General features: G+C 46.8%; 4 protein-coding genes across 5 annotated transcripts in view; 1 reads left to right on the forward strand and 3 right to left on the reverse strand.

Moving 5' to 3' along the window:
- The window catches only part of LOC109884818 (60S acidic ribosomal protein P2), a 4,539-nt gene extending 2,112 nt beyond the window's left edge, over positions 1-2,427 (reverse strand). The window contains exons 1-3 of the mRNA XM_020476735.2: positions 2,332-2,427; positions 631-754; positions 290-338 (exon numbers count right to left, since the gene is read on the reverse strand). Of these exons, the coding sequence (XP_020332324.1) occupies positions 290-338; positions 631-753 (172 nt within the window). The 5' untranslated portion in view covers position 754; positions 2,332-2,427. The remainder of the gene's footprint in view (positions 1-289; positions 339-630; positions 755-2,331) is intronic.
- A 17,282-nt stretch (positions 2,428-19,709) lies between these two features.
- Positions 19,710-42,947, reverse strand: etv7 (ETS variant transcription factor 7). Of its 2 annotated transcripts, XM_031794900.1 has the most exons (8): positions 42,676-42,943; positions 42,182-42,326; positions 33,816-33,980; positions 32,753-32,950; positions 23,729-23,848; positions 23,526-23,668; positions 22,301-22,401; positions 19,710-21,851 (listed from the first exon to the last, which is right to left on the reverse strand). In XM_031794900.1, the coding sequence occupies exons 1-8, from the start codon at positions 42,712-42,714 to the stop codon at positions 21,665-21,667; spliced, it is 1,098 nt and encodes a 365-aa protein (XP_031650760.1). In that variant the 5' UTR covers positions 42,715-42,943; the 3' UTR covers positions 19,710-21,664. The 2 variants fall into 2 exon arrangements, with proteins under 2 accessions (XP_031650760.1, XP_031650759.1); XM_031794899.1 differs by having other exon boundaries at positions 23,526-23,848; positions 42,676-42,947.
- Positions 42,948-46,386: 3,439 nt separating this feature from the next.
- ube2t (ubiquitin-conjugating enzyme E2T (putative)) lies at positions 46,387-59,257 on the forward strand. The gene is made up of 7 exons (XM_031794901.1): positions 46,387-46,502; positions 46,695-46,812; positions 47,049-47,118; positions 47,465-47,570; positions 47,728-47,826; positions 53,865-53,948; positions 58,822-59,257. The coding sequence occupies exons 2-7, from the start codon at positions 46,704-46,706 to the stop codon at positions 58,930-58,932; spliced, it is 579 nt and encodes a 192-aa protein (XP_031650761.1). The 5' UTR covers positions 46,387-46,502; positions 46,695-46,703; the 3' UTR covers positions 58,933-59,257.
- Positions 59,258-65,338: 6,081 nt separating this feature from the next.
- lgr6 (leucine-rich repeat containing G protein-coupled receptor 6) overlaps positions 65,339-72,089 on the reverse strand; it is a 115,684-nt gene continuing 108,933 nt past the window's right edge. Inside the window, exon 20 of the mRNA XM_031793365.1 lies at positions 65,339-66,711. Coding sequence (XP_031649225.1) covers positions 65,516-66,711 — 1,196 coding nt within the window. The 3' untranslated portion in view covers positions 65,339-65,515. The remainder of the gene's footprint in view (positions 66,712-72,089) is intronic.

Here is a 72,089-nt window from a genome sequence, read left to right on the forward strand (position 1 = left end):
GGGAAGCTGATCCTAGATCTGTGAGAGGGAATAGGGTTCCATGTGAGAGGGAATAGGGTTCCATGTGAGAGGGAATAGGGTTCCATGTGAGAGGGAATAGGGTTCCATGTGGGAGGGAATAGGGTTCCATGTGGGAGGGAATAGGGTTCCATGTGGGAGGGAATAGGGTTCCATGTGGGAGGGAATAGGGTTCCATGTGGGAGGGAATAGGGTTCCATGTGGGAGGGAATAGGGTTCCATGTGGGAGGGAATAGGGTTCCATGTGGGAGGGAACCAGACAGATGTTTACCTGCGTTCAGGACTTCATTGATGTCTTTTCCCATCAGCTCACTGATGACCTGTAGTGGAACAACTCAGCATCAGACAGAGTGACAGCTGGTAGTAAACCCTCACTCTGTCTCGGTGTGTCCCACCTTAGCCAGAACAACTCAACATCAGACAGAGTGAGGGTTTACTACCAGCTGTCACACTGTCTCGGTGTGTCCCACCTTAGCCAGAACAACTCAACATCAGACAGTGAGGGTTTACTACCAGCTGTCACTGTCTCGGTGTGTCCCACCTTAGCCAGAACAACTCAACATCAGACAGTGAGGGTTTACTACCAGCTGTCACTGTCTCTGTGTGTCCCACCTTAGCCAGGCGCTGGTCATCAGCCTCGATGCCAACGCTGCCCAGGATGTCCTTGATGTTCTGACTGCTGGGGTTGGTGTTGCCACCCAGCGCTGCCAACAGGTAGGCGGCCACGTAACGCATTCTACAGCAAAGAGGACAGATTACAGGGTTAAATTGTGATTCTGGAAATCACTCAAGATGACTATTATGTTGCATGAATAAAATAGAAAATATACATTTCACCTGAATAGTCCTCAACCCCCCAATTCAGACAACATAGACAGACAGGGTTAGCAATCAGCATGATAGCTAGCTGGCTAACTTAGATGTAGATGGGATTGTAAGGTTGATAGTCTTCTCATGTAGCTTTGGTAGCCATTGGTAATTACAGTGTAGGGACGTCAGACGTTCAGCATGCTGCACTGACCCCATGGAGGCTCTAGTCTAGAGCGCCTGCTTAAATATTGCCTAGGCAATGTTTAAACTCTCTGCATGGTCAAAGTAGGGCCCTCCCGAGTGGCACAGAGGTTTAAGGCACTGCATCTCAGTGCTAGAGGCGTCACTACAGACCCTGGTTTGATTCCAGACAGGCATAGGGACATTGTCCCAGCATCGTCCGGGTTTCTGCAGGTGTTGGCCATCATTGTAAACAACCATTTGTTCTTAACTAACTTCCTTAGTTAAATTAATCAAATCAGTCAGAGGAAATTAAACTCCCTGGACAACAGAGGACAACCATGGAGACGCACCGTGAAACAGGACTGGAGAGCTAGCCCTCACCGGGACAGCTTCTTAACTAACTTCCTTAGTTAAATTAATCAAATCAGTCAGAGGAAATTAAACTCCCTGGACAACAGAGGACAACCATGGAGACGCACCGTGAAACAGGACTGGAGAGCTAGCCCTCACCGGGACAGCTTCTTAACTAACTTCCTTAGTTAAATTAAGGTTAGATTTAGTTTTATTTTTAAAAGTTTGAAGAAATAGAGTCTGCTACATTTACCATCATCACATATTGAAATATTGAATTACTTTGACGTATTTCACGTTATATAACACGTAATTCCCTACGGTGGAATTACACGGACTAAAGTATCCACCTCACAATCATTACAGGAAATACGTCATTTTAACCTCAGATTTCTGATGTTACTATTAAAGTTTACAGTCATCGCGATCTCACAAAATCGATACTTTAAAACAGATCAAAAACAGGTTTTTGTGTTACTCCCCAGTCCGTAGTGGGACTTGACGCCTCATATCCACCAGACGCGTTTAAACTCTTCGCCTTCTGACGGAAGTCATTCATTGTCAATGGAGTGGAAACGCAACGCTACGTTGGTGTTTCCGCGCTATGCTGCGGTGCGTTCTGCGTACAGCAAGCGTTCAATATGTATTATGTATGCGTTGGTTGACGGGCTGGTGGTCCGTGTGGCTCAGTTAGTAGAACATGAAACCTACAACGCCAGACTCCCACTGGGGGACATTTATTAACAAATAAGAAAATATATCAACTTTCATTTAAGCAAAAAATCTGAAAGATCATGTCAACTTTTGCGAGAACCTAAAAATAGCAGTTAACTAATCTTTTTAGCGGCGTGTAAATCGGAGTGTCAGTTATATATTAGCCAGTTTTCGCAGCATATCAAATTAATTTTGTAGGTCAACCTTGTTTAGCGCATTTAAATAATCAAACCAATAATCATCATCATTACTTACTTGAAGTCTGAAACAGACGCTAAACGTCGGTCCGCGGTGAGAGTTGTAACAGGAAGGATGAACGTCTTTTTGTTGTTTCCGTTTACTACTTCTATGGTGAAACTGAAGTTAATTCTACTCCCACATCGTACATCGCCACCTAGTGGATGTAGGTTCCCCATCAACATAAATGTTGCAGCACAAACGTGTGTAAGGGTATAATGGCTTTGAAAAATGGAAATATGTGAATATTGAAATGTTGAGCAAGTTTGGACAGCTCTTTTAATAACTATGCTGAAATAAAACAGACTTTATAGTTGTATGGTAAAAGAGTTGGGAAAGAGTAACGCAAAGTACAATGAGAGCAGTCGATCCTGAGTAGGACAGTGTCAGAGGAGCCCAGTAAAGGAGTTGGATTGTAGGAGTGTGAAGGAGGTCAGTAGGTCCATGTGGTGATTTGAAGGTGATCCTCTATTGAACTGAGAGCCAGTGGAGGCTGGTGAGAGTGGGGAGGATGTGTGTGAGGAGGCTGGTGAGAGTGGGGAGGATGTGTGTGAGGAGGCTGGTGAGAGTGGGGAGGATGTGTGTGAGGAGGCTGGTGAGAGTGGGGAGGATGTGTGTGAGGAGTCTGGTGAGAGTGGGGAGGATGTGTGTGAGGAGTCTGGTGAGAGTGGGGAGGATGTGTGTGAGGAGGCTGGTGAGAGTGGGGAGGATGTGTGTGAGGAGTCTTGTTTGAAGTCTGTTCAGTGTTTTGGTGTGTTTTGCAGAGTTGATTGTTTCAGATCACACTGGTACAGTGGTACAGTTATGTAGAACAGTTCTAATGGCCCGTATATCTCTTATAGGGTTGCAAAATTCCAGTAACCTTCCCAAAATTCCCCGCTTTTCCAGAAATCCTGTTTGGAGGATTCATGATTTCCTGTGTATTCCTTATCTGATTCCCTGGAATCTTCCAACCGGAATTTTGGATAAACCTGGGAATTTTGGAATTTTGCAAGTGCAACCCTCATCTCTCCTCTCTCACCGTGATGGCCATTCATTCACTGTTCGTGAATAGGTAGCGTAGTGGTTAGAGCGTTGGGCCAGTAACCGAAAGGTTGCTTGATCGAATCCCCGAGCTGACAAGGTAAAAATCTGTCGTCAGTTAACCCACAGTTCCTAGGCCGCCATTGTAAATAAGAATTTCCATTGATATCCAGTAGAGGGCAGCAGCGTAATGTTCATTCCATTGATATCCAGTAGAGGGCAGCAGTGTAATGTTCATTCCATTGATATCCAGTAGAGGGCAGCAGCGTAATGTTCATTCCATTGATATCCAGTAGAGGGGGCGGCAGGGTAGCCTAATGGAGGACTAGTAACCGGAAGGTTGCAAGTTCAAATCCCCGAGCTGACAAGGTACAAATCTGTCGTTCTGCCCCTGAACAGGCAGTTAACCCACTGTTCCTAAGCCGTCATTGAAAATAAGAATTTGTTCTTAACTGACTTGCCTAGTAAAATAAAGGTAAAATAAAAAAATAAAATAAAAGAGGGCAGCAGTGTAATGTTCATTCCATTGATATCCACTAGAGGGCAGCAGTGTCATGTTCATTCCATTGATATCCACTAGAGGGCAGCAGTGTAATGTTCATTCCATTGATATCCACTAGAGGGCAGCAGTGTAATGTTCATTCCATTGATATCCACTAGAGGGCAGCAGTGTAATGTTCATTCCATTGATATCCACTAGAGGGCAGCAGTGTAATGTTCATTCCATTGATATCCACTAGAGGGCAGCAGTGTAATGTTCATTCCATTGATATCCACTAGAGGGCAGCAGTGTCATGTTCATTCCATTGATATCCACTAGAGGGCAGCAGTATATAATGCAGCTGAGACAGTTGTTAGTTATGGCTCAATTCAACTCATAGTGCTGAAGAAAGGCAATGTTAACGGAAGCTGTGTTTACATTTCAACTATAATGCTGAACTTCAGCCATACAGATTGAATAAACGAGCCCTCAGTCCCAGAAATCCCACACCTAAGACAACAGTCTGCTGGAACATTAGTACATTATGGGAGGCAACACATCTGTCTAGAGAGACTAGTTGGTATTTACCCAACACAGTGACAGATATGGAGCCTATTACACTGATAGCCTATTACACATTTACACACTTGGAGTGATACATCTACACACTTGGAGTGATACATTTACACACTTGATGAAGTGATACATTTACACACTTGGAGTGATACATTTACACACTTCATAGAGTGATACATTTACACACTTGGAGTGATACATTTACACACTTGATGGAGTGATACATTTACACACGGGATAGAGTGATACATTTACACACTTCATAGAGTGATACATTTACACACTTGATGGACTGATACATTTACACACTTGATGGACTGATACATTTACACAACGAAGGAGTGGCTTCTTAAGAAGCATTTCAAGGTCCTGGAGTGGCCTAGCCAGTCTCCAGATCTCAACCCCATAGAAAATCATTGGAGGGAGTTGAAAGACTGTGTTGCCCAGCAACAGCTCCAAAACATCACTGCTCTAGAGGAGATCTGCATGGAGGAATGTGCCAAAATACCAGCAACAGTGTGTGAAAACCTTGTGAAGACTTACAGAAAACGTTTGACCTCTGTCATTGCCAACAAAGGGTATATAACAAAGTATGGAGAGAAACTTTTGTTATTGACCAAATACTTATTTTCCACCATCATTTGCAAATAAATTCATTAAAAATCCTACAATTTGATTTTCTGGATTTTTTTTTCTCATTTTGTCTGTCATAGTTGAAGTGTACCTATGATGAAAATGACAGGCCTCTCTCATCTTTTTAAGTGGGAGAACTTGCACAATTGGTGGCTGACTAATTCTAAATAAATCCCCGACAGTGCCACCAGCAAAGTCTCTTCTTCTTATCGGTGTCCTTTAGTAGGGGTTTCTTTGCAGCAATTTAACCATGAAGAGCTGATTCACACAGTCTCCTCACACAGTCTCCTCTGAACAGTTGATGTTGAGATTTGTATGTTACTTGAACTCTGTGAAGCATTTAATTGGGCTGCTATTTGAGGTGCAGTTAACTCTAATTAATTAATCCTCTGCAGCAGAGGTTAATTCCACAAATTAACTTTAAACAAGCCACACCTTGAAATGCATTCCAGGTGACTACCTCATGAAGCTGGTTGAGAGAATGCCAAGAGTGTGCAAAACTGTCATCAAGGCAAAGGGTGGCTACAGTGATGAATCTCAAATATTAAATATATTTTGATTTGATTATGCACTTCTCTGGTTACTACATGATTCCATATGTGTTATTTCATAGTTTTGATGTCTTCACTATTATTCTACAATGTAGAAATTATTAAAAAAAGAAAGAAAATCCCTTGAATGAGGTGTGTCCACACCACTGGTACTGTGTATCTTTAACTTCCAACAGTAACTCTTGAACCATTCAAGCTATACACTCCAAACCAACTTCCCAACGACAAAGCAAAAACAGGTTTTTGAAAATGTAAAAAAAACCCACAGAAATACCTTATTTACATAAATATTCAGACCCTTTGCTATGAGACTTGAAATGGAGCACAGGTGCATCCTGTTTCCATTGATCATCCTTGAGATGTTTCTAAAACTTGATTGGAGTCCACCTGTGGTAAATTCAATTGATTGGACATGATTTGGGAAGACACGCCTGTCTATATAAAAGGTCCCACAGTTGACAGTGCATGTCAGAGCAAAAACCAAGCAAAGAGGTCGAAGGAATTTTCTGTAGAGCTCCGAGACAGGATTGTGTCGAGACACAGATCTGGGGCAGGGTACCAAAACATTTCCGTAGGTTTGAAGGTCGCCAAGAACACAGTGGCCTCCGTCGTTCTTAAATGAAAGAAGTTTGGAACCACTAAGTCTCTTCCTGGAGCTCGCCGCCCGGCCAAACTGAGCAATCGGGGGAGAAGGGCCTTAGTCAGGGAGGTAACCATGAACCCAATGGTCACTCTGACAGAGCTCCCGAGTTCCTCTGTGGAGATGGGAGAACCTTCCAGAAGGACAACCATCTCCGCAGCACTCCACCAATCAGACCTTTATGGTAGAGTGGCCAGACGGAACCCATTCCTCAGTAAAAGGCACATGACAGTCCGCTTGGAGTTTGCAAAAAGACACCGAAAGGACTCTCAGACCATGAGACACAAGATTCTCTGGTCCGATGAAACCAAGATTGAACTCTTTGGCCTGAATGCCAAGCGTCACATCTGGAGGAAACCTGTCACCATCCCTAAGGTGTAGCATGGTGGTGGCAGCATCATGCTGTGGGGATGTTTTTCAGCGGCAGGGACTGGGAGACTAGTCAGGATCGAGGGAAAGATGAACAGAGCAAAGTACAGAGAGATCCTTGATGAAAACCTGCTCCACAGCGCTCATGACCTCAGACTGGGGAGAAGGTTCACCTTCCAACGGGACAACGACCCACACAGCCAAGACAAGGCAGGAGTGGCTTCAGGACAAGTCTTCGAATGTCCTTGAGTAGCCCGAACTTGAACCCAATCGAACATCTCTGGAGACCCTGAAAATAGCTGTGCAGCGATGCTCCCCATCCAACCTGACAGAGCTTAAGAGGATCTACAGAGAAGAATGGGAGAAACTCCCCAAATACAGGTGTGCCAAGCTTGTAGCATCATACCCAAGAAGACTCAAGGTTATAATCTCTGCCAAAGGTGCTTCAACAAAGTACTGAGTAAAGGGTCTGAATACTTATGTAAATGTGATTCAGTTTTTTATTTCTAAGACCTGTTTTTGCTTTGTCATTATTGGCTTATTGTGATGTCATTATTGGCTTATTGTGATGTCATTGTGGGGTATTGTGATGTCATTATGGTTTATTGTGATGTCATTGTGGGGTATTGTGATGTCATTGTGGAGTATTGTGATGTCATTGTGAAACAATTTAATCAAATTTAGAATAAGGATGTAACGTAACAACGTTTGGAAAAAAGTCAAGGTCTGAATAAAACAACCTAATTATTTGTGGACAAATAAATCCGATTTGATGGGGGTTTGAAATGAGGCTTAAAACATCTGATTCGATGTGGTTTTTGCCTGTTCAAATAAGGATATGCAAAAAAAAATGGATTTAAGTCACTTCAAACTCCCAGGGTGAACAAGGCTTAAGAACTACAGGAACACAGCCTAGCAGATACTGCAGTGTGAATCAACATCAGTGTGAATCAACATCAGTGTGAATCAACATCAGTGTGATTCAACCTCTTATGTCAACCTCTTTTGTTCCGATCACTGTACCCGTACACAGCCCATCTGTAAATAGCACATCCAACTACCTCATCCCCATATTAATACTTATCCTCTTGCTCTTTTGCACCCCAGTATCTCTACTTGCACATCATCACCTGCACATCTATCACTCCAGTGTTAATGCTAAATTGTCATTATTTCTTCTCTATGGACTATTTATTGCCTTACCTCCATACTCTTCTACATCTGCACACACTGTATATAGATTGATGATTCTATTGTGTTATTGACTGTACGTTTGTTTATGTGTAACTCTGTGTTGTTTGTTTGTTTATGTGTAACTCTGTGTTGTTTGTTTGTTTATGTGTAGCTCTGTGTTGTTTGTTTGTTTATGTGTAACTCTGTGTTGTTTGTTTGTTTATGTGTAACTCTGTTGTCTGTAGGTATTGTAGTTATTATAGCTGTCATAGACTGGTAGAGTTATCCCTCTCCTCAGCCTCCCAGTACCAGCTGGTAGTTATCCCTCTCCTCAGCCTCCCAGTACCAGCTGGTAGAGTTATCCCTCTCCTCAGCCTCCCAGTACCAGCTGGTAGAGTTATCCCTCTCCTCAGCCTCCCAGTACCAGCTGGTAGAGTTATCCCTCTCCTCAGCCTCCCAGTACCAGCTGGTAGAGTTATCCCTCTCCTCAGCCTCCCAGTACCAGCTGGTAGAGTTATCCCTCTCCTCAGCCTCCCAGTACCAGCTGGTTGAGTTATCCCTCTCCTCAGCCTCCCAGTACTAGCTGGTAGAGTTATCCCTCTCCTCAGCCTCCCAGTACCAGCTGGTAGAGTTATCCCTCTCCTCAGCCTCCCAGTACCAGCTGGTAGAGTTATCCCTCTCCTCAGCCTCCCAGTACCAGCTGGTTGAGTTATCCCTCTCCTCAGCCTCCCAGTACCAGCTGGTAGAGTTATCCCTCTCCTCAGCCTCCCAGTACCAGCTGGTAGAGTTATCCCTCTCCTCAGCCTCCCAGTACCAGCTGGTAGAGTTATCCCTCTCCTCAGCCTCCCAGTACCAGCTGGTAGAGTTATCCCTCTCCTCAGCCTCCCAGTACCAGCTGGTAGAGTTATCCCTCTCCTCAGCCTCCCAGTACCAGCTGGTTGAGTTATCCCTCTCCTCAGCCTCCCAGTACTAGCTGGTAGAGTTATCCCTCTCCACAGCCTCCCAGTACCAGCTGGTAGAGTTATCCCTCTCCTCAGCCTCCCAGTACCAGCTGGTAGAGTTATCCCTCTCCTCAGCCTCCCAGTACCAGCTGGTAGAGTTATCCCTCTCCTCAGCCTCCCAGTACCAGCTGGTAGAGTTATCCCTCTCCTCAGCCTCCCAGTACCAGCTGGTAGAGTTATCCCTCTCCTCAGCCTCCCAGTACCAGCTGGTAGAGTTATCCCTCTCCTCAGCCTCCCAGTACCAGCTGGTAGAGTTATCCCTCTCCTCAGCCTCCCAGTGCCAGCTGGTAGAGTTATCCCTCTCCTCAGCCTCCCAGTACCAGCTGGTAAAACTGTTTGAAATAACATCAGCCAGCTTCTGACTGTAGCATTACATTTTCTGTTACAAAACGTAATGCTACGGTCTGCACTAATGAATACAAACCAGGGTGCAGGCCAGCGACTGCAGTAAAGTTAGCGACCACTAGAGAGCAGCACAGGACTATCAGTGGTATAACAGAATGAGCTGCCGGTTGCTAGGTGATGGCTGGTGGATGGGATAGCAGGTTGCTAGGTGATGGGTGGTGGATGGGATATCAGGTTGCCTGGTGAGGGGTGGTAGATGGGATAGCAGGTGTCTAGGAGATGGGTGGTATTTGCTAGGTGAGGGGTGGTAGATAGGATAGCAGGTTGCTAGGTGAGGGATGGTGGATGGGATAGCAGGTCTCTAGGGGATGGGTGGTGGTTGGTAGGTGAGAGGTGGTAGATGAGATAGCAGGTCTCTAGGGGATGGGTGGTGGTTGCTAGGTGAGGGGTGGTAGATGGGATAGTAGGTTGCTAAGTGATGGGTGGTGGATGGGATAACATGTTACTAGGTGATGGTTGCTAGGTGAGGGGTGGTAGATGGTATATCAGGTTGCTAGGTGAGGGGTGGTGGATGGGATAGCAGGTCTCTAGGGGATGGGTGGTGGTTGCTAGGTGAGGGGTGGTGGATGGGATAGCAGGTCTCTAGGGGATGGGTGGTGGTTGCTAGGTGAGGGGTGGTGGATGGGATAGCTGGTCTCTAGGGGATGGGTGGTGGTTGCTAGGTGAGGGGAGGTAGATGGGATAGCAGGTCTCTAGGGGATGGGTGGTGGTTGCTAGGTGAGGGGTGGTGGATGGGATAGCAGCTTGCTAGGTGAGGGGTGGTAGATTGTATATCAGGTTGCTAGGTGAGGGGTGGTGGATGGGATAGCAGGTCTCTAGGGAATGGGTGGTGGTTGCTGGGTGAGGGGTGGTGGATGGGATAGCAGGTTGCTAAGTGATGGGTGGTGGATGGGATATCAGGTTGCTAGGTGAGGGATGGTGGATGGGTGGTAGTTGCTAGGTGAGGGGTGGTTAATGAGATAGCAGGTCTCTAGGGGATGGGTGGTGGTTGCTAGGTGAGGGGTGGTAGATGGGATAACATGTTGCTAGGTGATGGTTGCTAGGTGAGGGGTGGTGGATGGGATAGCAGCTTGCTAGGTGAGGGGTGGTAGATGGTATAGCAGCTTGCTAGGTGAGGGGTGGTAGATGGTATAGCAGGTCTCTAGGGGATGGGTGGTGGTTGCTAAGTGAGGGGAGGTAGATGGGATAGCAGGTCTCTAGGGGATGGGTGGTGGTTGCTAGGTGAGGGGTGGTGGATGGGATAGCAGCTTGCTAGGTGAGGGGTGGTAGATTTTATATCAGGTTGCTAGGTGAGGGGTGGTAGATTTTATATCAGGTTGCTAGGTGAGGGGTGGTGGATGGGATAGCAGGTCTCTAGGGAATGGGTGGTGGTTGCTAGGTGAGGGGTGGTGGATGGGATAGCAGGTCTCTAGGGGATGGGTGGTGGTTGCTAGGTGAGGGGAGGTAGATGGGATAGCAGCTTGCTAGGTGAGGGGTGGTAGATTGTATATCAGGTTGCTAGGTGAGGGGTGGTGGATGGGATAGCAGGTCTCTAGGGAATGGGTGGTGGTTGCTAGGTGAGGGGTGGTGGATGGTATAGCAGGTTGCTAGGTGATGGATGGGCTAGCAGGTTGCTAGGTGAGGGGTGGTGGATGGGATAGCAGGTCTCTAGGGAATGGGTGGTGGTTGCTAGGTGAGGGGTGGTGGATGGGATAGCAGGTTGCTAGATGATGGATGGGCTAGCAGGTTGCTAGGTGAGGGGAGGTAGATGGGATAGCAGGTTGCTAGGTGAGGGGAGGTAGATGGGATAGCAGGTTGCTAGGTGATGGATGGGCTAGCAGGTTGCTAGGTGATGGGGGGTGGATGGGATAGCAGGTTGCTAGGTGATGGATGGGATAGCAGGTTGCTAGGTGATGGATGGGCTAGCAGGTTGCTAGGTGAGGGGGGGTGGATGGGATAGCAGGTTATTAGGTGATGGATGGGCTAGCAGGTTGCTAGGTGATGGGGGGTGGATGGGATAGCAGGTTGCTAGGTGAGGGGTGGTGGATGGGATAGCAGGTTGCTAGGTGATGGATGGGCTAGCAGGTTGCTAGGTGATGGGGGGTGGATGGGATAGCAGGTTGCTAGGTGATGGGGGGTGGATGGGATAGCAGGTTGCTAGGTGATGGATGGGCTAGCAGGTTGCTAGGTGATGGGGGGTGGATGGGATAGCAGGTTGCTAGGTGATGGATGGGCTAGCAGGTTGCTAGGTGATGGGGGGTGGATGGGATAGCAGGTTGCTAGGTGATGGATGGGCTAGCAGGTCTCTAGGGGATGGGTGGGCTAGCAGGTTGCTAGGTGATGGGAGGTGGATGGGATAGTAGCCGACCTCTTTCTGACCAGTCTCGTACTGTAGGGCTCTATGTGTGTGATTGTGATTTCTCCAAGGTGGCATAGCAGTTCAGACGTCTTTTGTCCTCGTCTTGTCGTGTCCTGTATATATATATATTTACAACTTTTTCACATACATTTTATTTTTATTTTCCATCAACTCATCTTCAAAACACTCTCCTGCAACCCGCCTCACCAATGTATATTTATAAAAAAGTATTATTTACCTCAGATCTGTAATCCTCCAAGAAGCTAGCCAGAAACTCCAAGAAGCTAGCCTGAAACTAGCCAGAAGCTAATCCAGAAGCTAGTTCAGAAGCTAGTTAGCTCCTTTACTGGCAAATCGTTAATATTCAGCTAACCACGGTTTGTGGTCATCAGCTATCCTTTAGCTCGAAAATCTATCGCCAGTTCTGTACGGCGCAGCGCGGCTCGGAACGGAACATACCGGACCAATTTTTCTCTCCATGTCCCTGGACATTCATACCCGGATCTCACAGCTAGCTAGCTGCTATCCGTGTGACCATCGGCCTTCATCAATTATTCCGGAGCTAGCAAGCTCCGTCAATCACTCCTGAGTTCCATCAATCACACCTGGGCTGCAGTCACCTATCCGGACCCGTTTTACTGCCTTCGCGGAGCCCCACCGGGCCTTCACAACTGGACTGCCGACGTTATCTACCCGAAGGAGTTATTCGGCCGGCTCCTCCGTCGCGACGTTACCTGAACGCCCATCTGCGGCCTGCTAACCGTTAGCTGTCTTACCGGCTGCTATCTGAATAGACAATCGGACAATTTTTTTATTATAATTTTTTTTAAATTATTTTTTAAATTATTATTATTATCTTTTCTTCTTGGGCCTCTATAACTATATCTATTGTTTTTATTTTTGTTGTTGTTGTGTGATTTGGATTAATCCCCTCTACCACACGGAACCCCACTAATCTACTGACGGAACGTAAGGGGTGGCTAACAGACCTCCATCCTATGCTAGCTTGCTACCGATGCCCTGGCTAGCTGTCTAAATCACCAACCAACCTCTCCACTCACCGGACCCTTTTGATCACTCGACTAAGCATGCCTATCCTTAATGTCAATATGTCTTGTCCATTTCTGTTCTGGTTAGTGTTTATTGGCTTATTTCACTGTAGAGCCTCTAGTCCTGCTCACTATACCTTATCCAACCTATTAGTTCCACCACCCACACATGCAATGACATCTCCTGGTTTCAACGATGTTTCTAGAGACAATATCTCTCTCTTCATCACTCAATACCTAGGTTTACCTCCACTGTATTCACATCCTACCATACATTTGTCTGTACATTATACCTTGATGCTATTTTATCGCCCCCAGAAACCTCCTTTTACTCTATGTTCCAGACGTTCTAGACGACCAATTCTCATAGCTTTTAGCCGTACCCTTATTCTACTCCTCCTATGTTCCTCTGGCGATGTAGAGGTGAATCCAGGCCCTGCAGTGCCTAGCTCCACTCCTATTCCCCAGGCGCTCTCTTTTGACGACTTCTGTAACCGTAATAGCCTTGGTTTCATGCATGTTAACATTAGAAGCCTCCTCCCTAAGTTTGTTCTATTCACTGCTTTAGCACACTCTGCCAACCCGGATGTTCTAGCTGTGTCTGAATCCTGGCTTAGGAAGACCACCAAAAATTCTGAAGTTTTAATTCCAAACTACAACATTTTCAGACAAGATAGAACTGCCAAAGGGGGCGGTGTTGCAATCTACTGCAAAGATAGCCTGCAGAGTTCTGTCCTACTATCCAGGTCTGTACCCAAACAATTTGAACTTCTACTTTTAAAAATCCACCTCTCTAAAAACAAGTCTCTCACCGTTGCCGCCTGCTATAGACCACCCTCTGCCCCCAGCTGTGCTCTGGACACCATATGTGAACTGATTGCCCCCCATCTATCTTCAGAGTTCATGCTGCTAGGCGACCTAAACTGGAACATGCTTAACACCCCAGCCATCCTACAATCTAAACTTGATGCCCTCAATCTCACACAAATAATCAATGAACCTACCAGGTACCTCCCCAAAACCTTAAACACGGGCACCCTCATAGATATCATCCTAACCAACTTCCCCTCTAAATACACCTCTGCTGTCTTCAACCAAGATCTCAGCGATCACTGCCTCATTGCCTGCATCCGTAATGGGTCAGCGGTCAAACGACCTCCACTCATCACTGTAAAACGCTCCCTGAAACACTTCTGCGAGCAGGCCTTTCTAATCGACCTGGCCGGGGTATCCTGGAAGGATATTGATCTCATCCCGTCAGTAGAGGATGCCTGGATATTTTTTAAAAATGCCTTCCTAACCATCTTAAATAAACATGCCCCATTCAAGAAATTTAGAACCAGGAACAGATATAGCCCTTGGTTCTCCCCAGACCTGACTGCCCTTAACCAACACAAAAACATCCTATGGCGTTCTGCATTAGCATCGAACAGCCCCCGTGATATGCAGCTGTTCAGGGAAGCTAGAAATCATTATACACAGGCAGTTAGAAAAGCCAAGGCTAGCTTTTTCAAGCAGAAATTTGCTTCCTGCAACACTAACTCAAAAAAGTTCTGGGACACTGTAAAGTCCATGGAGAATAAGAACACCTCCTCCCAGCTGCCCACTGCACTGAAGATAGGAAACACTGTCACCACTGATAAATCCACCATAATTGAGAATTTCAATAAGCATTTTTCTACGGCTGGCCATGCTTTCCACCTGGCTACTCCTACCCCGGACAACAGCACTGCACCCCCAACAGCAACTCGCCCAAGCCTTCCCCATTTCTCCTTCTCCCAAATCCATTCAGCTGATGTTCTGAAAGAGCTGCAAAATCTGGACCCCTACAAATCAGCCGGGCTAGACAATCTGGACCCTTTCTTTCTAAAATTATCTGCCGAAATTGTTGCCACCCCTATTACTAGCCTGTTCAACCTCTCTTTCGTGTCGTCTGAGATTCCCAAAGATTGGAAAGCAGCTGCGGTCATCCCCCTCTTCAAAGGGGGGGACACTCTTGACCCAAACTGCTACAGACCTATATCTATCCTACCGTGCCTTTCTAAGGTCTTCGAAAGCCAAGTCAACAAACAGATTACCGACCATTTCGAATCTCACCATACCTTCTCTGCTATGCAATCTGGTTTCAGAGCTGGTCATGGGTGCACCTCAGCCACGCTCAAGGTCCTAAACGATATCTTAACCGCCATCGATAAGAAACATTACTGTGCAGCCGTATTCATTGATCTGGCCAAGGCTTTCGACTCTGTCAATCACCATATCCTCATCGGCAGACTCGACAGCCTTGGTTTCTCAAATGATTGCCTCGCCTGGTTCACCAACTACTTCTCTGATAGAGTTCAGTGTGTCAAGTCGGAGGGTCTGCTGTCCGGACCTCTGGCAGTCTCTATGGGGGTGCCACAGGGTTCAATTCTTGGACCGACTCTCTTCTCTGTATACATCAATGAGGTCGCTCTTGCTGCTGGTGAGTCCCTGATCCACCTCTACGCAGACGACACCATTCTGTATACTTCCGGCCCTTCTTTGGACACTGTGTTAACAACCCTCCAGGCAAGCTTCAATGCCATACAACTCTCCTTCCGTGGCCTCCAATTGCTCTTAAATACAAGTAAAACTAAATGCATGCTCTTCAACCGATCGCTACCTGCACCTACCCGCCTGTCCAACATCACTACTCTGGACGGCTCTGACTTAGAATACGTGGACAACTACAAATACTTAGGTGTCTGGTTAGACTGTAAACTCTCCTTCCAGACCCATATCAAACATCTCCAATCCAAAGTTAAATCTAGAATTGGCTTCCTATTTCGCAACAAAGCATCCTTCACTCATGCTGCCAAACATACCCTTGTAAAACTGACCATCCTACCAATCCTCGACTTTGGCGATGTCATTTACAAAATAACCTCAAATACCCTACTCAACAAATTGGATGCAGTCTATCACAGTGCAATCCGTTTTATCACCAAAGCCCCATATACTACCCACCATTGCGACCTGTACGCTCTCGTTGGCTGGCCCTCGCTTCATACTCGTCGCCAAACCCACTGGCTCCATGTCATCTACAAGACCCTGCTAGGTAAAGTCCCCCCTTATCTCAGCTCGCTGGTCACCATAGCATCTCCCACCTGTAGCACACGCTCCAGCAGGTATATCTCTCTAGTCACCCCCAAGACCAATTCTTTCTTTGGCCGCCTCTCCTTCCAGTTCTCTGCTGCCAATGACTGGAACGAACTACAAAAATCTCTGAAACTGGAAACACTTATCTCCCTCACTAGCTTTAAGCACCAACTGTCAGAGCAGCTCACAGATTACTGCACCTGTACATAGCCCACCTATAATTTAGCCCAAACAACTACCTCTTTCCCAACTGTATTTAATTTGTATTTATTTATTTATTTTGCTCCTTTGCACCCCATTATTTTTTTATTTCTACTTTGCACATTCTTCCATTGCAAAACTACCATTCCAGTATTTTACTTGCTATATTGTATTTACTTTGCCATCATGGCCTTTTTTTTGCCTTTACCTCCCTTCTCACCTCATTTGCTCACATTGTATATAGACTTGTTTATACTGCATTATTGACTGTATGTTTGTTTTTACTCCATGTGTAACTCTGTGTCGTTTTATCTGTCGAACTGCTTTGCTTTATCTTGGCCAGGTCGCAATTGTAAATGAGAACATGTTCTCAACTTGCCTACCTGGTTAAATAAAGGTAAAATAAAATAAAATAAAAATGTGGGCCGTATGCATGACTAGTTCTATGTCATTTATTGAAATAATAAAATATTCATCAAAATCAATTAATTTATTTCCACAGAACGCTTTTGATTTTGTAAATAGGAATATTTGACCCTATAGTTTGTTAAAGACAGGTGTTGTTGATGGGGACTTTTAAAACACAATCCAGTCCCTTTACAAAATCCCAAAGTCTGGTGTTAATGAATATGGTACAGATTGGTTCATCCTCGGGGTTAAAACAAGGAGACGCCTCATCACTGACTTTGTTTGCTTTGTTCTAAATGATTTGGCAAAAGAAATGAAACAGTTAAATATTGGAGTGAGATATGATGATGAAATGCTAAGTATCCTTTAATATGCTGATGATTTTATTCAGATGTCAGAAACTGAACAAGACCTGCAGAACATGTTATTATGTGCAGTCAGTTGGTGTAAAACATGGAGACTCCTGTTCAACCAGACTAAAACACAGATAATGACTTGGTGTAAAAGATGGAGACTCATGATCAACCAGACTAAAACACAGATAATGACTTGGTGTAAAGATGGAGACTCCTGTTCAACCAGACAGAAACACAGATAATGACTTGGTGTAAAAGATGGAGACTCATGATCAACCAGACTAAAACACAGATAATGACTTGGTGTAAAGATGGAGACTCCTGTTCAACCAGACTAAAACACAGATAATGTCTTGGTGTAAAAGAGACTCATGATCAACCAGACTAAAACACAGATAATGACTTGGTGTAAAGATGGAGACTCCTGTTCAACCAGACTAAAACACAGATAATGACTTGGTGTAAAGATGGAGACTCCTGATCAACCAGACTAAAACACAGATAATGACTTGGTGTTAAAGATGGAGACTCCTGATCAACCAGACTAAAACACAGATAATGACTTGGTGTAAAGATGGAGACTCCTGTTCAACCAGACTAAAACACAGATAATGTCTTGGTGTAAAAGAGACTCATGATCAACCAGACTAAAACACAGATAATGCATTTGAGAAAAACAGTTACTAAGAGAAGTGTTTTTCAGTTTTGTTTTAGTGAAGACCTTCTTGAGTTTACTAGCAATTATAAATATGTGGGTCTTTTAATTGATGAACATATTACCTTTCAAAACAGAACATCTGTCCTGGCCGACTCAGCAAGTAGAGCTCTTGGGGGAATTATAGGAAGAACAAAAACCACTCAAAGATATTGATTATGCTACGTATTCCAAACCGTATCAGACATGCGTGTGTCCAGTTCTGGACTATTCAGCAGGACTATTCAAAAAGGTACATCAAATCAAATCAAATTATTTATAAAGCCCTTCGTACATCAGCTGATATCTCAAAGTGCTGTACAGAAACCCAGCCTAAAACCCCAAACAGCAAGCAATGCAGGTGGAGAAGCACGGTGGCTAGGAAAAACTCCCTAGAAAGGCCAATACCTAGGAAGAAACCTAGAGAGGAACCAGGCTACATGACAACCTGTAACAAGAGTTCCTCTGTGGAGATGGGAGAACCTTCCAGAAGGACAACCATCTCAGCTTCCAGTATTTATGCTGCAGTAGTTTATGTGTCGGGGGGCTGGGGTCAGTTTGTTATATCTGGAGTACTTCTCCTGTCCTATTCGGTGTCCTGTGTGAATCTAAGTGTGCGTTCTCTAATTCTCTCCTTCTCTCTTTCTTTCTCTCTCTCGGAGGACCTGAGCCCTAGGACCATGCCCCAGGACTACCTGACATGATGACTCCTTGCTGTCCCCAGTCCACCTGGCCATGCTGCTGCTCCAGTTTCAACTTCCACCTGACTGTGCTGCTGCTCTAGTTTCAACTGTTCTGCCTTATTATTATTCGACCATGCTGGTCATTTATGAACATTTGAACATCTTGGCCATGTTCTGTTATAATCTCCATCCGGCACAGCCAGAAGAGGACTGGCCACCCCACATAGCCTGGTTCCTCTCTAGGTTTCTTCCTAGGTATTGGCCTTTCTAGGGAGTTTTTCCTAGCCACCGTGCTTCTACACCTGCATTGCTTGCTGTTTGGGGTTTTAGGCTGGGTTTCTGTACAGCACTTTGAGATATCAGCTGATGTACGAAGGGCTATATAAATAAATTTGATTTGATTTGATTTTGATTTGTAACAAGAGTTCCTCTGTGGAGATGGGAGACCCTTCCAGAAGGACAACCTGTAACAAGAGTTCCTCTGTGGAGATGGGAGAACCTTCCAGAAGAACCACCTGTGTCTGTGATGAGATCTATAGTTCCTCTGTGGGGATGGGAGAACCTTCCAGAAGGACATCCATCTCTGCAGCATTTCACCAATCAGGCCTTTATTGTACAGTGGCCAGACATGTGTGTGTCCTGTTCTGGACTATTCAGCAGGAGTGTGAGGTGCTAAGAGGGATATTGTCTCTGTGTATTGAAACAGGTCAGATCAGGGATATTCAGCAGGAGTGTGGACTACTGTACGTTACTTTTTAGGTGTCCACAAGTTTGCACCTATAGTTGTAATAACTGGGGACGTGGGGGACGTGGGCGACGTGGGGGACGTGGGCGACGTGGGGAACGTGGGGGAAGTGGGGGACGTGGGCGACGTGGGGGACGTGGGCGGGGAACCCTGTGAGGTGAGATGGAAGGTATGTATGTATCTGTCCATAGGGGGAGTCGGGGCAACTGAAATGCCTGACCTTTTCCAACAGGCTGACTGTGAACATCTGTATGAAAACCAAATGAAGGGAGACATAGATATGATTAAAAAACAACTGCTGATGCAATATTTAACAATGAAAATCGGGTGGAGGAGATGAACCATAAACCCAATCGGGTGGAGGAGATTAACCATAAACCCAATCGGGTGGAGGAGATGAACCATAAACCCAATCGGGTGGAGGAGATTAACCATAAACCCAATCGGGTGGAGGAGATTAACCATAAACCCAATCGGGTGGAGGAGATTAACCATAAACCCAATCGGGTGGAGGAGATTAACCATAAACCCAATCGGGTGGAGGAGATTAACCATAAACCCAATCGGGTGGAGGAGATTAACCATAAACCCAATCGGGTGGAGGAGATTAACCATAAACCCAATCGGGTGGAGGAGATTAACCATAAACCCAATCGGGTGGAGGAGATTAACCATAAACCCAATCGGGTGGAGGAGATTAACCATAAACCCAATCGGGTGGAGGAGATTAACCATAAACCCAATCGGGTGGAGGAGATTAACCATAAACCCAATCGGGTGGAGGAGATTAACCATAAACCCAATCGGGTGGAGGAGATTAACCATAAACCCAATCGGGTGGAGGAGATTAACCATAAACCCAATCGGGTGGAGGAGATTAACCATAAACCCAATCGGGTGGAGGAGATTAACCATAAACCCAATCGGGTGGAGGAGATTAACCATAACCCAATCGGGTGGAGGAGATTAACCATAAACCCAATCGGGTGGAGGAGATTAACCATAAACCCAATCGGGTGGAGGAGATTAACCATAAACCCAATCGGGTGGAGGAGATTAACCATAAACCCAATCGGGTGGAGGAGATTAACCATAAACCCAATCGGGTGGAGGAGATTAACCATAAACCCAATCGGGTGGAGGAGATTAACCATAAACCCAATCGGGTGGAGGAGATTAACCATAAACCCAAATTGAGAATGTTTTGTTTGAATCAGGGTGAATTGGTGTGTGAGAGATATATTATGTATGACAAAAATTGTTAATGGAAATAGTTGGGTCTCAGTTAACAAGCTGGATAGAATCTATGGTCTCAGTTCAACAGCTGGATAGAATCTATGGTCTCAGTTAACAAGCTGGATAGAATCTATGGTCTCAGTTCAATAGCTGGATAGAATCTATGGTCTCAGTTCAACAGCTGGATAGAATCTATGGTCTCAGTTCAACAGCTGGATAGAATCTATGGTCTCAGTTCAACAGCTGGATAGAATCTATGGTCTCAGTTCAACAGCTGGTTAGAATCTATGGTCTCAGTTCAACAGCTGGATAGATTCTATGGTCTCAGTTCAACAGCTGGATAGAATCTATGGTCTCAGTTCAACAGCTGGATAGATTCTATGGTCTCAGTTCAATAGCTGGATAGAATCTATGGTCTCAGTTCAACAGCTGGATAGAATCTATGGTCTCAGTTCAACAGCTGGATAGAATCTATGGTCTCAGTTCAACAGCTGGATAGAATCTATGGTCTCAGTTCAACAGCTGGATAGAATCTATGGTCTCAGTTCAACAGCTGGATAGAATCTATGGTCTCAGTTCAACAGCTGGTTAGAATCTATGGTCTCAGTTCAACAGCTGGTTAGAATCTATGGTCTCAGTTCAACAGCTGGATAGAATCTATGGTCTCAGTTCAACAGCTGGTTAGAATCTATGGTCTCAGTTCAACAGCTGGTTAGAATCTATGGTCTGTCAGTCCTGACATTCCACAGAGCTATGTGTGCTATGTTTTCATTGGTCTGCCCAGTTGTAATGCAAAGACTTCTGATTGGTCAACCCCAGGTGAGCGTGGGGGGGGGGGGGGTGTAAGTGGCATCTTGTTTCTTTGTTCTATGGTGACAAGCTGAGGTCAGAGGGAATGAACATGTACCTCCCAGCATAACATCTATGATTTGTCCTTTTCAAATGAATCTATTTGTCTCCCCCTGATTTGCTCTGGGGTCTGTGTTATTGAGGAACAACAATAGCTGCTAACAGTGGTCAACTGGAAGAGGAAGGCCTATGAAGAAGTAGTGAACGAAACGCATGTTATCCTCTATTGGCCTTTCTACCATGGGTCAATTAATCCCGTAAGGGATGGGTTGCCAATCGGCAATTTGACACAACAACAACAACAACAACAACAACAACAACAACAAAAAATCATTAAAACAACAAAAAAAAAACATTTAAAAAAACAAACAATTTCATTCATTCCACAAATTCAGAGTTTGAAAATATGTACAGAAGCAAAGGTAAATATTATGATCACATGATTTACTCACCCAGCTACTAATGGGGAGCTATTAGCGTGTGGGACCTGCTTGTAATGTGCAACGTTTATTTAGATCATATTACAATTCTATTTACCAAGTCACACGTCAGACCCAGGAAGAAACCGGACTGTTAGTTGTAGTATTTCTGTGTATAGTTTTAAAGTGATGCTGTAATTCATGAAGCTGCAGATGAGTAAAAGTTTGTGATCAGACAGCTCTGTTCTTTCCTGATGAATAGTGTTGTTTGGGGGGGCGCTAGTCATTAGCTACGCAGCATCTCCATAAGGTTTCCACAGTGGGTTGTAGATTACTGCCTCAAAAACATAGCCATTTCACAGTGCAAGAGAGCCAATACCTCAACACAGGAGTACCCATGTTCATACCGTCATGCTTAGGGTGTTAGAGCTTGGGGCGCTGTATTCAGGGGACACCTCCAAACCATCCTCACTGAAGTCCCGCCGGGGTGAGTGTGAGGGTGAGTGTGAAGGTGAGTGTTCAGGGGAATCTGCTAAGTCGAGGCGGTCCACTCTGTGTCGCTTGATCTCCTGAGGGGTCTTCAGGAACCTGGAGAGAGGAGAAGGGCTGAGTGTGTGTTTGTGTGTGTGTGTTTGTGTGTGTGTGTTTCTGAGTGTGTGTGTGTTTCTGTGTGTGTGTTTGTGTGTGTGTGTGTGTTTCTGTGTGTGTGTGTTTCTGTGTGTGTGTGTGTGTGTGTGTGTTTCTGTGTGTGTGTGTGTGTGTTTCTGTGTGTGTGTGTGTGTGTTTCTGTGTGTGTGTGTGTTTCTGTGTGTGTGTGTGTGTGTGTGTGTGTGTGTGTGTGTGTTTCTGTGTGTGTGTGTGTGTGTGTGTGTGTGTGTGTGTGTTTCTGTGTGTGTGTGTGTGTGTGTTTCTGTGTGTCAGTGTGTGTGTGTGTGTTTCAGTGTGTGTGTGTGTGTGTGTGTGTGTTTCAGTGTGTGTGTGTGTTTCTGTGTGTGTGTTTCTGTGTGTCAGTGTGTGTGTGTGTGTGTGTTCCCCACCTGAAGAGTAGTTTCTGTCCTGGTTCTTTCTTGATGATGTTGAGTTTGTAGTAGTGTCTCAGAGCACGAGACATCTTCTCATACGTCATGTTGGCTCGGTTCTACAGGGAGACACACACTTTCCTCTTCGTCACCGTCATCATCATCATCACCACCATCATCACTACTGTCTTCATCATCACCACCACCATCACCATCACACTACTATCTCCTTACCCAGCCAGAGATCATCTTCCTACTCAGCCAGAGGTCATCTCCCTACTCAGCCAGAGGTCATCTCCCTACTCAGCCAGAGGTCATATCCCTACTCAGCCAGAGGTCATACTCAACCAGAGGTCATCTTCTTACTCAGTCAGAGGTCATCTCCCTACTCAGCCAGAGGTCATCTCCCTACTCAGCCAGAGGTCATCTCCATACTCAACCAGAGGGCATCTCCCTACCCAGCCAAAGGTCATACCCAGCCATAGGTCATCTTCTTACTCAGTCAGAGGTCATCTCCCTACTCAGCCAGAGGTCATCTCCCTACTCAGCCAGAGGTCATCTCCCTATCCAGCTAGAGGTCATACCCAGCCAGAGGTCATACCCAGCCAGAGGTCATCTCCCTACTCAGCCAGAGGTCATCTCCTTACTCAGCCAGAGGTCATCTCCTTACTCAGCCAGAGGTCATCTCCATACTCAGCCAGAGGTCATCTCCCTACTCAGCCAGAGGTCATCTCCCTACTCAGCCAGAGGTCATACTCAACCAGAGGTCATCTCCCTACCCAGCCAGAGGTCATGCCCAGTCAGAGGTCATCTTCTTACTCAGCCAGAGGTCATCTCCCTACTCAGCCAGAGGTCATCTCCCTACTCAGCCAGAGGTCATCTCCCTACTCAGCCAGAGGTCATCTCCCTACTCAGCCAGAGGTCATCTCCTTACTCAGCCAGAGGTCATCTCCCTACCCAGTCAGAGGTCATCTCCCTACCCAGCCAGAGGTCATCTCGCTACCCAGCCAGAGGTCATCTCCCTACCCAGTCAGAAGTCATCTCCCTACCCAGCCAGAGGTCATCTCGCTACCCAGCCAGCGGTTGGGGTCAATTACATTTAAATTTGAGTAAGAAACTGAAATTCCATTTCCAAAAATGCTTCCTGAATTGACTGAATTGAAATGGAATTGACCCGAACCCTGCAAGTGGTCACCTTTACTAAAACTCTGTTCCACCATCCACAGACAGACCCTCAGCGTACCTTGTGGTTCCCCCAGAGTCGAGCTAGTCCGTTGGGGTCGACCACCCTGAACACCAGGCTCTCCTGGTCCTCCCAGCGGATGAAGGGCTGGTAGCGCTGGTCTGACAACAGCTGGTACACATAGTCCCACAGCAACCTGCAGTCTACACAGAGAGAGAGTGAGAGAGAGCTACAGTGGGTCTGTGTGTGTGTGTGTGTGTTACCTGGGATCTTGCCGTTGGCCTCTCTAGGTGGGACTTCTCTCTCAGTCCTCTCCTGATTGGACAGGTTGAGAGGCTCCTCCTCCTGGGTACTAGGGATTGTGGGATGACACTTCGACACATCTGAGAGAGAGAGATTTTTATTGTTTATTGTCTACCTCAGTTGCTTTGGCGATGTAAACATATGTTTCCCATGACAATAAAGCCTGTTGAATTGAATTGAGAGAGCGTGAGATCACAAACATATTCAAATGTATGTTCACCAGCAGTTGATGTGCAGAGTGTTTGGTACTCACCAGTGTGTATGTGTGTTAATAACTGACCAATCTGTGTGTGTTGTGCAGAGTGTGTGTGTGTGTGTGTGTGTGTTAATAACTGACCCATCTGTGTGTGTTGTGCAGAGTGTGTGTACTAGATGGCTGCTGGACCACTGGGCAGAACAGCTACATCTCTATTGGACTAGGAGACTAGCTAGACAGAGAGGAGAGAGGAGGGAGACAGAGAGGAGAGAGGAGGGAGACAGAGAGGAGAGAGGGGGAGAGGGGGGAGACAGAGAGGAGAGAGGAGGGAGACAGAGAGGAGAGAGAGGGAGACAGAGAGGAGAGAGGGGGAGACAGAGAGGAGAGAGGAGGGAGACAGAGAGGAGAGAGGGGGAGACAGAGAGGAGAGAGGGGGGGAGACAGAGAGGAGAGAGGGGGGAGACAGAGAGGAGAGAGGGGAGAGACAGAGAGGAGAGAGGGGAGAGACAGAGAGGAGAGAGGGGGAGACAGAGAGGAGAGAGGGGGAGAGACAGAGAGGAGAGAGGGAGAGAGACAGAGAGGAGAGAGGGGGAGAGACAGAGAGGAGAGAGGGGGAGGACAGAGAGGAGAGAGGGGAGAGACAGAGAAGAGAGAGGGGAGAGACAGAGAGAAGAGAGGGGGAGACAGAGAGGAGAGAGGAGGAGACAGAGAGGAGAGAGGAGGGAGACAGAGAGGAGAGAGAGAGAGGAGAGAGGGGGAGACAGAGAGGAGAGAGGGGGAGAGACAGAGAGGAGAGAGGGGGAGACAGAGAGGAGAGAGGGAGAGACAGAGAAGAGAGAGGGGAGAGACAGAGAGGAGAGAGGGGGAGACAGAGAGGAGAGAGGAGGGAGACAGAGAGGAGAGAGGAGGGAGACAGAGAGGAGAGAGGGGAGAGGGGGGAGACAGAGAGGAGAGAGGAGGGAGACAGAGAGGAGAGAGAGGGAGACAGAGAGGAGAGAGAGGGGACAGAGAGGAGAGAGGGGGAGACAGAGAGGAGAGAGGGGGGAGACAGAGAGGAGAGAGGGGGAGACAGAGAGGAGAGAGGGGGGAGACAGAGAGGAGAGAGGGGAGAGACAGAGAGGAGAGAGGGGGAGACAGAGAGGAGAGAGGGGGAGACAGAGAGGAGAGAGGGGGAGAGACAGAGAGGAGAGAGGGAGAGACAGAGAGGAGAGAGGGGGAGAGACAGAGAGGAGAGAGGGGGAGACAGAGAGGAGAGAGGGGAGAGACAGAGAAGAGAGAGGGGAGAGACAGAGAGGAGAGAGGGGGAGACAGAGAGGAGAGAGGAGGGAGACAGAGAGGAGAGAGGAGGGAGACAGAGAGGAGAGAGGAGGGAGACAGAGAGGAGAGAGGAGGGAGACAGAGAGGAGAGAGAGAGAGGAGAGAGGGGGGGAGAGAGACAGAGAGGAGAGAGAGAGAGGAGAGAGGAGGGAGACAGAGGAGAGAGAGAGAGGGGGGAGAGAGACAGAGAGGAGGGAGACAGAGAGGAGAGAGGGGGGGAGAGAGACAGAGAGGAGAGAGAGAGAGAGAGAGGAGAGAGGAGTGAGTGACAAAGAAAAAGAGAGGAGGGGAGAAGCTAGGAGAGAAAGTGAAAGATAAATCTCTTCTCCACAAAGGAGCAGTTGTCCCTGTTTCTAATCCGTGACTGTTACTGCAAGATAGTTTCAATTACAGTGTATGGTGCCTTGACTTCTGCTAGGGGGGGACAAAACACACACCCTACTGTCCTCACGGAAACCACCTACAGCTGATCTGTGTTGCTGTGTGGCTGTGTGAGTGTGTGGCCGCATAGTGCACCAGGAAGTGTACTTGTCATAAACACTAAGAACAATACAATGATGGGAAAACAGTGTTAGACGAAGTCTCTCTGTGTCTCTCTCTCTCTCTTTGTGTCTGTGTCTCTCTGTGTCTCTTTGTGTCTCTCTCTCTGTCTCTTGTGTCTCTCTCTCTGTCTCTTTGTGTCTCTCTCTCTCTGTGTCTCTCTGTGTCTCTCTCTCTCTGTGTCTCTCTCTCTCTGTGTCTCTCTGTGTCTCTCTGTGTGTCTCTGTGTGTCTCTCTCTCTCTTTGTATCTGTGTCTCTCTCTCTCTTTGTGTCTGTCTCTCTCTCTCTCTTTGTGTCTGTGTCTCTCTCTCTCTTTGTGTCTGTGTCTCTCTCTCTCTCTCTTTGTGTCTGTCTTTCTCTCTCTCTTTGTGTCTGTGTCTCTCTCTCTCTTTGTGTCTGTGTCTCTCTCTCTCTCTGTGTCTCTCTGTGTCTCTCTCTCTCTCTTTGTGTCTGTGTCTCTCTCTCTCTCTTTGTATCTGTGTCTCTCTCTCTCTTTGTGTCCGTCTCTCTCTCTTTGTGTCTGTGTCCTCTCTCTCGCTCGTTGTGTCTGTCTCTCTCTCTCTCTTTGTGTCTGTTTCTCTCTCTCTCTCTGTGGTCTCTCTCTCTCTTTGTGTCTGTGTCTCTCTCTCTCTTTGTGTCTGTGTCTCTCTCTCTCTCTCTCTCTCTCTGTGTCTGTGTCTCTCTGTGTCTCTCTCTCTCTTTGTGTCTGTCTCTCTCTCTCTCTTTGTGTCTGTCTCTCTCTCTCTCTTTGTGTCTGTCTCTCTCTCTCTCTTTGTGTCTGTGTCTCTCTCTCTTTGTGTCTGTCTCTCTCTCTCTCTCTTTGTGTCTGTGTCTCTCTCTCTCTCTCTCTCTCTTTGTGTCTCTCTCTCTCTCTTTGTGTCTGTCTCTCTCTTTGTGTCTGTGCCTCTCTCTCTCTCTTTGTGTCTGTGTCTCTCTCTCTTTGTGTCTGTCTCTCTCTCTCTCTCTTTGTGTCTGTGTCTCTCTCTCTCTCTCTCTCTCTTTGTGTCTCTCTCTCTCTCTTTGTGTCTGTCTCTCTCTCTCTCTTTGTGTCTGTGTCTCTCTCTCTCTCTCTTTGTGTCTGTGTCTCTCTCTCTCTTTGTGTCTCTCTGTGTGTCTCTCTCTCTCTCTTTGTGTCTGTGTCTCTCTCTCTCTCTTTGTATCTGTGTCTTTCTCTCTCTCTCTTTGTGTCTGTGTCTCTCTCTCTCTCTCTTTGTGTCTGTCTCTCTCTCTCTCTTTGTGTCTGTGACTCTCTCTCTCTCTTTGTGTCTGTGTCTCTCTCTCTCTCTGTGTCTCTCTGTGTCTCTCTCTCTCTCTTTGTGTCTGTTGTCTCTCTCTCTCTCTGTGTCTGTCTCTCTCTCTCTTTGTGTCTGTGTCTCTCTCTCTCTCTCTCTCTTTGTGTCTGTCTCTCTCTCTCTCTTTGTGTCTGTGTCTCTCTCTCTCTCTTTGTATCTGTGTCTCTCTCTCTCTTTGTGTCTGTCTCTCTCTCTCTTTGTGTCTGTGTCTCTCTCTCTCTCTCTTTGTGTCTGTCTCTCTCTCTCTCTTTGTGTCTGTGTCTCTCTCTCTCTCTTTGTATCTGTGTGTCTCTCTCTCTCTTTGTGTCTGTGTCTCTCTCCCTCTCTCTCTCTCTGTGTCTGTGTCTCTCTGTGTCTCTCTCTCTCTTTGTGTCTGTCTCTCTCTCTCTCTTTGTGTCTGTGTCTCTCTCTCTTTTGTCTGTCTCTCTCTCTCTTTGTGTCTGTCTCTCTCTCTTTGTGTCTGTGCCTCTCTCTCTCTCTCTTTGTGTCTGTGTCTCTCTCTCTTTGTGTCTGTCTCTCTCTCTCTCTCTTTGTGTCTGTGTCTCTCTCTCTCTCTCTCTTTGTGTCTCTCTCTCTCTTTGTGTCTGTGTCTCTCTCTCTCTCTTTGTGTCTGTGTCTCTCTCTCTCTTTGTGTCTGTCTCTCTCTCTCTCTTTGTGTCTGTGGTGTCTCTCTCTCTCTGTGTCTGTGTCTCTCTGTGTCTCTCTCTCTCTTTGTGTCTGTCTCTCTCTCTCTCTCTTTGTGTCTGTGTGTCTCTCTCTCTCTGTGTCTGTGTCTCTCTGTGTCTCTCTCTCTCTTTGTGTCTGTGTCTCTCTCTCTCTTTGTGTCTGTGTCTCTCTCGCTCTCTTTGTGTCTGTGTGTCTCTCTCTCTCTTTGTGTCTGTGTCTCTCTCTCTTTGTGTCTGTCTCTCTCTCTCTCTCTCTTTGTGTCTGTGTCTCTCTCGCTCTCTTTGTGTCTGTGTCTCTCTCTCTCTCTTTGTGTCTGTGTCTCTCTCTCTCTCTTTGTGTCTGTGTCTCTCTCTCTCTCTTTGTGTCTGTGTCTCTCTCTCTTCATGTCTGTGTGTCTCTCTCTCTCTCTTTTTGTCTGTGTCTCTCTCTCTCTCTCTCTTTGTGTCTGTGTCTCTCTCTCTCCCTCTCTCTTTGTGTCTGTGTCTCTCTCTCTCTTTGTGTCTGTGTCTTTCTCTCTTAGTGTCTGTGTGTCTCTCTCTCTCTCTTGTGTCTGTGTCTCTCTTTCTCTTTGTGTCTGTGTCTCTCTCTCTCTTTGTGTCTGTGTCTCTCTCTCTCTTTGTGTCTGTGTCTCTCTCTCTTAGTGTCTGTGTGTCTCTCTCTCTTTGTGTCTGTGTCTCTCTCTCTCTCTTTGTGTCTGTGTCTCTCTCTCTCTCTTTGTGTCTGTGTCTCTCTGTCTCTCTCTCTCTCTCTCTCTTTGTGTCTGTGTCTCTCTCTCTCTCTCTTTGTGTCTGTGTCTCTTTCTGTCTCTCTCTCTCCCTCTTTGTGTCTCTGTCTCTCTCTGTGTCTCTGTCTCTCTCTGTGTCTCTGTCTCTCTGTCTCTCTCTCTGTCTCTCTCTCTGTGTCTCTCTCTCTGTCTCTCTCTCTGTCTCTGTGTCTCTCTCTCTGTGTCTCTGTGTCTCTGTCTCTGTGTCTCTGTCTCTGTGTCTCTGTCTCTGTGTCTCTCTCTCTCTCTGTGTCTCTCTCTGTCTCTGTGTCTATGTCTCTGTCTCTGTGTCTCTCTCTGTCTCTCTCTCTCTCTCTCTCTCTCTCTCTGTCTCTGTCTCTGTGTCTCTGTGTCTCTCTCTCTGTCTCTGTCTCTCTCTCTGTCTCTCTCTCTCTCTGTGTCTCTCTCTCTGTCTCTGTGTCTCTGTGTCTCTGTCTCAACCTCCTGGTGGAGTGGATCCTGAAAGCTGTACATCGTCTCAGGTCTCTAAACCTATTGCGCCCACATGGGACTTGGCACTGGTTTTGGAGGCACAGTGTTTGACCCCCATTTGAGCCTCTGAAGTCAATGGATCTGAAGATCCTGTCCTACAAAACCTCCCAGCTCATGGCTTTGGCTAAACACGTTAGTCAGTTCTCCCGGGGCGACTCTAACGTGACGTTCGCCCTGAAAGTCATGACTTTGTCCTACAGGTCTGTTTCCTTTTCACCACCTCCTTACGCTTCTGAAGAGCAGCAGAGGTTACAGACCCGGTGTCCGCTGGGTGTCGGCTGGGTGTCCACTGGGAGCTCTACACACGTACAACCAGGATTACTGCTTTTGTGAGCAGCTTTCTGTCTGTTTTGCTAATCCAGCTCAAGGCAGGATGCTCTCTAAACAGCATCTCTCTAAACAGCATCTCTCTAAACAGCATCTCTCTAAACAGCGTCTCTAAACAGCATCTCTCTAAACAGCGTCTCTCTAAACAGCATCTCTAACAGCATCTCTAAACAATATCTCTCTAAACAGCATCTCTCTAAACAGCATCTCTCTAAACAGCATCTCTCTAAACATAATCTCTAAACAGCATCTCCAAACAGAATCTCTCCAAACAGAATCTCTAAACAGCATCTCTCCCTGGCATACAGCAGCAAGGATCAGGGGTTACCTAGCGGTCTACGTACCCACTACACCAGGGTTACCTAGCGGTCTACGTACCCACTACACCAGGGTTACCTAGCGGTCTACGTACCACTACACCAGGGTTACCTAGCGGTCTACGTACCCACTACATCAGGGTTACCTAGCGGTCTACGTACCCACTACACCAGGGTTACCTAGCGGTCTACGTACCCACTACACCAGGGTTACCTAGCGGTCTACGTACCCACTACACCAGGGTTACCTAGCGGTTCTACGTACCCACTACACCAGGTTACCTAGCGGTCTACGTACCCACTACACCAGGGTTACCTAGCGGTCTACGTACCCACTACACCAGGGTTACCTAGCGGTCTACGTACCCACTACACCAGGGTTACCTAGCGGTCTACGTACCCACTACACCAGGGTTACCTAGCGGTCTACGTACCCACTACACCAGGGTTACCCTAGCGGTCTACGTACCCACTACACCAGGGTTACCTAGCGGTCTACGTACCCACTACACCAGGGTTACCTAGCGGTCTACGTACCCACTACACCAGGGTTACCTAGCGGTCTACGTACCCACTACACCAGGGTTTACCTAGCGGTCTACGTACCCACTACACCAGGGTTACCTAGCGGTCTACGTACCCACTACACCAGGGTTACCTAGCGGTCTACGTACCCACTACACCAGGGTTACCTAGCGGTCTACGTACCCACTACACCAGGGTTACCTAGCGGTCTACGTACCCACTACACCAGGGTTACTAGCGGTCTACGTACCCACTACACCAGGGTTACCTAGCGGTCTACGTACCCACTACACCAGGGTTACCTAGCGGTCTACGTACCCACTACACCAGGGTTACCTAGCGGTCTACGTACCCACTACACCAGGGTTACCTAGCGGTCTACGTACCCACTACACCAGGGTTACCTAGCGGTCTACGTACCCACTACACCAGGGTTACCTAGCGGTCTACGTACCCACTACACCAGGGTTACCTAGCGGTCTACGTACCCACTACACCAGGGTTACCTAGCGGTCTACGTACCCACTACACCAGGGTTACCTAGCGGTCTACGTACCCACTACACCAGGGTTACCTAGCGGTCTACGTACCCACTACACCAGGGTTACCTAGCGGTCTACGTACCCACTACACCAGGGTTACCTAGCGGTCTACGTACCCACTACACCAGGGTTACCTAGCGGTCTACGTACCCACTACACCAGGGTTACCTAGCGGTCTACGTACCCACTACACCAGGGTTACCTAGCGGTCTACGTACCCACTACACCAGGGTTACCTAGCGGTCTACGTACCCACTACACCAGGGTTACCTAGCGGTCTACGTACCCACTACACCAGGGTTACCTAGCGGTCTACGTACCCACTACACCAGGGTTACCTAGCGGTCTACGTACCACTACACCAGGGTTACCTAGCGGTCTACGTACCCACTACACCAGGGTTACCTAGCGGTCTACGTACCCACTACACCAGGGTTACCTAGCGGTCTACATACCCACTACACCAGGGTTACCTAGCAGTGTACGTACCCACTACACCAGGGTTACCTAGCAGTGTACGTACCCACTACACCCCAGGGTTACCTAGCGGTCTACGTACCCACTACATCAGGGTTACCTAGCGGTCTACGTACCCACTACACCAGGGTTACCTAGCGGTGTACGTACCCACTACACCCCAGGGTTACCTAGCGGTCTACGTACCCACTACATCAGGGTTACCTAGCGGTCTACGTACCCACTACACCAGGGTTACCTAGCGGTCTACGTACCCACTACACCAGGGTTACCTAGCGGTCTACGTACCCACTACACCCACTACACCAGGGGGTCTACTACATCTGGTGGGGTCAGGTCTGGGGGGGTCTACTACATCTGGTGGGGTCAGGTCTGGGGGGGTCTACTACATCTGGTGGGGTCAGGTCTGGGGGGTCTACTACATCTGGTGGGGTCAGGTCTGGGGGGGGTCTACTACATCTGGTGGGGTCAGGTCTGGGGGGGTCAGGTCTGGGGGGGTCAGGTCTGGGGGGGATCAGGTCTGGGAGGGTCTACTACATCTGGTGGGGTCAGGTCTGGGGGGTCTACTACATCTGGTGGGGTCAGGTCTGGGGGGGTCTACTACATCTGGTGGGGTCAGGTCTGGCGGGGTCTACTACATCTGGTGGGGTCAGGTCTGGGGGGGTCAGGTCTGGGGGGGGTCTACTACATCTGGTGGGGTCAGGTCTGGGGGGGGGGTTCTACTACATCTGGTGGGGTCAGGTCTGGGGGGGGTCAGGTCTGGGGGGGTCTACTACATCTGGTGGGGTCAGGTGTGTGGGGGGGGGTCTACTACATCTGGTGGGGTCAGGTCTGGGGGGGTCAGGTCTGGGGGGGGTCTACTACATCTGGTGGGGTCAGGTCTGGGGGGGGTCAGGTCTGGGGGGGTCAAGTCTGGGGGGGGTCAAGTCTGGGGGGGTCTACTACATTTGGTGGGGTCAGGTCTGGGGGGGTCAGGTCTGGGGGTGGTCTACTACATCTGGTGGGGTCAGGTCTGGGGGGGTCAGGTCTGGGGGGGGTCTACTACATTTGGTGGGGTCAGGTCTGGGGGGTCTACTATTGTTTCATTTAGTATCTGTTGTGTCGGCTTGGGGGGTGATAATATTTCCTCCTAGTATGTTGTACCGAAGTTGACTGACTGAAAAGGAGCATAAAGTTCTGAGTATAACTACTGTTCCCTGAAGGAGGGGAATGAGGCACACCGCCGTCCCTTTGCTCGGGGAAGTGCGGTATTAAATTTAAAAATTAATTTGAAGCCTCATGCTTATCACCTGTGGAAGGCGGGGCTTCCAGCGAGGCCCGGATTTTATTGGCCTTTTCAGGCGTGACTGTAGATCCTTCAGTCGAAGTGGCGAGAGTGTGACTACCCATAGTGTGTTGTACCTCGTTTCCCTCCTTCAGGGAACAGTAGTTATAGTCATAACGCTTCGTTTTAAGGGATACAGTCTTCTTCTCCCTGAAAAGCAGATGTGGGGATTCCACTCAGTTAGAACAGAACCTCATACACTCACGTGTTGATCCATTGGCTCCTAGGGGTTGGGGACCCTGGCTTCCATTGGTTTGGGGTGGCTGGGTGTATTTAGTAGAGGGGAGTTTGGTGAGACTGAGAGGGGGCTTGGTGAGGGTCAGGATGGGTGGAGTTGTGTGGCATTGGGAGACCTCCCTTCTTTGCTGCTTCACACACTGTAGGAGCTCGTACAGTACATCACCTGGAAACAGAGAGAGGAGCCTGTAGAGTACATCACCTGGAAACAGAGAGAGAGGAGCTCGTACAGTACATCACCTGGAAACAGAGAGAGGAGCCTGTAGAGTACATCACCTGGAAACAGAGAGAGGAGCCTGTAGAGTACATCACCTGGAAACAGAGAGAGAGGAGCCTGTAGAGTACATCACCTGGAAACAGAGAGAGAGGAGCCTGTAGAGTACATCACCTGGAAACAGAGAGAGAGGAGCCTGTAGAGTACATCACCTGGAAACAGAGAGAGGAGCCTGTAGAGTACATCACCTGGAAACAGAGAGAGGAGCCTGTAGAGTACATCACCTGGAAACAGAGAGAGGAGCCTGTAGAGTACATCACCTGGAAACAGAGAGAGAGGAGCTCATACAGGACATCACCTGGAAACAGAGAGAGGAGCCTGTAGAGTACATCACCTGGAAACAGAGAGGAGCCTGTAGAGTACATCACCTGGAAACAGAGAGAGAGGAGCCTGTAGAGTACATCACCTGGAAACAGAGAGAGAGGAGCCTGTAGAGTACATCACCTGGAAACAGAGAGAGGAGCCTGTACAGTACATCACCTGGAAACAGAGAGAGGAGCCTGTAGAGTACATCACCTGGAAACAGAGAGAGAGGAGCTCATACAGGACATCACCTGGAAACAGAGAGAGGAGCTCATACAGTACATCACCTGGAAACAGAGAGAGGAGCCTGTAGAGTACATCACCTGGAAACAGAGAGAGGAGCCTGTAGAGTACATCACCTGGAAACAGAGAGAGAGGAGCTCATACAGTACATCACCTGGAAACAGAGAGAGGAGCTCATACAGGAGAGGAGCCCCCCCCCCCAGTGGCGTACCTGAGTCAGGACAGCGGCGTCTGAAGTCTTCCTTGGTGAGGAGGCAGAGAGCTCTGCCGTTCATCTCAAACCGTCCTCTCTCAGTTCTGAGGAGAGAATATTCCCTCTGAGCCCAGTGCAGCCAGTGGACCACGTCCTCCTTGTCCCACAGAGACGGGTTTATACCTAAACACACACACACACCTTAGATGGGTTTATACCTAAACACACACACACACCTTAGATGGGTTTATACCTAAACACACACACACCTTAGATGGGTTTATACCTAAACACACACACACACCTTAGATGGGTTTATACCTAAACACACACACACACACACCTTAGATGGGTTTATACCTAAACACACACACACACCTTAGATGGGTTTATACCTAAACACACACACACCTTAGATGGGTTTATACCTAAACACACACACACACCTTAGACGGGTTTATACCTAAACACACACACACCTTAGATGGGTTTATACCTAAACACACACACACACCTTAGATGGGTTTATACCTAAACACACACACACACACCTTAGATGGGTTTATACCTAAACACACACACACACCTTAGATGGGTTTATACCTACACACACACCTTAGATGGGTTTATACCTACACACACACCTTAGACGGGTTTATACCTAAACACACACACACACACCTTAGATGGGTTTATACCTACACACACACACACCTTAGATGGGTTTATACCTACACACACACACACCTTAGATGGGTTTATACCTACACACACACACACCTTAGATGGGTTTATACCTACACACACACACACACACACACACACACACACACACACACACACACACCTTAGATGGGTTTATACCTACACACACACACACCTTAGATGGGTTTATACCTACACACACACACACACACACACACACACACACACACACACACACACACACACACACCTTAGATGGGTTTATACCTAAAAACACACACTTTAGATGGGTTTATACCTACACACACACCTTAGATGGGTTTATACCTACACACACACACCTTAGATGGGTTTATACCTACACACACACACCTTAGATGGGTTTATACCTACACACACACACCTTAGATGGGTTTATACCTACACACACACCTTAGACGGGTTTATACCTAAACACACACACACACCTTAGACGGGTTTATACCTAAACACACACACACACCTTAGATGGGTTTATACCTACACACACACACCTTAGATGGGTTTATACCTACACACACACATACACACACACACACCTTAGATGGGTTTATACCTACACACACACCTTAGATGGGTTTATACCTAAACACACACACACCTTAGATGGGTTTATACCTACACACACACACACACACACACACACACACACCTTAGATGGGTTTATACCTAAACACACATACACACCTTAGATGGGTTTATACCTACACACACACACCTTAGATGGGTTTATACCTAAACACACACACCTTAGATGGGTTTATACCTAAACACACACACCTTAGATGGGTTTATACCTAAACACACACACACACACACCTTAGATGGGTTTATACCTAAACACACACACACACACACCTTAGGTGGGTTTATACCTACACACACACACACACACACCTTAGGTGGGTTATACCTACACACACACACACACACACCTTAGATGGGTTTATACCTAAACACACACACACACACACCTTAGATGGGTTTATACCTAAACACACACACACACCTTAGATGGGTTTATACCTAAACACACACACACCTTAGATGGGTTTATACCTACACACACACACACACACACACACACACCTTAGATGGGTTTATACCTAAACACATACACCTTAGATGGGTTTATAACTAAACACACACACACACACACACCTTAGATGGGTTTATACCTAAACACGCACACACACACACCTTAGACAGGTTTATACCTAAACACACACACACACACACCTTAGATGGGTTTATACCTAAACACACACACACGCACACACACCTTAGATGGGTTTATACCTACACACACACACCTTAGATGGGTTTATACCTAAACACACACACACCTTAGATGGGTTTATACCTAAACACACACACACACACATACACACCTTAGATGGGTTTATACCTACACACACACACACACACACACACACACCTTAGATGGGTTTATACCTACACACACACACCTTAGATGGGTTTATACCTAAACACACACACCTTAGATGGGTTTATACCTACACACACACACCTTAGATGGGTTTATACCTAAACACACACACCTTAGATGGGTTTATACCTACACACACACCTTAGATGGGTTTATACCTACACACACACACACCTTAGATGGGTTTATACCTACACACACACCTTAGATGGGTTTATACCTAAACACACACACACCTTAGATGGGTTTATACCTAAACACACACACACACACACACATACACACCTTAGATGGGTTTATACCTACACACACACACCTTAGATGGGTTTATACCTAAACACACACACACACCTTAGATGGGTTTATACCTACACACACACACACACACCTTAGATGGGTTTATACCTAAACACACACACCTTAGACGGGTTTATACCTAAACACACACATACACACACCTTAGATGGGTTTATACCTAAACACACACACACACACACCTTAGATGGGTTTATACCTAAACACACACACACACACACACATACACACCTTAGACGGGTTTATACCTAAACACACACACACCTTAGATGGGTTTATACCTAAAAACACACACACCTTAGATGGGTTTATACCTACACACACACACCTTAGATGGGTTTATACCTAAACACACACACACACACCTTAGACGGGTTTATACCTAAACACACACACACCTTAGATGGGTTTATACCTAAACACACACACACACCTTAGATGGGTTTATACCTAAACACACACACACACACACACCTTAGATGGGTTTATACCTAAACACACACACACACCTTAGATGGGTTTATACCTACACACACACCTTAGATGGGTTTATACCTACACACACACCTTAGACGGGTTTATACCTAAACACACACACACACCTTAGATGGGTTTATACCTACACACACACCTTAGATGGGTTTATACCTACACACACACACCTTAGATGGGTTTATACCTACACACACACCTTAGATGGGTTTATACCTACACACACACACACCTTAGATGGGTTTATACCTACACACACACACACCTTAGATGGGTTTATACCTACACACACACACCTTAGATGGGTTTATACCTACACACACACACACACACCTTAGATGGGTTTATACCTACACACACACACACGTTAGATGGGTTTATACCTACACACACACCTTAGATGGGTTTATACCTACACACACACACCTTAGATGGGTTTATACCTAAACACACACACACACCTTAGATGGGTTTATACCTACACACACACACCTTAGATGGGTTTATACCCACACACACACACACACACACACACACACACACACACACACACACCTTAGATGGGTTTATACCTACACACACACCTTAGATGGGTTTATACCTAAACACACACACCTTAGATGGGTTTATACCTACACAAACACCTTAGATGGGTTTATACCTACACACACACCTTAGATGGGTTTATACCTAAACACACACACACCTTAGATGGGTTTATACCTAAACACACACACACACACACATACACACCTTAGATGGGTTTATACCTACACACACACACCTTAGATGGGTTTATACCTACACACACACACACACACACACACACCTTAGATGGGTTTATACCTAAACACACACACCTTAGACGGGTTTATACCTAAACACACACACACACACACCTTAGACGGGTTTATACCTAAACACACACACCTTAGATGGGTTTATCCCTAAACACACACACACACACACACACATACACACCTTAGATGGGTTTATACCTACACACACACACACACACACACACCTTAGACGGGTTTATACCTAAACACACACACACCTTAGATGGGTTTATACCTAAACACACACACACCTTAGATGGGTTTATACCTAAACACACACACACCTTAGATGGGTTTATACCTACACACACACACACCTTAGATGGGTTTATACCTAAACACATCCTGGTCAGTCTCTGGATGAGAGACCAGATGTTGCTGGAAGTGATGTTGGAAGGCCAGTAGGAGGCACTCTTTCCTCTGGTCTAAAACAAATATCCCAATGCCCCAGGGCAGTGATTGGGGACATTGCCCGGTGTAGGGTGTCATCTTCGGATGGGACGTTAAACGGTTGTCCTGACTCTCTGTGGTCACTAAAGATCCCATGGCCCTTATCGTAAGAGTAGGGGTGTTAACCCCGGTGTCCTGGCTAAATTCCCAATCTGGCCCTGATACCAACACGGTCACCTAATCATCCCCAGCTACCAATTGTCTCATTCATCCCCCTCCTCTCCCCTGTAACTATTCACCAGGTCATTGCTGTAAATGAGATTGTGTTCTCAGTCAATTTACCTGGTAAACAATACCCACAGACACACAAACTTACCAGGGGTGGCAGGTAGGTTAGGGTGTTGGACCAGTAACTGAAAGATTGCTGGATCCAAATCCCAGAGCTGACAAAGTAAAAATCTGTCGTTCTGCCCCTGAACAAGGCAGTTAACCCACTGTTCCCCTGAACAAGGCAGTAATAACCCACTGTTCCCCTGAACCAGGCAGTAATAACCCACTGTTCCCCTGAACCAGGCAGTAATAACCCACTGTTCCCCTGAACAAGGCAGTAATAACCCACTGTTCCCCTGAACAAGGCAGTAATAACCCACTGTTCCCCTGAACAAGGCAGTAATAACCCACTGTTCACCTGAACCAGGCAGTAATAACCCACTCTTCCCCTGAACAAGGCAGTTAACCCACTGTTCCCCTGAACAAGGCAGTAATAACCCACTGTTCCCCTGAACAAGGCAGTTAACCCACTGTTCCCCTGAACAAGGCAGTTAACCCACTGTTCCCCTGAACAAGGCAGTAATAACCCACTGTTCCCCTGAACAAGGCAGTAAACCCACTGTTACCCTGAACAAGGCAGTAATAACCCACTGTTCCCCTGAACCAGGCAGTAATAACCCACTGTTCCCCTGAACAAGGCAGAAATAACCCACTGTTCCCCTGAACAAGGCAGAAATAACCCACTGTTCCCCTGAACAAGGCAGTAATAACCCACTGTTCCCCTGAACAAGGCAGTAATAACCCACTGTTCCCCTGAACAAGGCAGTAATAACCCACTGTTCCCCCGAACAAGGCAGTAATAACCCACTGTTCCCCTGAACAAGGCAGTAATAACCCACTGTTCCCCTGAACAAGGCAGTAATAACCCACTGTTCCCCTGAACAAGGCAGTAATAACCCACTGTTCCCCTGAACAAGGCAGTAATAACCCACTGTTCCCCTGAACAAGGCAGTAATAACCCACTGTTCCCCTGAACAAGGCAGTAATAACCCACTGTTCCCCTGAACAAGGCAGTTAACCCACTGTTACCCTGAACAAGGCAGTTAACCCACTGTTCCCCTGAACAAGGCAGTAATAACCCACTGTTCCCCTGAACAAGGCAGTTAACCCACTGTTCCCCTGAACAAGGCAGTAATAACCCACTGTTCCCCTGAACAAGGCAGTAATACCCCACTGTTCCCCTGAACCAGGCAGTAATAACCCACTGTTCCCCTGAACCAGGCAGTAATAACCCACTGTTCCCCTGAACCAGGCAGTAATAACCCACTGTTCCCCGGTAGGCCGTCATTGTAAATAAGAATTTGTTTTTAACTGACTTGTTATATAAAGGTAAAATAAAATAGCCTCCTTATCCCACAGAGATGGGTTTATACCCCCACACATCCAGTGGGGTGAAAAAGTATTTAGTCAGCCACCAATTGTGCAAGTTCTCCCACTTAAAAAGATGAGAGAGGCCTGTAATTTTCATCATAGGTACACTTCAACAATGACAGACAAAATGAGAAAAAAAATCCAGAAAATCACATTGTAGGATTTTTAATGAATTTATTAGCAAATTATGGTGGAAAATAAGTATTTGGTCACCTACAAACAAGCAAGATTTTTAGCTCTCACAGACCTGTAACTTCTTCTTTAAGAGGCTTCTCTGTCCTCCACTCGTTACCTGTATTAATGGCACCTGTTTGAACTTGTTATCAGTATAAAAGACACCTGTCCACAACCTCAAACAGTCACACTCCAAACTCCACTATGGCCAAGACCAAAGAGCTGTCAAAGGACACCAGAAACAAAATAGTAGACCTGCACCAGGCTGGGAAGACTGAATCTGTAATAGGTAAGCAGCTTGGTTTGAAGAAATCAACTGTGGGAGCAATTATTAGGAAATGGAAGACATACAAGACCACTGATAATCTCCCTCGATCTGGGGCTCCACGCAAGATCTCACCCCGTGGGGTCAAAATTATCACAAGAACGGTGAGCAAAAATCCCAGAACCACACGGGGGGACCTAGTGAATGACCTGCAGAGAGCTGGGACCAAAGTAACAAAGCCTACCATCAGTAACACACTACGCCGCCAGGGACTCAAATCCTGCAGTGCCAGAGGTGCCCCCCTGCTTAAGCCAGTACATGTCCAGGCCCGTCTGAAGTTTGCTAGAGAACATTTGAATGATCCAGAAGAAGATTGGGAGAATGTCATATGGTCAGATGAAACCAAAATATAACTTTTTGGTAAAAACTCAACTCGTCGTGTTTGGAGGACAAAGAAAGCTGAGTTGCATCCAAAGAACACCATACCTACTGTGAAGCATGACATAAGTATTTTATCACCTACCAACCAGTAACAATTCCGGCTCTCACAGACCTGTTAGTTTTTCTTTAAGAAGCCCTCCTGTTCTCCACTCATTACCTGTATTAACTGCACCTGTTTGAACTCGTTATCTGTATAAAAGACACTTGTCCACACCCTCAATCAAACAGACTCCAACCTCTCCACAATGGCCAAGACCAGAGAGCTGTGTAAGGACATCAGGGATAAAATTGTAGACCTGCACAAGCCTGGGATGGGCTACAGGACAATAGGCAAGTAGCTTGGTGAGAAGGCAACAACTGTTGGCGCAATTATTCGAAAATGGAAGAAGTTCAAGATGACGGTCAATCACCCTCGGTCTGGGGTTCCATGCAAGATCTCACCTCGTGGGGCATCAATGATCATGAGGAAGGTGAGGGATCAGCCCAGAACTACACGGCACGACCTGGTCAATGACCTGAAGAGAGCTGGGACCACAGTCTCAAAGAAAACAATTAGTAACACACTATACCATCATGGATTAAAATCCTGCAGTGCACGCAAGGTCCCTCTGCTCAAGCCAGCGAATGTCCAGGCCCGTCTGAAGTTTGCCAATGACCATCTGGATGATCCAGAGGAGGAATGGGAGAAGGACATGTGGTCTGATGAGACAAAAATAGAGCTTTTTGGTCTAAACTCCACTCGCCGTGTTTGGAGGAAGAAGAAGGATGAGTACAACCCCAAGAACACCATCCCAACTGAAGCATGGAGGTGGAAACATCATTCTTTGGGGATGCTTTTCTGCAAAGAGGACTGGACGACTGCACTGTATTGAGGGGAGGATGGATGGGGCCATGTATTGCGAGATCTTGTCCAACAACCTCCTTCCCTTAGTAAGAGCATTGAAGATGGGTCGTGGCTGGGTCTTCCAGCATGACAACGAGCCGAAACACACAGCCAAGGCAACTAAGGAGTGGCTCCGTAAGAAGCATCTCAAGGTCCTGGAGTGGTCTAGCCAGTCTCCAGACCTGAACCCAATAGAAAATCTTTGGAGGGAGCTGAAAGTCCGTATTGCCCAGCGACAGCCCCAAAACCTGAAGGATCTGGAGAAGGTCTGTATGGGGAAGTGGGCCAAAATCCCTGCTGAAGAGTGTGCAAACCTGGTCAAGAACTACAGAAAACATATGATCTCTGTAATTGCAAACAAAGGTTTCTGTACCAAATATTAAGTTCTGCTTTTCTGATGTATCAAATACTTGTGTCATGCAATAAAATGCAAATTAATAACTTAAAAATCATACAATGTGATTTTCTGGATTTTTGTTTTTGATTCCGTCTCTCACAGTTGAAGTGTACCTATGATAAAAATCACAGACCTAGGAACAGAAGTAGGAAAACCTGCAAAATCGGCAGTGTATCAAATACTTGTTCTCCCCACTATACATACATACATACATACATACATACATACATACATACATACATACATACATACACAGAGCTGTTAGCCAACAAGTGTGTGTGTGTTTGACTCACGTAGTCTTCCAGGTAGCTGCCACAGGTCGTCCTGTGAAGGGGGGATGACTGGAGGGAGGAGGGTAGAGCAGGGAGGAAGGAGCGATGAAGGGAACAGCACTCCTCTGCCAGGGGCTAGGGGAACATGACTGGGTTCTCCATGGTCCTGCCACACACACACACGCAGACACAGACACACACACATACACCTTTTTATATTATAATTTGAAGTTATATTTTTTCAAATACAACACAGTCAAGCCCACAACTTATCTGTCTCCTTTATCAGTGAATTGATTTTTATCTAGCGAGCATGAAACCAAACATGCAGAAGTGAATGCAAAAGTGAAAGTCTCTCTTTCTTAAACTGATAAAACATTCGCTGGGAGTAAAAACAACTGACAAACTGTGTAAAACCAACATAATCCATCTCTCCATATATTCATATTAATCAGAAACATTACTTGTAGGACCTGAACGAGTTTCCTATTCGTGTCATCAGGGCTTCAGTTTACCTTGATCAGATCAGGCGGGGAGCTGCCTCCGTCTTCCATCGTCCTCTACCTGTCTATCCGGAAGTAGACTCGTAGAATAATTCTCTATATATTCCTCAACTCAGGTGATCAACAATCCGACCGGTAATACGATTAATTCTCTCTATAAGACTTCTGTCGATTAAGGGTCCGAATAAATTATTATGGAATCCAAACGTAGGAGCTGGGCATGATTTTCACATGCAACCCGACAACTATGATGACATATGATCCTTGTTTCCGGGTATCGAAATCGAAAGGATCCATAGAGGTGTTTTAAAAACAAGTGCAGATATCACTTCCATGAACTCAAACCTGAATATCTATATTGAGTGCGTGTTGTTTTCTGGAGAGGCTATACGGACGCCTGGTGCCCAAAATGTATGACGAATGTCGGACACCTGGAGTTGAGTGGGAAGAAACATATAATTTTTAGTTTATCTTCTATGCTCTTGTCAATTCTTGAACTCAATTATGTCTAATTGTGTGTTTATTTTTGATTCAATAAACAATAAATCAAAAAAGGGGGACAAACGGATTCGGTTCATTCATTGGTCCTAATGAGCCAGCTAACGCAGCATTACATTTGTAATTACATTTGTATACAGTTTGGATATTGGTTTGATATTCGGAGTTGGCTCGTCAGTACCTCTTCGATGGAAGGTCCTAAGATGATTCATGTGATATATCTAGAATCAAATAAAAATAGAGAGCAAGGTACAGCCCTTTTCCCCCTCCGTTCGATTATGTTTTCAAAAAGTTTACTCAATGTTGTTTTTAGTAGGGGAATAATTGTGCACTCACGGCTAAGGGACCGTGATAAAAGTGCAACTAGCCGAACCTGGTGTGTACTCCTTGCTGTCCCCAGTCCACCTGGCAGTGCTGTTGCTCCAGTTTCAACTGTTCTGCCTTATTATTATTTGACCATGCTGGTCATTTATGAACATTTTAACATCTTGGCCATGTTCTGTTATAATCTCCACCTGGCACAGCCAGAAGAGGACTGGCCACCCCACATAGCCTGGTTCCTCTCTAGATTTCTTCCTAGGTATTGGCCTTTCTAGGGAGTTTTTCCTAGCCACCGTGCTTCTACACCTGCATTGCTTGCTGTTTGGGGTTTAGGCTGGGTTTCTGTACAGCACTTTGAGATATCAGCTGATGTACGAAGGGCTACATAAATACATTTGATTTGATTTGAACTTACCTGGTAAAATAACGAATAAATAAAACAAACATATATTTATTTATATTCTTATTCATCCCTTTACATGTGTGTGTATAAGGTAGTTGTTGTGAATTGTTAGATTACTTGTTAGATATTTTTTTATTTCACCTTTATTTAACCAGGTAGGCCAGTTGAGAACACCTTTATTTAACCAGGTAGGCCAGTTGAGAACACCTTTATTTAACCAGGTAGGCCAGCTGAGAACACCTTTATTTAACCAGGTAGGCCAGTTGAGAACACCTTTATTTAACCAGGTAGGCCAGTTGAGAACACCTTTATTTAACCAGGTAGGCCAGTTGAGAACACCTTTATTTAATATTTAACCAGGTAGGCTAGTTGAGAACACCTTTATTTAACCAGGTAGGCCAGTTGAGAACACCTTTATTTAACCAGGTAGGCTAGTTGAGAACACCTTTATTTAACCAGGTAGGCCAGTTGAGAACACCTTTATTTAACCAGGTAGGCCAGTTGAGAACAAGTTGTAATTTACAACTGCGACCTGGTCAAGATAAAGCAAAGCGACAACAACAACAATGCAGAGTTACACATGGGATAAGCAAACGTACAGTCAATAACACAATAGAAAAATCTATGTACAGTGTGTGCAAATGCAGTAAGATTAGGGAGGTAAGGCAATAAATAGGCCATAGTGGTGAAATAATTACAATTTAGCATTATTAACACTGGAGTGAGAGATGAGCAGATGATGATGTGCAAGTAGAGACACTGGGGTGAAAAAGAACAACAACAAAAAAATTACAATATGGGGATGAGGTAGTTGGGTGTGCTATTTACAGATGGGCTATGTACAGGTACAGTGATCGGTAAGATGCTCTGGCAGCTGATGCTTAAAGTTAGTGAGGGGGATATAAGTCTCCAGCTTCAGTGATTTTTACCATTTGTTCCAGTCATTTGGCAGCAGAGAACTGGAAGGAAAGGCGGCCAACGGAAGTGTTTGGGGGTGACCAGTGAAATATACCTGCTGGAGCGCTATGATGACCAGGGATCTGAGATAAGGCTGGGCTTTACCTAGCAAAGACTTATAGATGACCTGGATCCAGTTGGTTTGGCGACGAATATGTAGCGAGGGCCAGCCGACTAGAGCATACAGGTTGCAGTGGTGGGTAGTATATGGGGCTTTGGTAACAAAACAGATGGCACTGTGATAGACTGCATCCAGTTTGCTGAGTAGAGTATTGGAAGCTATTTTGTAAATGACATCGCCAAAGTCAAGGATCGGTAGGATAGTCAGTTTTACGGGGGTTTTTGATTGGAGATGCTTGATGTGAGTCTGGAAGGAGAGTTTACAGTCTAACCAGACACCTAGGTATTTGTAGTTGTCCACATATTCTACGTCAGAGCCGTCCAGAGTAGTGATGTTGGACAGGCGGTCAGGTGAGGGCAGCGATCGGTTGAAGATCATGCACTTAGTTTTACTTGCATTTAAAGCAGTTGGAGGCCACGGAAGGAGAGTTGTATGGCATTGAAGCTTGTCTGGAGGTTTGTTAACACAGTGTCCAAAGAAGGGCCAGAAGTATACAGAATGGTGTCGTCTGCATAGAGGTGGATCAGAGAATCACCAGCAGCAAGAGCGACCTCATTGATATATACAGAGAAAAGAGTCGGCCTGAGAATTGAACCCTGTGGCACCCCCATAGAGACTGCCAGAGGTCCGGACAACAGGCCCTCCGATTTGATACACTGAACTCTGTCTGCGAAGTAGTTGGTGAACCAGGCGAGGCAGTCATTAGAGAAACCAAGGCTGAGTCTACCAATAAGAATGCGGTGATTGACAGAGTCGAAAGCCTTGGCCAGGTCGATGAAGACGGCTGCACAGTACTGTCGTTTATCGATGGCGGTTATGATATCGTTGAGCGTGGCTGAGGTGCACCCATGACCAGCTCGGAAACCAGATTGCATAGCGGAGGGGGATGACCGCAGCAGCTTTCCAATCTTTAGGGATCTCAGACGATACGAAAGAGAGGTTGAACAGGCTAGTAATAGGGGTTGCAACATTTTCGACTGATAATTTTAGAAAGAGAGGGTCCAGATTGTCTAGCCCAGCTGATTTGTAGGGATCCAGATTTGGCAGCTGTTTCAGAACATCAGCTATCTGGATTTGGGAGAAGGAGAATGTTTATTTTATTTTAAGTGTTTCTAAAATCCTCTATCGAAAAAGTGAATGGTGGAAAAATTATTGGAGCCATTTCCTTGTTTGACTGCTAAGTTTGATGGGTATTATGACTCATACAGTGGTACTTCATACCAGTTGAATTTGATAAAATAAACCTAAGCAACTTAGTTTTATTAATAAAATAAACCTGAATATATGTATATTGACATAGTGTCAAATTTGTCTATAATTTGGATGAAGCTTTGGTAGATGGCCTACAATTTTCTTTGAGAAGTTTTCTACATTCTGCCAATGAACTACAACACCCAAAATGCACTTCACCAAAACCCGGATTTCCGGTGAGGTATAAGGAGGGAAAATCTAAACATTCTGTCAACCCCCTTGCTAGCCACTTCTTTCTGTCGCCTACAGGTATATTTGAAGCGAAAATCGTCATAGTATTTTGTCCAGGTAAGCCCAAATATGTCGATAATAATATACCCAACAAGTGTCCAGCATCAAGACTAACGTAAATAACGTTAGTTGACACAAAGCTTCTAACTTAGCTACTGTAACGTTATATAGCTAGCTACGGTTGGTCTGTAGTTAACTAACTCGTTACTTAGCGAACTAGTTAAACATGTATTTCACCGGGTGTCTCAGAGCGAGAAAATGCAGAGGACCTCCCGTCTGAAGCGCGAGTTACAGCTGCTTAGCATGGAGCCTTCACCGGGGATCACTTGCTGGCAGACCGAGGGGAAGATGGACGAGCTCCGGGCCCGTGAGTATCAATCAACTTATCGATCAGTCAGTCGTACGGTTATGTAGCCTCTCGGTGGGTGCTAGTATATGTGTCGAAGGAACTTTTTTCATGCATCCGCCATTGATAGCCTATTGGTGTTAATCAATAATATATACCGTATATTATAAACATACATTTATAGTAGTGATCAATGATGTCGTTTTATATAGATATAAACGTCTATAGGTGTTGTTACTGTCCCTTGTCCTGTGTAGAAATAGTGGGCGGAGCTGAGACTCCGTTTGAAGGAGGAGTCTTCTCACTGGAGATCATAGTTCCAGACAGGTATGATGTGACTGACATAACACACACATCTCTGAGTAGATACAGGTTTAGTACATGTTTTAGGTACAATCATTGTGATCATTCTCTCCTAACCCTCCAGGTATCCCATTGAGCCCCCTAAGTTCTCTCCTAACCCTCCAGGTATCCCATTGAGCCCCCTAAGTTCTCTCTTAACCCTCGAGGTATCCGCTTGAGCCCCCTGAGTTCTCTCCTAACCCTCCAGGTATCCGTTTGAGCCCCCTAAGTTCTCTCCTAACCCTCCAGGTATCTGTTTGAGCCCCCTAAGTTCTCTCCTAACCCTCCAGGTATCCCATTGAGCCCCCTGAGTTCTCTCCTAACCCTCCAGGTATCCGTTTGAACCCCCTAAGATGAGATTCCTGACCCCCATCTACCACCCCAACATAGACAACAATGGTCGCATCTGTCACGACGCCCTCAAACTACCACCCAGGGTAACACACACACTCAAACTACCACCCAGGGTAACACACATTCACGCCCACGCAAGATACAACATGGACAGCCAACCTCTGCACCATGTGTAGCACCTCTTCTCTTTGTGTGTGTGTGTGTGTGTGTGTGTGTGTGTGTGTGTGTGTGTGTGTGCAGGGTGCGTGGAAACCTTCACTGAACATCTCCACAGTGCTCACCTCCATACAGCTGCTGATGGCTGAACCCAACCTTGACGACCCACTCATGGCTGACATAGTGAGTAACACTGGCTCCTTCACTGTCCCTGTCCGTACAACGACTCAGACTAGACAGACTGACCCCATAGCTGATATAACAGACAGACTGACCCCATAGCTGATATAACAGACAGACTGACCCCATAGCTGATATAACAGGCAGACTGAACCCATAGCTGATATAACAGGCAGACTGAACCCATAGCTGATATAACAGACAGACTGACCCCATAGCTGATATAACAGACAGACTGACCCCGTAGCTGATATAACAGACAGACTGACCCCATAGCTGATATAACAGACAGACTGACCCCATAGCTGATATACACTATATATGCAAAAGTATGTGGACACCCCTTCAAATGAGTGGATGTGGCTATTTCAGTCACACCCGTTGCTGACAGGTGTATAAAATCGAGCACACTGCCATGCAATCTCCATAGACAAACATTGGCAGTAGAATGGCCCTTACTGAAGTTTTCAGTGACTTTCAACGTGGCACCCTCATAAGATGCCACCTTTCCAATAAGTCAGTTCATCACATTTCTGCCCTGCTAGAGCTGCCCCGGGCAACTGTAAGTCCTATTATTGTGAAGTGGAAATGTCTAGGAGCAACAACGGCTCAGCCACAAAGTGGTAGACCACACAAGCTCACAGAACGGGACCGCTGAAGCTTGTAGCGTGTAAAAATCATCTGTCCTCAGTTGCAACACTCACTACCGAGTTACAAACATCCTCTGGATGCAACGTCAGCTTCACCATCTGGCATTCTGACGGACGAATCTGAGTTTGGCGGATGCCAGGAGAATGCTTCGTGCCAAAATGCTTAGTGACAACTGTAAAGTTTGGTGGAGGAGAGCTGGGTCTGTTTTTCATGGTTCGGGCCCCTTGGTTCCAGTGGAGGGAAATCTTAATGCTACAGCATACAATGACATTCTAGACTATTCTGTGTTTTCAAGTTTGTGGCAACAGTTTGGGAAAGCCCATTCCTGTTTCAGCATGACAATGCCCCCGTGCACAAATCGGGATCCATACAGAAAGAGTTTGTCAAGAACGGTGTGGAAGAACTTGACTGGCCTGCTCAGAGCCCTGACCTCAACCCCATCAAACACCTTTGGGATGAATTGGAACGCAGACTGCGAGCCAGGCCTAATCGCCCAACATCAGTGCCCGACCTCACTAGTGCTGTTGTCTCTGAATGGAAGCAAGTCCCCGCAGCAATGTTCCATCATCTAGTGGAAAGCCTTCCCAGAAGAGTGAAGGCTGTTATAGCAGCAAAGGAGGGACCAACTCCATATTAATGCCCATGATTTTGGAATGAGATGTTGGACGAGCAGAGTTGATGTTGGTCCTGTAGCCCTCACACACACACACAGAGTTGATGTTGGTCCTGTAGCCCTCACACAGAGTTGATGTTGGTCCTGTAGCCCTCACACAGAGTTGGCCCATGTTGGTCCTGTAGCCCTCACACAGAGTTGATGTTGGTCCTGTAGCCCTCACACAGAGTTGATGTTGGTCCTGTAGCCCTCACACAGAGTTGATGTTGGTCCTGTAGCCCTCACACAGAGTTGATGTTGGTCCTGTAGCCCTCACACAGAGTTGATGTTGGTCCTGTAGCCCTCACACAGAGTTGATGTTGGTCCTGTAGCCCTCACACAGAGTTGATGTTGGTCCTGTAGCCCTCACACAGAGTTGATGTTGGTCCTGTAGCCCTCACACAGAGTTGATGTTGGTCCTGTAGCCCTCACACAGAGTTGATGTTGGTCCTGTAGCCCTCACACAGAGTTGATGTTGGTCCTGTAGCCCTCACACAGAGTTGATGTTGGTCCTGTAGCCCTCACACAGAGTTGATGTTGGTCCTGTAGCCCTCACACAGAGTTGATGTTGGTCCTGTAGCCCTCACACAGAGTTGATGTTGGTCCTGTAGCCCTCACACAGAGTTGATGTTGGTCCTGTAGCCCTCACACAGAGTTGATGTTGGTCCTGTAGCCCTCACACAGAGTTGATGTTGGTCCTGTAGCCCTCACACAGAGTTGATGTTGGTCCTGTAGCCCTCACACAGAGTTGATGTTGGTCCTGTAGCCCTCACACAGAGTTGATGTTGGTCCTGTAGCCCTCACACAGAGTTGATGTTGGTCCTGTAGCCCTCACACAGAGTTGATGTTGGTCCTGTAGCCCTCACACAGAGTTGATGTTGGTCCTGTAGCCCTCACACAGAGTTGATGTTGGTCCTGTAGCCCTCACACAGAGTTGATGTTGGTCCTGTAGCCCTCACACAGAGTTGATGTTGGTCCTGTAGCCCTCACACAGAGTTGATGTTGGTCCTGTAGCCCTCACACAGAGTTGATGTTGGTCCTGTAGCCCTCACACAGAGTTGATGTTGGTCCTGTAACCCTCACACAGAGTTGATGTTGGTCCTGTAACCCTCACACAGAGTTGATGTTGGTCCTGTAGCCCTCACACAGAGTTGATGTTGGTCCTGTAGCCCTCACACAGAGTTGATGTTGGTCCTGTAGCCCTCACACAGAGTTGATGTTGGTCCTGTAGCCCTCACACAGAGTTGATGTTGGTCCTGTAGCCCTCACACAGAGTTGATGTTGGTCCTGTAGCCCTCACACAGAGTTGATGTTGGTCCTGTAACCCTCACACAGAGTTGATGTTGGTCCTGTAACCCTCACACAGAGTTGATGTTGGTCCTGTAACCCTCACACAGAGTTGATGTTGGTCCTGTAACCCTCACACAGAGTTGATGTTGGTCCTGTAGCCCTCACACAGAGTTGATGTTGGTCCTGTAGCCCTCACACAGAGTTGATGTTGGTCCTGTAACCCTCACACAGAGTTGATGTTGGTCCTGTAACCCTCACACAGAGTTGATGTTGGTCCTGTAGCCCTCACACAGAGTTGATGTTGGTCCTGTAGCCCTCACACAGAGTTGATGTTGGTCCTGTAGCCCTCACACAGAGTTGATGTTGGTCCTGTAGCCCTCACACAGAGTTGATGTTGGTCCTGTAGCCCTCACACAGAGTTGATGTTGGTCCTGTAGCCCTCACACAGAGTTGATGTTGGTCCTGTAACCCTCACACAGAGTTGATGTTGGTCCTGTAGCCCTCACACACACACACAGAGTTGATGTTGGTCCTGTAACCCTCACACAGAGTTGATGTTGGTCCTGTAACCCTCACACAGAGTTGATGTTGGTCCTGTAGCCCTCACACACACACACAGAGTTGATGTTGGTCCTGTAGCCCTCACACACACACACAGAGTTGATGTTGGTCCTGTAGCCCTCACACAGAGTTGATGTTGGTCCTGTAACCCTCACACAGAGTTGATGTTGGTCCTGTAACCCTCACACAGAGTTGATGTTGGTCCTGTAACCCTCACACAGAGTTGATGTTGGTCCTGTAACCCTCACACAGAGTTGATGTTGGTCCTGTAGCCCTCACACAGAGTTGATGTTGGTCCTGTAGCCCTCACACAGAGTTGATGTTGGTCCTGTAGCCCTCACACAGAGTTGATGTTGGTCCTGTAACCCTCACACAGAGTTGATGTTGGTCCTGTAGCCCTCACACAGAGTTGATGTTGGTCCTGTAGCCCTCACACAGAGTTGATGTTGGTCCTGTAACCCTCACACAGAGTTGATGTTGGTCCTGTAACCCTCACACAGAGTTGATGTTGGTCCTGTAACCCTCACACAGAGTTGATGTTGGTCCTGTAGCCCTCACACAGAGTTGATGTTGGTCCTGTAGCCCTCACACAGAGTTGATGTTGGTCCTGTAACCCTCACACAGAGTTGATGTTGGTCCTGTAACCCTCACACAGAGTTGATGTTGGTCCTGTAGCCCTCACACAGAGTTGATGTTGGTCCTGTAGCCCTCACACAGAGTTGATGTTGGTCCTGTAGCCCTCACACAGAGTTGATGTTGGTCCTGTAGCCCTCACACAGAGTTGATGTTGGTCCTGTAACCCTCACACAGAGTTGATGTTGGTCCTGTAACCCTCACACAGAGTTGATGTTGGTCCTGTAGCCCTCACACAGAGTTGATGTTGGTCCTGTAGCCCTCACACAGAGTTGATGTTGGTCCTGTAGCCCTCACACAGAGTTGATGTTGGTCCTGTAGCCCTCACACAGAGTTGATGTTGGTCCTGTAGCCCTCACACAGAGTTGATGTTGGTCCTGTAACCCTCACACAGAGTTGATGTTGGTCCTGTAGCCCTCACACACACACACAGAGTTGATGTTGGTCCTGTAACCCTCACACAGAGTTGATGTTGGTCCTGTAACCCTCACACAGAGTTGATGTTGGTCCTGTAGCCCTCACACACACACACAGAGTTGATGTTGGTCCTGTAGCCCTCACACACACACACAGAGTTGATGTTGGTCCTGTAGCCCTCACACAGAGTTGATGTTGGTCCTGTAGCCCTCACACAGAGTTGATGTTGGTCCTGTAGCCCTCACACAGAGTTGATGTTGGTCCTGTAACCCTCACACAGAGTTGATGTTGGTCCTGTAGCCCTCACACACACACACAGAGTTGATGTTGGTCCTGTAACCCTCTCACACACACAGTTTTCTACGCTGAACAAGTGTTTGTTATATGTTTCATGACACGTTTTCCAGACGCAAATGTTGTGCGTACATTTGTTTCCATCCCTGTTAGTGAAAATATCCACCAGACAGGTGTTGCATGTCAAGAAGCTGATTAAACAGTATGGTCATTACATAGGTGCACCTTGTGCTGGGCACAATAAAAGGCCACTTTAAAATGTGCAGTCTTGTCACACAGCATAATGCCACAGATTGAAGTTATGAAGTATAATTTAATGTTAACTTCTCTACCACCTACGTCGTCGGTTTAGAGTCTTTGGCAGAACGTCCAACTGGCCTCAGACCACCTGTGTCCACATCAGCCCTCCACATCTGGCTTTTTCACTCGAGGGATCTTCAGAGGTGGCGCTGAGGAGTACTGCTCCCCAGTGGCTGGGCCCTGCTCCCCAGTGGCTGGGCCCGGCTCCCCAGTGGCTGGGCCCGGCTCCCCAGTGGCTGGGCCCGGCTCCCCAGTGGCTGGGCCCGGCTCCCCAGTGGCTGGGCCCTGCTCCCCAGTGGCTGGGCCCTGCTCCCCAGTGGCTGGGCCCTGCTCCCCAGTGGCAGGCCCCTGCTCCCCAGTGGCAGGCCCCTGCTCCCCAGTGGCTGGGCCCGGCTCCCCAGTGGCTGGGCCCTGCTCCCCAGTGGCTGGGCCCGGCTCCCCAGTGGCTGGGCCCTGCTCCCCAGTGGCTGGGCCCTGCTCCCCAGTGGCTGGGCCCTGCTCCCCAGTGGCTGGGCCCTGCTCCCCAGTGGCTGGGCCCTGCTCCCCAGTGGCTGGGCCCTGCTCCCCAGTGGCTGGGCCCGGCTCCCCAGTGGCTGGGCCCTGCTCCCCAGTGGCTGGGCCCTGCTCCCCAGTGGCTGGGCCCTGCTCCCCAGTGGCTGGGCCCTGCTCCCCAGTGGCTGGGCCCTGCTCCCCAGTGGCTGGGCCCTGCTCCCCAGTGGCTGGGCCCTGCTCCCCAGTGGCTGGGCCCTGCTCCCCAGTGGCTGGGCCCTGCTCCCCAGTGGCTGAGCCCTGCTCCCCAGTGGCTGGGCCCTGCTCCCCAGTGGCTGGGCCCTGCTCCCCAGTGGCTGGGCCCTGCTCCCCAGTGGCTGGGCCCTGCTCCCCAGTGGCTGGGCCCGGCTCCCCAGAGGCTGGGCCTATGCCCTCCCGGCCCTTCCATTGCAGCACAGTCAAGTGAAATCCATAGATTAGAGCCTAATGAATTTATTTCGATGGACTGATTTCCTTATTTGAACTGTAGCAGTAAAATATTAGAAATTGTTGCATGTTGCGTTTTTATCTTTTTGTTCAGTATAATTCATAATTAATCATCATTTTGGTGGGTGCATTGGCCCTATTTCACACATGTACAAGTGTGTATTAATATATGTGTGAATTGGAAATGTGTTTTTGTTTTTTCCGTATCCTCCCCTGAGACACCCTCGGTGACGTTATCCGTCTCACACACGGTCTGTTTCTCTCCCAGTCTTCAGAGTTGAAGTACAGCAAGCAGGTATATCTGGAGAAGGCCAAGAGATGGACGGAGAAACATGCTGTACAGAACAACAAGGTAATGTTAACCAGGTGGTTAGATATGTGGACCGTAGACACACTGACTGTATGTAGTGGTGTCTTCTCTCCACAAGGTGGTGCTGTAGCTTCATGTAGTCATGCTATGTAGTGGATGAGGGTCCTGGGAGTGTGGTGCCAGGAAAATAACCTCAACGTCAACGAAACGAAGGAGCTAATCGTGGACTTCAGGAAACAGCAGAGGGAGCACCCCCCCATCCACATCGAAGGGACAGTGGAGAAGGTGGAAAGCTTCAAGTTCCTCTGCGTACACATCACGGACGATCTGAAATGGTCCACCCACACAGACAGTGTGGTGAAGAAGGCACAACAGCGCCTCTTCAGCCTCAGGAGCCTGAAGACATTCGAGAGCATCCTGTCGGGCTGTATCACCGCCTGGTACGGCAACTGCTCCGCCCACAACCGTAAGGCTCTCCAGAGGGTAGTGAGGTCTGCACAACGCATCACCGGGGGCAAACTACCTGCCCTCCAGGACACCTACACCACCCGATGTCACAGGAAGGCCTTAAAGATCATCAAGGACAACAACCACCCGAGCCACTGCCTGTTCACCCCGCTATCATCCAGAAGGCGAGGTCAGTACAGGTGCATCAAAGCTGGGACCGAGAGACTGAAAAACTGCTTCTATCTCAAGGCCATCAGACTGTTAAACAGCCATCACTGGCTGGCTACTCAACCCTGCACCTTAGAGACTGCTGCCCTCTATACATAGACATGAAATCACTGGCCACTATAATGTTTACGTACTGCTTTAATCGTCTCATTTGTAAATACTCTGTTTATTCTAATGTCACTCCGCTCATCCTAGAATGTCACTCCGCTCATCCTAGAATGTCACTCCGCTCATCCTAGAATGTCACTCCGCTCATCCTAGAATGTCACTCCGCTCGTCCTAGAATGTCACTCCGCTCGTCCTAGAATGTCACTCCGCTCGTCCTAGAATGTCACTCCGCTCGTCCTAGAATGTCACTCCGCTCGTCCTAGAATGTCACTCCGCTCGTCCTAGAATGTCACTCCGCTCGTCCTAGAATGTCACTCCGCTCGTCCTAGAATGTCACTCCGCTCGTCCCAGAATGTCACTCCGCTCGTCCCAGAATGTCACTCCGCTCGTCCCAGAATGTCACTCCGCTCGTCCCAGAATGTCACTCCGCTCGTCCTAGAATGTCACTCCGCTCGTCCTAGAATGTCACTCCGCTCGTCCTAGAATGTCACTCCGCTCGTCCTAGAATGTCACTCCGCTCGTCCTAGAATGTCACTCCGCTCGTCCTAGAATGTCACTCCGCTCGTCCTAGAATGTCACTCCGCTCGTCCTAGAATGTCACTCCGCTCGTCCTAGAATGTCACTCCGCTCGTCCTAGAATGTCACTCCGCTCGTCCCAGAATGTCACTCCGCTCGTCCCAGAATGTCACTCCGCTCGTCCCAGAATGTCACTCCGCTCGTCCCAGAATGTCACTCCGCTCGTCCCAGAATGTCACTCCGCTCGTCCCAGAATGTCACTCCGCTCGTCCTAGAATGTCACTCCGCTCGTCCTAGAATGTCACTCCGCTCGTCCTAGAATGTCACTCCGCTCGTCCTAGAATGTCACTCCGCTCGTCCTAGAATGTCACTCCGCTCGTCCTAGAATGTCACTCCGCTCGTCCTAGAATGTCACTCCGCTCGTCCTAGAATGTCACTCCGCTCGTCCTAGAATGTCACTCCGCTCATCCTGTCATGTCAAAATGAGATGAGAATACCAGAGTGATATATTATATATTACTGCATTATATATCACTGCACTGTTGGAGCTGGAAACACAATCATTATATATTACTGACTGTTGGAGCTAGAAACACAATCATTATATATTACTGACTGTTGGAGCTAGAAACACAATCATTATATATTACTGTACTGTTGGAGCTAGAAACACAATCATTATATATTACTGACTGTTGGAGCTAGAAACACAATCATTATATATTACTGCACTGTTGGAGCTAGAAACACAATCATTATATATTACTGACTGTTGGAGCTACTGTAGAAACACAATCATTATATATTACTGACTGTTGGAGCTAGAAACACAATCATTATATATGACTCGCTGTTGGAGCTACTGTAGAAACACAATCATTATATATTACTGCACTGTTGGAGCTAGAAACACAAGCATTATATATTACTGACTGTTGGAGCTAGAAACACAAGCATTATATATTACTGACTGTTGGAGCTAGAAACACAATCATTATATATTACTGACTGTTGGAGCTAGAAACACAATCATTATATATTACTGACTGTTGGAGCTAGAAACACAATCATTATATATTACTGACTGTTGGAGCTGGAAACACAATCATTATATATTACTGACTGTTGGAGCTAGAAACACAATCATTATATATTACTGACTGTTGGAGCTAGAAACACAATCATTATATATTACTGACTGTTGGAGCTAGAAACACAATCATTATATATTACTGTACTGTTGGAGCTAGAAACACAATCATTATATATTACTGACTGTTGGAGCTAGAAACACAATCATTATATATTACTGACTGTTGGAGCTAGAAACACAGGCATTATATATTACTGACTGTTGGAGCTAGAAACACAATCATTATATATTACTGACTGTTGGAGCTAGAAACACAAGCATTATATATTACTGACTGTTGGAGCTACTGTAGAAACACAATCATTATATATTACTGCACTGTTGGAGCTAGAAACACAAGCATTATATATTACTGACTGTTGGAGCTGGAAACACAATCATTATATATTACTGACTGTTGGAGCTAGGAACACAATCATTATATATTACTGACTGTTGGAGCTAGAAACACAATCATTATATATTACTGACTGTTGGAGCTAGAAACACAATCATTATATATTACTGACTGTTGGAGCTAGAAACACGATCATTATATATTACTGACTGTTGGAGCTAGAAACACAATCATTATATATTACTGACTGTTGGAGCTAGAAACACAAGCATTATACATTACTGCACTGTTGGAGCTAGAAACACAATCATTATATATTACTGCACTGTTGGAGCTAGAAACACAATCATTATATATTACTGACTGTTGGAGCTAGGAACACAAGCATTTAGTTAGATACTACTGACCTGTTGGAGCTAGGAGCACAAGCATTTAGTTAGATACTACTGACCTGTTGGAGCTAGAAACACAAGCATTATATATTACTGCACTGTTGGAACTAGGAACACAAGCATTTAGTTAGACACTACTCCACTGTTGGAGCTAGGAACACAAGCATTTAGTTAGACACTACTCCACTGTTGGAGCTGGGAACACAAGCATTTAGTTAGATACTACTGCACTGTTGGAGCTAGGAACACAAGCATTTAGTTAGATACTACTGTACTGTTGGAGCTAGGAATACAAGCATTTAGTTAGATACTACTCCACTGTTGGAGCTGGGAACACAAGCATTTAGTTAGATACTACTGACCTGTTGGAGCTAGGAACACAAGCATTTAGTTAAATACTACTGACCTGTTGGAGCTAGGAACACAAGCATTTAGTTAAATACTACTACACTGTTGGAGCTAGGAACACAAGCATTTAGTTAGATACTACTGACCTGTTGGAGCTAGGAACACAAGCATTTAGTTAAATACTACTACACTGTTGGAGCTAGGAACACAAGCATTTAGTTAGATATTACTGACCTGTTGGAGCTAGAAACACAAGCATTTAGTTAGATACTACTGTTGGAGCTAGGAACACAAGCATTTAGTTAGATATTACTGACCTGTTGGAGCTAGAAACACAAGCATTTAACTACACCCACAATAACATCTGCCAAATATGGACCAATAACATCTGTTAAATATGTGACCAATAACATCTGTTAAATATGGACCAATAACATCTGCTAAATATGGACCAATAACATCTGCTAAATATGGACCAATAACATCTGTTAAATATGGACCAATAACATCTGTTAAATATGGACCAATAACATCTGTTAAATATGTGACCAATAACATCTGTTAAATATGGACCAATAACATCTGTTAAATATGTGACCAATAACATCTGTTAAATATGTGACCAATAACATCTGTTAAATATGGACCAATAACATCTGTTAAATATGGACCAATAACATCTGTTAAATATGTGACCAATAACATCTGTTAAATATGTGACCAATAACATCTGTTAAATATGGACCAATAACATCTGTTAAATATGGACCAATAACATCTGTTAAATATGTGACCAATAACATCTGTTAAATATGTGACCAATAACATCTGTTAAATATGGACCAATAACATCTGTTAAATATGGACCAATAACATCTGTTAAATATGTGACCAATAACATCTGTTAAATATGTGACCAATAACATCTGTTAAATATGGACCAATAACATCTGATAAATATGGACCAATAACATCTGTTAAATATGGACCAATAACATCTGTTAAATATGGACCAATAACATCTGTTAAATATGGACCAATAACATCTGTTAAATATGTGACCAATAACATCTGTTAAATATGTGTATGGACCAATAACATCTGTTAAATATGTGTCTTCTCGCCACAAGGTGGTGCTGTAACTCCCCGTCAGTGTCAGAATGTTATGACGCTTCTATTTAGTGAACGTGTTCATTCTAGAAAGATACCAGGCCATTTGATTAAGGGAACTGTAGCTGCAGAGCTTAATATGCTGTTCAATGATCAAATATCTCCTGACTGAAGTTCAGTATTCCATTTGAAGAGTAGTATACTTTAATGCTTGTCTTCAGCAGTTAATTAATAGTTTGTGTGTGTGTGTGTGTGTGTGTGTGTGTGTGTGTGTAGGGTGGTGTGGTGGAGACCGTGGACAGTGCCGAAGCTCAGGTCCAGCCGCCGGCCCTGAAGAGACAAGCTCAGGACAAGACAGAGGAACACCCCAAGAGAACGTGTCTGTAGCGCGTCACACATTTTGTGCTCTGCCCCGTTGTGTTGGGAACAGTAATTTACTTCACTTTGTCTTTTAAGTGTTTGAGATTTTCCCTTTTTATATAGTTATGTACAGACTAAGGCTGGGATTCATTCATAGCAATGTTTAGGCAGTGTCTTTATTTAGTATTCAGCTCACACACTTGTTATTCTGAGGAGTGAAAGCATACCTGTTGAGAGGGGTCGACCTGGTAGTAGTTGTCGGTTTTAATACAGTACCCAGGTCCAATGTAATGTCATGCTGCTTACTCCAAATAGATTCTTCTTTTCTTATTAAAATATGTTTTGAAGCTAACTGAGTTGAACATTTTATTTACATATTTACCATTGGAATGTGTAATCACATAAAACGAAGACCAGTCATCTCTACTCGTATAAAAACATTTTTATTCAACCATAACTTTTAACAGGTATTTAATTCAATAAAAAACGTTTTTACCATATCAACAATTAGAAGGTATGTACATCCAAAGGAACAAGTCAGTTTGTAACAAACTACAGGTTATATTTTATGTGTTGTGTTAAAACAAAGGGGAAATGTTTTTTTTTAGAAGGGTTGGTTATTTAGCAACAAAACGGATGTGTGTGGAACTATGGGGCAAAACTGACAGGGTTGGCTTAGACTGACGCGTGTGGAACTATGGGGCAAAACTGACAGGGTTGGCTTAGACTGACGCGTGTGGAACTATGGGGCAAAACTGACAGGGTTGGCTTAGACTGACGCGTGTGGAACTATGGGGCAAAACTGACAGGGTTGGCTTAGACTGACGCGTGTGGAACTATGGGGCAAAACTGACAGGGTTGGCTTAGACTGACGCGTGTGGAACTATGGGGCAAAACTGACAGGGTTGGCTTAGACTGACGCGTGTGGAACTATGGGGCAAAACTGACAGGGTTGGCTTAGACTGACACGTGTGGAACTATGGGGCAAAACTGACAGGGTTGGCTTAGACTGACGCGTGTGGAACTATGGGGCAAAACTGACAGGGTTGGCTTAGACTGACGCGTGTGGAACTATGAGGCAAAACTGACAGGGTTGGCTTAGACTGACGCGTGTGGAACTATGGGGCAAAACTGACAGGGTTGGCTTAGACTGACACGTGTGGAACTATGGGGCAAAACTGACAGGGTTGGCTTAGACTGACGCGTGTGGAACTATGGGGCAAAACTGACAGGGTTGGCTTAGACTGACGCATGTGGAACTATGGGGCAAAACTGACAGGGTTGGCTTAGACTGACGCGTGTGGAACTATGGGGCAAAACTGACAGGGTTGGCTTAGACTGACGCGTGTGGAACTATGGGGCAAAACTGACAGGGTTGGCTTAGACTGACGCGTGTGGAACTATGGGGCAAAACTGACAGGGTTGGCTTAGACTGACGCGTGTGGAACTATGGGGCAAAACTGACAGGGTTGGCTTAGACTGACACGTGTGGAACTATGGGGCAAAACTGACAGGGTTGGCTTAGACTGACGCGTGTGGAACTATGGGGCAAAACTGACAGGGTTGGCTTAGACTGACGCGTGTGGAACTATGAGGCAAAACTGACAGGGTTGGCTTAGACTGACGCGTGTGGAACTATGGGGCAAAACTGACAGGGTTGGCTTAGACTGACACGTGTGGAACTATGGGGCAAAACTGACAGGGTTGGCTTAGACTGACGCGTGTGGAACTATGGGGCAAAACTGACAGGGTTGGCTTAGACTGACGCATGTGGAACTATGGGGCAAAACTGACAGGGTTGGCTTAGACTGACACGTGTGGAACTATGGGGCAAAACTGACAGGGTTGGCTTAGACTGACGCGTGTGGAACTATGGGGCAAAACTGACAGGGTTGGCTTGGACTGACGCGTGTGGAACTATGGGGCAAAACTGACAGGGTTGGCTTAGACTGACACGTGTGGAACTATGGGGCAAAACTGACAGGGTTGGCTTAGACTGACACGTGTGGAACTATGGGGCAAAACTGACAGGGTTGGCTTAGACTGACACGTGTGGAACTATGGGGCAAAACTGACAGGGTTGGCTTAGACTGACGCGTGTGGAACTATGGGGCAAAACTGACAGGGTTGGCTTGGACTGACGCGTGTGGAACTATGGGGCAAAACTGACAGGGTTGGCTTAGACTGACGCGTGTGGAACTATGTGGCAAAACTGACAGGGTTGGCTTAGACTGACACGTGTGGAACTATGGGGCAAAACTGACAGGGTTGGCTTAGACTGACACGTGTGGAACTATGTTTATTGAACACATACATGTGTAGAATGAGTACTTGTTTCAAATATATTGACAGTTGTTAGTTAGCGAATTTTAGCAACTTGAGGTCAGTTCTAACAAGATAAAACTAGTTGAAATGAGCCACATGGCAGCTTCATCTGACCTAGATGTCTCTCTATCAGACAAACGACGTTCAGCTTCTTGTCAACTGACCTAGATGTCTCTATCAGACAAACGACGTTCAGCTTCTTGTCAACTGACCTAGATGTCTCTCTATCAGACAAACAACGCTCAGCTTCTTGTCAACTGACCTAGATGCCTCTCTATCAGACTATCAGTTGAATAATGTACTGTTATACACCTGTTGTATCCTCTACTGTAAGGCCTCTGCATCATTTTCGTGACTTCAGGCAACCCGTCCATAGGAACAATAACATACTAGTTCAGAGGTAGTTACATTGTATTTACATCATCACCTGGTCTCTGTTCAGCAGGGTGGAACGTTACAAAACACCATACTTAGAAATATATATGGTGTATATATATATGGTGTAGAACAGAACAGACAGGACGTCATGAATGCATTTCCATCTGCAGCCTCGCTGAACAGACCCCAGCTAGCTAGTCTACTGTACACCAGAACCTCGAGATAATCCCTGTCCCCTCGCTGAACAGACCCCAGCTAGCTAGTCTACTGTACACCAGAACCTCTAGATAATCCCTGTCCCCTCGCTGAACAGACCCCAGCTAGCTAGTCTACTGTACACCAGAACCTCTAGTTAATCCCTGTCCCCTCGCTGAACAGACCCCAGCTAGCTAGTCTACTGTACACCAGAACCTCGAGATAATCCCTGTCCCCTCGCTGAACAGACCCCAGCTAGCTAGTCTACTGTACACCAGAACCTCTAGATAATCCCTGTCCCCTCGCTGAACAGACCCCAGCTAGCTAGTCTACTGTACACCAGAACCTCTAGTTAATCCCTGTCCCCTCGCTGAACAGACCCCAGCTAGCTAGTCTACTGTACACCAGAACCTCTAGTTAATCCCTGTCCCCTCGCTGAACAGACCCCAGCTAGCTAGTCTACTGTACACCAGAACCTCTAGATAATCCCTGTCCCCTCGCTGAACAGACCCCAGCTAGCTAGTCTACTGTACACCAGAACCTCTAGATAATCCCTGTCCCCTCGCTGAACAGACCCCAGCTAGCTAGTCTACTGTACACCAGAACCTCTAGATAATCCCTGTCCCCTCGCTGAACAGACCCCAGCTAGCTAGTCTACTGTACACCAGAACCTCTAGTTAATCCCTGTCCCCTCGCTGAACAGACCCCAGCTAGCTAGTCTACTGTACACCAGAACCTCGAGATAATCCCTGTCCCCTCGCTGAACAGACCCCAGCTAGCTAGTCTACTGTACACCAGAACCTCTAGTTAATCCCTGTCCCCTCGCTGAACAGACCCCAGCTAGCTAGTCTACTGTACACCAGAACCTCGAGATAATCCCTGTCCCCTCACTGAACAGACCCCAGCTAGCTAGTCTACTGTACACCAGAACCTCGAGATAATCCCTGTCCCCTCGCTGAACAGACCCCAGCTAGCTAGTCTACTGTACACCAGAACCTCTAGATAATCCCTGTCCCCTCGCTGAACAGACCCCAGCTAGCTAGTCTACTGTACACCAGAACCTCGAGATAATCCCTGTCCCCTTGCTGAACAGACCCCAGCTAGCTAGTCTACTGTACACCAGAACCTCTAGATAATCCCTGTCCCCTCGCTGAACAGACCCCAGCTAGCTAGTCTACTGTACACCAGAACCTCTAGATAATCCCTGTCCCCTCACTGAACAGACCCCAGCTAGCTAGTCTACTGTACACCAGAACCTCTAGATAATCCCTGTCCCCTCGCTGAACAGACCCCAGCTAGCTAGTCTACTGTACACCAGAACCTCTAGATAATCCCTGTCCCCTCGCTGAACAGCCCCAGCTAGCTAGTCTACTGTACACCAGAACCTCTAGTTAATCCCTGTCCCCTATACATCACTACTCATCTGAAAGGATTAGATAAGTGTAAACTATATGGCCAGAAAGTCCACCTACATCAAATGGATCTACATTGCTTAAACCAAATAGTTTGACATCTGAATGAAGGGCCCTGAGCATTGGTGAGGGGAGAAGTGTCCAGGGGTCTATTTTGGATTGGGCGCTACTCTACAGTCTGTGAAGGGACCCAGGCTACCGATCATTCATTCAGCCATACATCTGCTGGTAATATGGCTGGAATTCAATCAAATCAACAGAGTTGACAGTGAACATCTCATGAACATCTGGGACATTTCATTTGAATGAATCCCCAGTCTATTTGTTGGAATATCTATATAATATCCTCTACTACCCTTTGTGACTAGTGATGGCAGTAGGATACATAGTAGTGTGTACTGATGGACTATTAAGGACACTAAGGCTGGGATTCATTCAAATCTGCCATAGCAATGTTTAGGCTGTGTCTTATTTGACAATATTCTGAAAAGTGAAAACAGACCTGTGTGGAGCGGGAGGGGGGGGGGGTCACCCTGCTAGTAGTTGTAGGTTTTATACAGTACACAAGACCAGTCTGGTCACCCTGCTAGTAGTTGTTGGTTTTATACAGTACCCAAGACCAGTCTGGTCACCCTGCTAGTAGTTGTTGGTTTTATACAGTACCCAAGACCAGTCTGGTCACCCTGCTAGTAGTTGTAGGTTTTATACAGTACCCAAGACCAGTCTGGTCACCCTGCTAGTAGTTGTTGGTTTTATACAGTACCCAAGACCAGTCTGGTCACCCTGCTAGTAGTTGTAGGTTTTATACAGTACCCAAGACCAGTCTGGTCACCCTGCTAGTAGTTTTATACAGTATCCAAGACCAGTCTGTGTTCATTTGATCTTTGGAGAAAGAGCTACTGTGAAAATACCTTAATGCAGGTTTGAGGCCTTAGTGATATACTTAGTAGTAGACTCTTCAATACTGTTGTAGGATGTCTCTGTGTGGAGCGATGCTGACACTAATGATGATGCTTTCTCCAGGACTGATGCACTTTCAAAGGCCCCCTGCTGCCGGTCTTCTGTAATGGTCCCCTTATGAGTGAGGGATGGATGGAAGGAGAGGGAGGGAAGGGGAGGGAGGGAAGGAAGGAGAGAGGGAGGGAAGGGGAGAGGAGGGAGGGAAGGGGAGAGGGAGGGAAGGAGAGAGGAGGGAGGGAAGGAGAGAGGATGGAGGGAAGGAGAGAGGAGGGCGGGAAGGAGAGAGAGGGATGGAGAGAGAGGGAGGGAAGGAGAGAAGAGGGAGGGAAGGAGAGAGGAGGGAGGGAGGGAAGGAGAGAGGAGGGAGGGAGGTAAGGAGGGAGGGAAGGAGAGAGGAGGGAGAGAGAGAGAGAGGGAGAGAAGGAGGGAGATAGGGAGAGAAGGAGAGAGGGAGGGAAGGAGAGAGGGAGGGAAGGAGAGGGAGGGAAGGGGAGGGAGGGAGGGAAGGAGAGAGGAGGGAGGGAGGGAAGGAGAGAGGAGGGAGGGAGGGAAGGAGAGAGGAGTGAGGGAAGGAGAGAGGAGGGAGGCAGGGAGGGAGAGAGGGAGGGAGAGAGAGAGAGAGAGAGGGAGAGAGAGAGGGAGAGAAGGAGGGAGGGAAGGAGAGAGAGGGAGGGAAGGAGAGAGGGAGGGAAGGAGAGGGAGGGAGGGAAGGAGAGAGAGGGATGGAAGGAGAGAGAGGGATGGAAGGAGAGAGGATGGAGGGAAGGAGAGAGGATGGAGGGAAGGAGAGAGGATGGAGGGAAGGAGAGAGGAGGGCGGGAAGGAGAGAGGAGGGCGGGAAGGAGAGAGGAGGGCGGGAAGGAGAGAGAGGGAGGGAAGGAGAGAAGAGGGAGGGAAGGAGAGAGGAGGGAGGGAAGGAGGGAGGGAAGGAGAGAAGAGGGAGGGAAGGAGAGAGGAGGGAGGGAAGGAGGGAGGGAAGGAGAGAGGAGGGCGGGAAGGAGAGAGAGGGATGGAGAGAGAGGGAGGGAAAGAGAGAGAGGGAGGGAAGGAGAGAAGAGGGAGGGGAAGGAAAGAGGAGGGAGGGAAGGAGAGAGGAGGGTGGGAAGGAGAGAGAGGGATGGAGAGAGAGGAGGGAGGGAAGGAGAGAGAGGGCAGAAAGGAGGAGGGAGGGAAGGAGAGGAGGGAGGAAAGGAGAGCGAGGGATGGAGAGGGAGGGAGGGAGGGAAGGAGAGAGGAGGGAGGCAGTAGGGAATGTGTTGGTTTATAATGTCTCGTAGGGTCCCAGCCAGCGGTGCTTGACAACTGAGATTGTGTCCCATTGTAGTTTAGTGATTCATACCTTACCACTCTGCCTCCCTCTCGCTCTCCATATCTCTTTCCCTCTCTCTTTCACTCTCCATCTCTCTTTCTCTCAGGCTGGGGGAAGGTGTCTGACACGGGATCAGAGGAACCGAGGAAGAGGAGGAGGAAGAAGAGCAGTGGGATAATCTGATTGGATCCATCCGGGGTTGGAGGGCGGGGCTTCCACCGTAAAGGGCGTCAGCCTCGGCGAGTGACACCTGCGTCGACAAATCAGAACACAAGCTCTTCTCTGTGTCCACAGAGACCAGCGAGTCTTCAAGCGTGCAGTCCCGGTATAACTGGGGGCGTGCCTTGGGATGTGGCCAGAACAAGAAGTGGGTGTGGTCTCGGGTGAATAGGAGGAAGAGGAGTGGGTTGAGGCAGGAGGGGAGGGGTTGTAGAAGGAGCAGGACTGACTTCAGCACCTCCTCCCCCAGAGAAAGCAGCCCCAGCAGGGAGCAGAGAGACAGGAAGGCCACTGGGATGTAGAGGAGACCGTTGATGAAGATCAACCAGGTGATGTGTTTAATCATGCTGCAGTCCCACAGCCCCTCGCACTCTCCTCTCAGCAGCTCCCAGTACAGACGGATGTAGGAGACTGTCACTATCAGCAGACACAGTGTATTCATCATGATCAGAGAGAGAGGGAAGCCTAGAGAGGAGGGGGGATGGGAGGAGGGGGGATGCAAGGGGGAGGGCAGGCAGAGAGGGGTGGAACCGTACTCCCCCACATTGACCAGAGGGAGGGATGCCAGGGTGAGAGATAGGGTGAGGCAGAAGAACGCGCACGTACGGACGCTCCCGTGTGAGGGCGCCTTTCCGTAGGCCCGTGTGCACGTCATGCCACACTGCACGGCCGCCAGGGTCAACAGCAGCACGCTCGCCTCGGACGCAAACACCCACACCCACCCCGTCACCTGGCAACCGGGACCCGACTCCCAGCGGGCGCCGTGGCGTCCAAATTCTCCCAGCGTGAGGGCGTCCACGAGGGCGAGCGTGCATGTGCATACGCCGGTGAGGAGGTTGGCAGCGGCCATGCAGGCGGTGGTGAACCGCAGCGGGGAGAGATAGCCCGCCGAACCGAAGAGTGACAGCAGCAAGAGAGAGTTCCCAAGTAGAGACACGATGGAGACGCACCACAGACCCACACGGACCAACCAGCTGCCTAGCAGGGAGTCACATGGCCGGAACGGACCTAGGCGGGCGAGACAGACATACTTTTAACAATATACAGTGCATTAGGAAAGTATTCAGACCTCTTGACTTTTTTTTTACAGTCTTATTCTAAAAAAATGTAAATAGTTTTTCCCCCTCATCAATCTACACACAATACCCCATAATGACATCACAATACCCCATAATGACATCACAATACCCCATAATGACATCACAATACCCCATAATGACATCACAATACCTCATAATGACATCACAATACCCCATAATGACATCACAGTACCCCATAATGACATCACAATACCCCATAATGACATCACAATACCCCATAATGACATCACAATACCCCATAATGACATCACAATACCCCATAATGACATCACAATACCCCATAATGACATCACAATACCCCATAATGACATCACAATACCCCATAATGACATCACAGTACCCCATAATGACATCACAGTACCCCATAATGACATCACAATACCCCATAATGACATCACAATACCCCATAATGACAACACAATACCCCATAATGACATCACAATACCACATAATGACATCACAATACCTCATAATGACATCACAATACCCCATAATGACATCACAATACCCCATAATGACATCACAATAACCCATAATGACATTACAATACCTCATAATGACATCACAATACCCTATAACGACATCACAATAACCCATAATGACATCACAATACCCCATAATGACATCACAGTACCCCATAATGACATCACAATACCCCATAATGACATCACAATAACCCATAATGACATCACAATAACCCATAATGACATCACAATAACCCATAATGACATCACAATAGCCCATAATGACATCACAATAACCCATAATGACATCACAATAACCCATAATGACATCACAATAACCCATAATGACATCACAATAACCCATAATGACATCACAATAACCCATAATGACATCACAATAACCCATAATGACATCACAATAACCCATAATGACATCACAATAACCCATAATGACATCACAATAACCCATAATGACATCACAATAACCCATAATGACATCACAATAACCCATAATGACATCACAATAACCCATAATGACATCACAATAACCCATAATGACATCACAATAACCCATAATGACATCACAATAACCCATAATGACATCACAATAACCCATAATGACATCACAATACCCCATAATGACATCACAATAACCCATAATGACATCACAATAACCCATAATGACATCACAATACCCCATAATGACATCACAATACCCCATAATGACATCACAATACCCCATAATGACATCACAATAACCCATAATGACATCACAATAACCCATAATGACATCACAATAACCCATAATGACATCACACAATAACCCATAATACCCAAACAGTTCGAACTACTAATTTTGAAAATTACTCTCTCCAGAAATAAGTCTCTCACGGTTGCCGCCTGCTACCGACCCCCCTCAGCTCCCAGCTGTGCCCTGGACACCATTTGTGAATTGATCGCCCCCCATCTAGCTTCAGAGTTTGTTCTGTTAGGTGACCTAAACTGGGATATGCTTAACACCCCGCCAGTCCTACAATCTAAGCTAGATGCCCTCAATCTCACACAAATCATCAAGGAACCCACCAGGTACAACCCTAACTCTGTAAACAAGGGCACCCTCATAGACGTCATCCTGACCAACTGGCCCTCCAAATACACCTCCGCTGTCTTCAACCAGGATCTCAGCGATCACTGCCTCATTGCCTGTATCCGCTACGGAGCCGCAGTCAAACGACCACCCCTCATCACTGTCAAACGCTCCCTAAAACACTTCTGTGAGCAGGCCTTTCTAATCGACCTGGCCCGGGTATCCTGGAAGGACATTGACCTCATCCCGTCAGTTGAGGATGCCTGGTCATTCTTTAAAAGTAACTTCCTCACCATTTTAGATAAGCATGCTCCGTTCAAAAAATGCAGAACTAAGAACAGATACAGCCCTTGGTTCACCCCAGACCTGACTGCCCTCGACCAGCACAAAAACATCCTGTGGCGGACTGCAATAGCATCGAATAGTCCCCGTGATATGCAACTGTTCAGGGAAGTCCGGAACCAATACACGCAGTCAGTCAGGAAAGCTAAGGCCAGCTTCTTCAGGCAGAAGTTTGCATCCTGTAGCTCCAACTCCAAAAAGTTCTGGGACACTGTGAAGTCCATGGAGAACAAGAGCACCTCCTCCCAGCTGCCCACTGCACTGAGGCTAGGTAACACGGTCACCACTGATAAATCCATGATTATCGAAACTTCAATAAGCATTTCTCAACGGCTGGCCATGCCTTCCGCCTGGCTACTTCAACCTCGGCCAACAGCTCCGCCCCCCCCCGCAGCTCCTCGCCCAAGCCTCTCCAGGTTCTCCTTTACCCAAATCCAGATAGCAGATGTTCTGAAAGAGCTGCAAAACCTGGACCCGTACAAATCAGCTGGGCTTGACAATCTGGACCCTCTATTTCTGAAACTATCTGCCACCATTGTCGCAACCCCTATTACCAGCCTGTTCAACCTCTCTTTCATCTCGTCTGAGATCCCCAAGGATTGGAAAGCTGCCCCTCTTCAAAGGGGGAGACACCCTGGACCCAAACTGTTACAGACCTATATCCATCCTGCCCTGCCTATCTAAGGTCTTCGAAAGCCAAGTCAACAAACAGGTCACTGACCATCTCGAATCCCACCGTACCTTCTCCGCTGTGCAATCTGGTTTCCGAGCCGGTCATGGGTGCACCTCAGCCACACTCAAGGTACTAAACGACATCATAACCGCCATCGATAAAAGACAGTACTGTGCAGCCGTCTTCATCGACCTTGCCAAGGCTTTCGACTCTGTCAATCACCATATTCTTATCGGCAGACTCAGTAGCCTCGGTTTTTCGGATGACTGCCTTGCCTGGTTCACCAATTACTTTGCAGACAGAGTTCAGTGTGTCAAATCGGAGGGCATGCTGTCCGGTCCTCTGGCAGTCTCTATGGGGGTGCCACAGGGTTCAATTCTCGGGCCGACTCTTTTCTCTGTGTATATCAATGATGTTGCTCTTGCTGCGGGCGATTCCCTGATCCACCTCTACGCAGACGACACCATTCTATATACTTTCGGCCCGTCTTTGGACACTGTGCTATCTAACCTCCAAACAAGCTTCAATGCCATACAACACTCCTTCCGTGGCCTCCAACTGCTCTTAAACGCTAGTAAAACCAAATGCATGCTTTTCAACCGGTCGCTGCCTGCACCTGCATGCCCGACTAGCATCACCACCCTGGATGGTTCCGACCTAGAATATGTGGACGTCTATAAGTACCTAGGTGTCTGGCTAGACTGCAAACTCTCCTTCCAGACTCATATCAAACATCTCCAATCGAAAATCAAATCAAGAGTCGGCTTTCTATTCCGCAACAAAGCCTCCTTCACTCAAGCCGCCAAGCTTACCCTAGTAAAACTGACTATCCTACCGATCCTCGACTTCGGCGATGTCATCTACAAATGGCTTCCAACACTCTACTCAGCAAACTGGATGCAGTCTATCACAGTGCCATCCGTTTTGTCACTAAAGCACCTTATACTACCCACCACTGCGACTTGTATGCTCTAGTCGGCTGGCCCTCGCTACATATTCGTCGCCAGACCCACTGGCTCCAGGTCATCTACAAGTCTATGCTAGGTAAAGCTCCGCCTTATCTCAGCTCACTGGTCACGATGGCAACACCCATCCGTAGCACGCGCTCCAGCAGGTGTATCTCACTGATCATCCCTAAAGCCAACACCTCATTTGGCCGCCTTTCGTTCCAGTACTCTGCTGCCTGTGACTGGAACGAATTGCAAAAATCGCTGAAGTTGGAGACTTTCATCTCCCTCACCAACTTCAAACATCAGCTATCTGAGCAGCTAACCGATCGCTGCAGCTGTACATAGTCTATTGGTAAATAGCCCACCCTTTTCACCTACCTCATCCCCGTACTGTTTTTATTTATTTACTTTTCTGCTCTTCTGCACACCAATATCTCTACCTGTACATGACCATCTGATCTTTTATCACTCCAGTGTTAATCTGCAAAATTGTAATTATTTGCCTACCTCCTCATGCCTTTTGCACACATTGTATATAGACCCCCCCTTCGTTTTCTACTGTGTTATTGACTTGTTAATTGTTTACTCCATGTGTAACTCTTTGTTGTATGCTCACACTGCTATGCTTTATCTTGGCCAGGTCGCAGTTGCAAATGAGAACTTGTTCTCAACTAGCCTACCTGGTTAAATAAAGGTGAAATAAATAAAAAAAATAAAAAAAATAATGACATCACAATACCCCATAATGACATCACAATAACCCATAATGACATCACAATAAACCATAATGACATCACAATAACCCATAATGACATCACAATAACCCATAATGACATCACAATAACCCATAATGACATCACAATAACCCATAATGACATCACAATAACCCATAATGACATCACAATAACCCATAATGACATCACAATACCCCATAATGACATCACAATACCCCATAATGACATCACAATACCCCATAATGACATCACAATACCCCATAATGACATCACAATAACCCATAATGACATCACAGTACCCCATAATGACATCACAATAACCCATAATGACATCACAGTACCCCATAATGACATCACAATAACCCATAATGACATCACAGTAACCCATAATGACATCACAATAACCCATAATGACATCACAGTACCCCATAATGACATCACAATAACCCATAATGACATCACAGTACCCCATAATGACATCACAGTAACCCATAATGACATCACAATACCCCATAATGACATCACAATAACCCATAATGACATCACAGTACCCCATAATGACATCACAATAACCCATAATGACATCACAATAACCCATAATGACATCACAATAACCCATAATGACATCACAATAACCCATAATGACATCACAATAACCCATAATGACATCACAATAACCCATAATGACATCACAATAACCCATAATGACATCACAATAACCCATAATGACATCACAATACCCCATAATGACATCACAATACCCCATAATGACATCACAATAACCCATAATGACATCACAATAACCCATAATGACAAAACCAAAACAGGTTTTTAGAAATTATATGTATTTCAAATAAAGAACTAAAATGTCACATTTCCATAAGTATTCAGACTCTTTACTCAGTACTTTGTTGAAGCACCTTTAGCAGTGATTACAGCCTCCAGTCTTCTAGGGTCTGCAAGGATATAAAGATAAATACACAACGCAGAGGACTACAAGTCAATAGAGTCCCAACGATCACTGGAAAGTGTTTTT

Source organism: Oncorhynchus kisutch, linkage group LG17 (assembly GCF_002021735.2).
Source record: "Oncorhynchus kisutch isolate 150728-3 linkage group LG17, Okis_V2, whole genome shotgun sequence".
Taxonomy (NCBI): Eukaryota; Metazoa; Chordata; class Actinopteri; order Salmoniformes; family Salmonidae; genus Oncorhynchus; species Oncorhynchus kisutch.

Bases quoted from the DNA above. Each gene is read 5' to 3' on its own strand.
- etv7 (XM_031794899.1), bottom strand. From the start codon at position 42,714: ATGGAAGACGGAGGCAGCTCCCCGCCTGATCTGATCAAG. The intron at 32,951-33,815 runs GTACGCCACTGG...CTCTGTTTCCAG, and splicing joins ACGCCGCTGTCCTGACTCAG to GTGATGTACTGTACGAGCTC. The intron at 21,852-22,300 runs GTGGGGAACACA...TCCTCTCTCCAG, and splicing joins GGACAGAAACTACTCTTCAG to GTTCCTGAAGACCCCTCAGG.
- ube2t (XM_031794901.1), top strand. From the start codon at position 46,704: ATGCAGAGGACCTCCCGTCTGAAGCGCGAGTTACAGCTGCTTAGCATG. The intron at 47,119-47,464 runs GTATGATGTGAC...CTAACCCTCCAG, and splicing joins GAGATCATAGTTCCAGACAG to GTATCCGTTTGAACCCCCTA. The intron at 47,571-47,727 runs GTAACACACACA...GTGTGTGTGCAG, and splicing joins CCCTCAAACTACCACCCAGG to GGTGCGTGGAAACCTTCACT.